General features: G+C 35.4%; 2 protein-coding genes across 2 annotated transcripts; one reads left to right on the forward strand and one right to left on the reverse strand.

The window, feature by feature from the left end:
* The first annotated feature begins 400 nt into the window (after window positions 1-400).
* On the forward strand, window positions 401-12,827 carry LOC129253953 (T-cell activation inhibitor, mitochondrial-like). Its single transcript, XM_064095189.1, has 10 exons — window positions 401-747; window positions 1,156-1,277; window positions 1,497-1,641; window positions 2,431-2,566; window positions 3,075-3,321; window positions 5,371-5,591; window positions 6,989-7,080; window positions 7,689-7,957; window positions 8,487-8,618; window positions 10,050-12,827. The coding sequence occupies exons 1-10, from the start codon at window positions 700-702 to the stop codon at window positions 10,282-10,284; spliced, it is 1,647 nt and encodes a 548-aa protein (XP_063951259.1). The 5' UTR covers window positions 401-699; the 3' UTR covers window positions 10,285-12,827.
* Window positions 12,828-23,813: 10,986 nt separating this feature from the next.
* On the reverse strand, window positions 23,814-40,616 carry LOC129253952 (ribosome quality control complex subunit TCF25-like). Its single transcript, XM_064095190.1, has 16 exons — window positions 40,137-40,616; window positions 35,976-36,171; window positions 35,321-35,518; window positions 34,520-34,731; window positions 33,798-33,880; window positions 33,567-33,600; window positions 32,830-32,926; window positions 32,132-32,231; window positions 31,340-31,526; window positions 29,876-29,981; window positions 28,487-28,651; window positions 27,750-27,835; window positions 27,208-27,363; window positions 26,290-26,460; window positions 25,426-25,510; window positions 23,814-24,900 (listed from the first exon to the last, which is right to left on the reverse strand). The coding sequence occupies exons 2-16, from the start codon at window positions 36,159-36,161 to the stop codon at window positions 24,679-24,681; spliced, it is 2,088 nt and encodes a 695-aa protein (XP_063951260.1). The 5' UTR covers window positions 36,162-36,171; window positions 40,137-40,616; the 3' UTR covers window positions 23,814-24,678.
* Window positions 40,617-72,089: the final 31,473 nt, after the last annotated feature.

Consider the following 72,089-nt stretch of genomic DNA (forward strand, 5'->3'; position numbering starts at 1 on the left):
GTCTTTTCTTTCATAATTTTTTTTCTTTCCTCTATTTTATTGATTTTTTTTTATTTAGTCAAACAGATTAACAAAGTAAATACAAAGCAGAAATAACAGAAACGAAAAAAAAATGCATGGAGAACATAATGGACATGAATGATGGAAATGTATTACCAACAGTTGCTAAGTAGGGGGTATTTTATTTTGATCTCTTTTTATTTATTCATTTCTCAGACACAAACAAGGAAGAATTACTGGATGGCTCCAAACTTTGAAAGACACCTCCCACTGCACTGATTCTCTAAGAAAAATTATATCTGAGGTACGGTACTGTCGTCAAAAACCGGCTCCCTTTCCCCCCCCCCCCCCCAAAAAAAAATGAAATCAACCCTAGCCAAACCTGATAACCGTTTCTTTTACAGTATATGATGAAGTGCGAAACATTCGCTCTTTTAATCTAGAAGGCAGCAACTCATTTTCTGTTTCTTCTATCGCATTCTCCATCGTGAGTGAACGACACGTTTGGGGATTTCGGCACGTGTATTTGTTTGTAAACAGTATACAGACCGGCATATTGACTGACGTAAATATGTTCATGAATATTCATAGATCAGCCCGGTTCGCCATTTTGTGTGCAATTTTGAAAGGGAGAGAACGGACGCCGATTTAATCTAGTATTTTTCATTTTAAGTGTTAAGCTCTTTTATTTACCATTTGATGACATGGACCGCGAGGACAAACATCCACCAAATTCCCCAAATTGAGGTGAGCGCATGATTTTCATTTTTATAATTGGGGGTGGTGTGGACGTGACTGTGCTTTGGTGGTAGGCCTACCGGTACAGCGAAAATTGGCACCCTGGGCTGCCGGAGACTCAGGCGGCTTCGCCGGTATCGAGGCAGCCTTTCTGGGGTTCACAAGACATGCCCTACCGGCGCTGCTCACCATATTCATGATAATTCCATACTTAAAGTTCTGCTACAATTCGTTGATATTTTCAGGCAAGACTGCTAGAGTCGTTCCACGTCCACTTGTTTTTAAATTTTATGTTATTTCAACTTTACCTTTTTAACTCATGACTTATCATGTGAAACTTTTAGAAGTTTTATCCAAATTATTATTAAATGAATAATAATTTTGATGACCTCTTCTCTCTTATATCCTTTGTTGTAGGTTTTGTCAGAAGGAAATGTGCTGGCACTTCATCCAGAGAGTTTCAATCATAAGGTAGATCTACTACTCCAACCCAAGCAACAGGCAAAAAGTAAAATGTTTGCTTTTTGCCCATTGATTAGGTGAGTGTCCAGACAAATAGATAACAACTTTTACAATATATGGATTTTCATTTCGTTTGAAAATTTTTTTAATGAACTTGAAGTGTGTAATATTTTACTGATTTGGCAATTGGGAGTCATAAATTGTTCCTTCCAGGCTTGAGAGTCCATCTCGTTTACTTTTTGATTCAATTTAGATTTCACATTAATGAAATTAAACCTCTTTGTTTATTTTTTCAGGTCATCATGTTTTAAACTACTGTCGGGTCATAACAACAGTTGTTGGTTTCGCAGCTACCTCACTGCAGCACAGACTACTGAAGTTCTCCGTCCATTTATCTTTGCTGTCCACCCAGATTTCTTTGGTCAACATCCTAGAGAGAGGGTAACATTCTTACAATATTCTCTTGTTCCTCTGTTGATTCTAATAATAATTGGTTGGGGTTTTATTTGCAAGTCCATGGTTCTTTTTTTTTTTTTTGTTCTTCACTACCATGAATCACAGTGTTCAGAAAACAGAGTATGATGGGGGGGGGGGACATAAAGCTACACACAATGTTTACAAACGATAAAAACTATGGCTATTTGTGGTAAATATTCTAAAGATCATTAACCAAGAAGAAAATATCACAAAACTCACTAAAATGAAAAATTTTGCCATGTCTTCATAACACATCTTGATTTTGCCACCTGATATAGAAGGGATCCTAATCTATCATGCAAGAAATAGTATTTCCTGTGCCTTAATTTTCTAAAATATGTTAATAATATCAGGAAAATATGAAATTATAGGCTTTCTCTGCATTTAGTGATTTATTGCAGCCTCTGTAGAAAATTGATTTAGGAATTGTTCGTCGCTCTGCAGTCACAGTTCCAAACAGAGAGTGCGCATTTTTTCCATTGAAATTGCATGTGCAATAGTGGTGCATAGCTTTAGGACCCCTACCATGTATCCTTATTTAATAATAATAGTTATAATAATGCTCAATATTTATAGCGCAAGTTACTATTCTCATTCTAATTTATATGATATGATCAGATCATAGCATTATAAGGGATTTACATTATGTAATACCTTTGTAAAATGGAACTGTCTCTATTTGTGTTAATTTTTAGATTTTGTAATATCTCACTTTTTTTATACTATTCTATGTACCTGCACTGCTCTTTTTAGGCTGTTAATGAAAGATCTCTGAAGCAGCTCTTTTCTTACATTGATGGACTTCACCAAGATCAAAGGACTTCTGCAACAGAGCTGACATTCTACCTAAGGAATCAAATACAGCTACATGGACAGCCTGTCAACAAAGGTAAAGTATTCCAAGGTTCCTGCTTGTCCATTGCATTTACTGTTTCTATATATATATAGTGTAATCTATCATTAGAGGGTAATTGATAATACGATTGTAAACCATATGACGCGTCTGACCAATGCAGTTGTTGCCTTTTATCACTTGGCCTTGGACGAGGAAAATTGATTGTGGTATGAAAAATTGTTTATTGCAGGCCAACAAGATTCAATGGTAATTTGTATGTAAAATACATATGGAAGGTAATATGTAGCTCAATTATTACCTCAAAGTAGAAAGTAGTGTGTGGACTGAAAAACAAGACATGTGATTCGTCATTGAAAAATTTGTTGCTGAGTTGTTGTGGATCAGTGAGTAATTCTCTTGACTTTGAACCACAATGTCCTCATATGTCGAATCCAACCACAGCACTTGTGTCCAATGGCAAGGTGTAAACATTTGCCACTCTCTATCTAGCAGTAATGAATTGCTTGAATCGAATTGACATTTTCTTCATTTCTTTTTTTAGGCCTAATATTCAAGCGTGTTAAAATCAGCTTATCGTCTTCTGACATCGACACTTCTGTGAATAGTATCTTAGAGTCATGTGACCTGTCTACTGCCCTCATTGAGCAGTACAAGAAAGAGAATGCTGAGAAAGAAGGGGAATTCCCAAGGCCGATAGAATGGCACCAATCTTACTATACATACACCGGAAAGAAAAATCCTAAGGACCATGTGCAGCAAAAGCAAGGAAAACCTGAAATAACTTTGAGGTAGTTTTATTGTTTGTAGGCCTATGGCTTGTCTTGCGTATCATGCGCAATACATGTTTGGGTCACATAGTTCTACATTTGCCTACCGGTATACTGAAATTATTCAACACAAAGTGAGCATACTTCATCCATATTTTGATGTGATTAGTTTGCATCTGCTCCCTCCTTCCCTCTCACAAACTGAGTTCTGATTTACTTAGCTTTTTTTCAATATTATGTGGAAGTTATCTTTTATAACAAGATGAGCAGCAGTTTGGTTTGTAAAGAGGAATTTCTTGAATATTTTAGCATTTGTTAACTCATTGGCCCGTATTATGAAGTCAGGTTTAACTTAAACTCGGGTTTAAAGTTGTGGTTTAAGTATGGAAAGCCAATTGTTACATAAATCAAGGGGTGTGAGAGATCAGATTTTTATCTGATTTAAGATTTTTTTGGTTTTGATTTTCAGCTTAATTTCAGCTTATTTTGGGCTTTCCTCTGTACAAAAAGTATTGGAGCTCTTTCTATTTCAGATTTTTTCAGCATTCTTCAGCTTTTTTCAGATCTTTTTATTTGTGACCACTCACACCCCTGCATAAATCACTAATGGTAGAGATATCATATTTCAGCTCATTTGGCTCTCAAATCATTCACGATTGTCTAGGAAGTATAAATCGATGATTGTCTTTACCATCAATAAATCAGGAAAGAGCACAGTAAACTTAAGAAACATACAACTTAATAAAAATTTTGACCCTTATGGCTTCCCATAATTTTAGCACAGAGTTAGACCATGGAGGAGCTGCGGAGGAGCTGTGGTGTAGTGCTGTGGTGTAGTGGTTCTGACTCTCACCTTGTAAACAGAGGGTCGTGTGTTCTAATCCCACCACGGTCTGGCTTCCTTTGGCAAGGCGTTAATCCACACTTTGCCACTCTCGACCCAGGTGCTAAATGGGTACCTGGTAGGATGTGAAAGTCATTGTAGCTTGTCCAGTACTGTGTGCGCCTCACTGGCGACTGACTGAAATACTCCCCAGGGAGTGGAGGATGTGCACACATTGTGTGCGGGAATGACTGATTGAATCCGATGACCGGGCTAATAATATATCTGTAAAGCGCTTAGACACGTCGTTTCAATGTATTAAGCGCTATATAAAAAAGCGGATTATTATTATTATTACCATGGTCTAAGTTAAACCTGACTTCAGAGTACGGGCCATTGACTGGATTTCTGCCATTCCCATATGTTTTGTACATGATCCACCTTTAGACTATATTGAGAATAAGGTTATGGAATTCAGTTGATCGCCTGCAACATAAAGAGATAAATCAATATTATCAATCAAATGTTATATTTTTTGTTTGGTCTGCCGTAGAATCAGTTTGTAATTGGATTTTATATTTTATGTCACATGACCCAATAGGCTATTTCGTAAAGCAGTTAGTAAGTTTATCCCATATTCCTCAGCTGAACTTAATGACTAATGAGAGTACATTTCCTATATCCCCAATCATATTTTGAAGTGTGTTGAATGCTTTAATTTTCTGGTCAGACGCTTGTTAAAAATGAAAAATTTAATCTATTCAGATAGGATTTCAGCTTTAAGAGCAGATAGAAATAATAAATGCTCACAGGCTTGGTTAACTTACTAATAACTTTCTAAATTCTAAATTTCTAATGGATCATAAATAAAGCAATGAAAAAATTAATGTATTTTTTTATTTATTTTTATTTAAAACGGTATATTTCAACAAGGATATCTAGCGGCTGAAAAGCCGAATTGCATTACCCTTTACAATCATTTACATAAAAATACAATCAACATCAAATAAAAAAAGCTCAATTTACACAAATTCTACATCATAAGAAATATCAAAACACATAGAAAGGTTGTTTATCATGTTGGGGGCGCATGTATTAAATTATGACATTCATCCCCATCATGATAAACCAAAATTGAAAATAAATGCGGCCATATAACATAACATTGTTTATTTTCAGTGTCCTCTCCTTTCTACTGCCATTTTTACTTACACACCATTTCCCTTTTTATCAAAATTCTCTTGCAGCTACTGGTTGAAGACCAACATAGCTGAGGCCAGAAAGAAGCTTGAGAGCAGTCAACCAATCAGGAATGAGATTGCATCACTGAGACAAGATCTGATTGGTCAGTTAGGCCTTGAAGGTATATTATGGGAGAGCATGTGGGACTCATCAACATGTCTCTCGTGCCTGAGGACAATGAAAGAATTGTGTCAGCAACATTGGGCTGCCATGGAAAACCTTAGAGGTAATATCTTATAATGTTAATTAATAATATTGATTTTACTAAATAGGTTCATTATTGCGGACTGAAATAATCGCTAGAGGGTATTCATTTGTCTCGCAATCTACTATGGTCAACAAGGAAATTCGTGATCACTCTCCCAAAATGTGTTCACTAGCTTACAAGTTCACGAGCTTTCGAGTGCCGCTGCAACTCTTTATCAAGTTACGAAAATTTTCTGATAACGTAGTCTATTTATACCAATCCCCAGGACCGTACGCACGAACGCGGGAACAATGGGTGGGCACTGATCCGTTGTGTGATTGGTCGGGCGTTTCACCAATCAGTGCGTCGGTGTACGGTGCGGACGGTGATCCGTATATGCAAATAAGCCTGAGGTATATGCAAATAAGACAAAATTGACGGGCTCGCTAGTTTCCCGTGGGTGGGGGTTGACGAGCTGAGCGGTCCCTCGATTGGGGCCGGGAACGATCGGGTAGGCGTGCACTGCCAGGTAAGGGGGTATTGTGCTGTCGGATGGTTCGCATCCAGAAATCGGGGATGTCGATCCCACTGTCTCTGTTGAAGTTGTTAGGACAAAGACGTATACTAATAGCCTCCTTAATTCTGCGTGTATACCAATGTCTCTCTTTGGCAACGCAATGAACACCCTCCCAATCTGGGTGGTGTTGCTTCTCCCAAGCATGTTCTGCCACCGCGGATGTGTCGGTTCGCTGTAACCGAACATCGCGCTTGTGTTGATTTTAGTTGTATGCAAGTTTGATTAGGGTAATCTTTCCTGAAATGTAATTGGAAGTGGATCTAGTCCTAAATTCATAAAGGGAGCACAGATGTCTTTCTGATTTCTTTCAAGAACAAAATGAGATTTATTTTTTTATAAAGGGATAAAGGGGTACAGTTCAAAGAAAGGGAGGCACAATTTACAATGGGGGGGGGGGGGTATGTTTGCTTTCTTTGTCATGTGTATTGTATGCAAGACAGTGAAAAACTACATTGGAATGTAATGACAGTGTTGATTGACAGTCTGTTATGAACTTAGATTGTATATGATACAAAAATAAGCATAGAGTTTGCGAGAATGGTAATGCAAAAAATGCAAATCATGTTTTAGAAAAACCTATACTGTCACCTGAAATACTCTCATATTTGAGACTAATGATACCTGTGATGAGAATCATAAGGTATTAGAAATATTCAACATGAGAAAAAATGTTCTCATGCAGTTATGTATAAGTAGGTACAATTATACACCCAAGAAAATTGCCATCATAGAATTAGAATATAAATGAACTCTTAGCTGCATTTTATTATGTAACCCATTAAATTTACTTTTCTCATATATTGGAAATTATACCAAATCGCGAATTAAAGCTATGATTGTCTTTTCATTTTGTTTAAAGGTTGTACAGTTATACTTGGTGATTTGACCAGACTCTCACCCAATGGTCATGTGGTTCTTGGCAGTCAAGATGTACCTCACCATTGGGTCTCGGTAGGTTACCTTGTCATTTGAGAGTATGCAAGAATGACTCTTTGATACAGAGCCTTTGTAATGAGAAAAAAAATTTGAGGGCACCAGACATGACATTTTGGGCAAAATAAAGCTAAGAACAAGCAAAAATTTTATTACAAAATAGATTTTGACATGATATTGAGAAAATACCATATTTCACACTTTTTTTTTTTTTTTTAAATTTTGTTTCCTTCATGAAAATATTGGGAGTCCACGGCCTCCAAGCCCCCAACCCCACACCTCCATACACCAGTGTCAAGGCCATTTTGTTCATTACTAAAAAAATATTTGATTTAATTAAATTGAACTTGTATGAGATGGTTATTAGATATCTCAAAAATGAATATCATGTTTCTTTATAGTCAAAGGTCATTTGAGGTTTACAAACTTAGCATATTATTATCAAATGAATATTTTTTTTCTCTATCACAAAAATTTGTTCATCTTAGTTGTTTTCGTAATCAAAACTGCTGCTACATAAAATCGCATATTGCAGGCAAGACAGGCAAAGGCGAACACAGAATTTCTTCTTTAGTAATAATGATTTACACTTTCCTTTTCCTGTGCATTTCATCTTTTCTTTGCAGTTTATATCCAGCCTTCCGGAGCAGAGGAAATTCCTTCCATTCATACCCCCGACCGAGCAGGTCCTGTCCACTCTCCTTGGGGGGTGCTCCGTCAAAGCTCTGGAGGGACAAGCATCCACCATGACGGCACACAGTCATTACGCTGCCCTCACGAGGCTTATAGAGACCATGGAAAAACACAAGTTTGTGAAGAGGAAAGATGAGAAGACAGAAAAATGCATCACCTTGCCAGAAGGGTGTACTCAGGGAATCAATATAATCATTGAAGGGTATATATATTTTAATTTTTAGAATCAAATGAATTCATTTAAATTTAAGCTTACCTTTTCAATTCAATTTCATTTTAGTGTCCTCAGTGCGGACATTTGTTTCACTCACATTACATGAACGTTTTCTCCAAAATGATGTTACATGATGAAATAAATAGATTACATACATGTATAAAATGTATGCAATCATACAGAATGATATAAGACATTGACAAAAGAAATTCTCCAGAACAAAAATATCAATAAAGATGTAAAAGTATAGACTTGTTAAAGTTTAAGTGAAGATGTAATCTGGGTAGAAAATAACAGAAAAGAAAATTTTGAATTAAATGTAGAAACCTAGTATGAAGTTTGCTCACTAGTAATTTGCCTTGTGTATATGAACTGTTTATTGCACTGGGAATTATGGCCTTACCCTTCCCACAAAGATTACTCTGATGTAAGACTTGAAAATGTATGTTTCAAATTAATGTTATTGTTGAATTATAGATTTTATGTATCATTCTGCCATTCTATATTCCCATTGCAGGAGTACAGGTCAGCAGTATATAGACCATAATGGGGACATTCATATCATGTGCAATAAATCAGCATCAAGCATTATTAGATATCTATCGGACAATACTCAAATTGCGAGGGAATTACATATCAATCACATGAGGTGAGTACCGTAGATCAAATCAATTTTTCTATTTTTTAAAGTTGAAGGAATGATATGATAATTTGAGGAATAATATTTTCAGTTATCTGAGACATTTCACAGAGCTGCTTTCAATTTCTGCATGATAAATACCAGTTGTAGTAACGATCTCAAAATGAGATCAAACAGAATCCAATGAAATTACCACCAAAGTGTTTGTATGTTCAAATAAAAAAACATGTGCCAAATGACTCTGAAAGAAAATGCGTATTTGCTGAGAAATGAGCAAAATAAGCACAGAATTCCATCAAATGTCGGGTATTTTTCAAAGCAACATTAATACACTGTCCCACATATGCTTTTCTGTGTTAGTGATCATCAGGATTATCGATTTTGAGCTAAGATTTCATGATTTTACAAAGATAAGTGTACATTAATGTACCAGATCTAGATGTATGATAATATTTTGACTATTAACCTTGATTTAAAAGACTTTCTCATGAAACAATTGTTTGCTGCAACTACTGTCTATTACCTCTCATCATGGTAACCTATTCTATTATGATTTGTTCTCACATTTTAAAGTTTCTCTTTGTGTTTGTGTTTTACTGTCATGATGCTGCATGATTATATTGAAGATTTTTGAATTTGGAGATTTTAATCTAGTTTGAAAAAGCACAGCCATAGCTTCAAAATGACATATAATTTGTCAAAATTAATAAACAATAACCCACTGAAATACTTGATTGAATGCAGAAGAAACAAAGTGACAGCTTCAGAAAATAAGAAGAAAACAATGTCTGAAGATGTGCACACTGTGCAAATTTGATTAAACTTCCAAGCAGTCCACAAAAACTTGTGTCAAACAAAATTAACTCTTGTATCTCGTATTCTAATCAACTTTACAGTTTTGACATTTTACAGCATAGAGAAGAAGAAATACTCCTTCAGATAACCTAATTTTCTTACTATTTCTTTTTGAAGACCAAATTATTATTTTGCCTATTTCAGAGAACCTCCCCAGAAACTTATTGTTGGATATGTGGTGGGTGGTCACATATGTATGTACAGAAACAAAGACAATGAAAGACAAATATCCTCTAACAGTTACATTGTTTTAACAGAATTAGAGTCCATTACTTAATAAAAATTGTAAAAAAAAAAATTCTGTTCGAATTCTAAAAAAATTGATATTGTTAATATTCAGCACATGGAAATCAAACTGATTAAGAATCTGATTTAGCTAAGAAAGGGTCACCACTCGTGCTGAATTTGTCCATTTGCCCGTTTAAAGTCCATTTTAAACATGGTCTTACTCTGCTAAAATTATGGGAATGGGAAGCCCAAAATGTCAGAAATCTGTTTACATTGTACAATTCTTATGTTTGCTGTGTTCATTATGTTCACACATATGATAATTTATGTACAATTTTCATGGTTCTTTTCTCCCAGTGATATCAAGGAAGAAGCCCTGTTAATCTCTCGTTGCCTGGAGGAGTTGGAGCTGGCGACTTTGACCCGGCACCTGGACGTCACACCATCCCAGATGATAGCATGCTGCCGTAAGCTTGAAGACAACCCCATCAGACTGGGCGTGGTCGTCAGGAACCTCCATCTTCAGATAAGACATCACTATGCATTACAAAGGAATGGGGACGTGTGCATCCCATGGAATTGGAAAGAATAATATTCAGAGAGGAAGGCCACCCTGATGAGAAGTTGGTTTTAATGTAATTCGAGAAAACTATGGAAGGTTTGATGAAAAACCATCAAATAATAAGAGTTATAAAATTGTTCAAAAAGTTCAAAAAAAAATCCAGGTTTTTAATGGATCATGATGAATAAACATTATTTTTTATGGAAAAGGGTACGGTACATGTATGAAATGATTAGTCTGATGACATACTCATCACACAAATGGAATCACTTTCAATTTTTTGATAAAATGGCATTTTGGGGGAATTTATATCCAAGGATTAATGTAAGAGCTTATCGACTGTGATGTCACAAAATCAATACTAAAAAAATTGTAACTCTGTCATTCTTTGACGAATTTTCATTTAACCTTCACCAGTATTTTTCTCTAATTTTCTGCTTTGATTAAAACCAACTCGTCATCAGGTCGAACTTCCTCTCTAACCCACTCCCACACCAAAAAAGTCCACTGTGACATCATCTTTGTGTATGTAAAAGCCTATGTTAAAATCCATCATATGACGTCATACAGGAATTTTTGTATGTCTTCAGGAAGGCTATTCCACAAAGTGGGGCATGCAAAAGCAAAAGATCTTTCCCACCAAGTTTTTGAAACTTTTGGAATAACAAGGAAGCTAGAAGTGGATGAGCGAAAAGACCTGCTTGGTCTGTACTTATTGATAAATGAAAGACTGTATGGTGGTGCTGATGTTAGAATAGACTTCCCCTTCAAATCAAAAGAAAACTTATTTTTATAGTTTATTTGGTGGCAATTTATGATTTCAGTATTTCAGAATGTAAGGAGCTACAGGGACAAGATCCCAATTTGGAAATGTTTGGATACTTCTGAGAGAAAGTGCACCTTAATACAGATGCAAAAACATATTTCAATGCAAATCATCATTTTTAGATGTAAAAAAAGCTTTTTTAAGAGTAATTTTGCCGCCCAATGGTGTGTAACATCATATCCTTGATATTTATTGACTGTTGCTATGTAGTTACCATGATAGCAACTTAATAATGCAACATGACCCTGATGGTAGCCAAAAATCTGTTTACATTGTACGATTCTTATGTTTGCTGTGTTAATTATGTTATGATAGAGACAAGTGTCTCATTTATTGTTCCAAAAAGTTTTTAAATGATTTGAGTTTCAAATTAGGTGATATAAATCTCCAACATGTCACGATTGGCTTTCTACAGTTAAACCAGAATTTGAATTAAATCAGAGTTCAGAATTTTGGGAAATTAAGCAAAATTTTAGTTTATCAGCTTGTGTTTTTTTTACCCCTCTCTTTTATTAAATCAATTTTTCGGGGGTGGACTTGCTATTTAAATAGGTGTGGAGTTTTGAAACAGAGGTTTTGGATGGACAATAAAAAAATATTCTTTCCTTGTTGCTTATGGGAGTAATTTTCCAAGGAAAGGTGTGAGGATTTGACAAAATATGTCAAGAATTTATTTTAGAGTTCTGTATGGTAAAAGTTTCCTAATAAGTCGTTATAATTAAGGGAAGGAAATTATATTTTGAATAATGAAGAACAGTTTATTTTAATTTTATAAATAATGATTGCAAACATTTATATAAATATAGTTTTTTTATCTTATGGTTTCGCAATATTATAAGTATAATGAAACATGGTTCTTTTTTACATGCTATTGGTGAGGCTTAGCCTCTGGCCAAAACATTAAATCAAAATTCATATTAGCTTACAATGATCTCTGGCACACATAAGTCAGTGCAGAACACAAGACTGAAATTTCTGCACTGCAAAGTCAAAAGAAAATGATGTACTTTGGGGATCCCCATGTAAGATAATTTTGCTGGAGTAAAGACTGTGCACTATACTCATGCCTTGGAAACAGCCCCTCCCCCCAAAAAAAATGGAATCGGGGTCCAAGATGTCGTCACAAGCCACAAAGTAAAACTATATGGGGATCCAAATGTTATATGGAGCATTGTAGACTAATGCGACCCTGTCTAATCGAAACATCATTCACTTAAGGTAAAATTTTAAGAGAAAAAAATTGCAGATTGAAAGTGTTTTCACACCGGCTGCGGACTGAGTGATGTGTGTCAGATTTGTTTTCTATTGTGGTCTCTTGCTAATAAAATATGAATATTCATGTTTTGGATGGGGCCTAAGCCTCACCGTCAAAATTAGAAAGATTCATGTTCCATTATGTAATAGCCTTGTACGCTTACAATAAAGCGATGCGCACATTCATCTAAATAATGCAAAATTTTAATACGGTGCGACCATTACTTCATTACATAATGTTGATGTTTGTGAAAACCCTATCCCCTTTCTTTGGAACGATAAATTTGAATTTCAAATAACATATACATCAAAATAAACCGACATGATAGTTTGTATGTCTATTAGAATGATAGCAAGAATGTATTGGAGAGGAAAGGGGATGTGTGGCAGTACTTCCATACAAGGACAACCATGTATCATACTTGCAAGTGAAAGTTTATATTTTTTCATGAATAATATGTGACCATTATGCAATAAAATATATTATATCACATATCTATATGCATTATTGTTTTACATGTTTGGGATGCACAAGAACTGCCAGTTTGGGAAAGGTGGTAAAATACATACAAAATAAATTGAGTGAGAAGTATCTTGAGAAATACATGCACCCGCAAAATATGGTGGTGTTATTATTTTAGAGACCAACTTTTTCAAAAATTGTATTTACACAATTGCCTTAAGCTGTATTTCAATTATATTCTGATAAATTCAATGTGGCACAGTTGGCTAGCTGTTAAACCATTTACACCACAACTAACATTCAACTTTTAGAAATTAGTAACTGTTAAACCACAACTTCGAGAAAATGGGCAGCGATTTGTTTACGTGGTCAGCTTCCCGTGTTACTCCACACATTTAATAATATTTGTATTAATTCAGGTATCGCATCCACAACTCAAAATTAGTTTCATTTAGTGGGGGCTATTTTGCTAAGTGTATACGGCTTTCATGGTCTATTGCATAGGAAGACACATGGTAGCATGCATCATCCCCCAGCATGATCTGACCAATGAAGGAGTGAGTTACTACCAGGGGTGTGAGTGGCCACAAATAAAAAGATCTGAAAAAAGCTGAAGTGTTGGAAAAGTCTGAAATAGAAAGAGCTCCCATACTTTTTGTACAGAGGAAAGCCAAAAATAAGCTGAAAAAAAAAAATCTGAAATCAGATAAAAATCTGAACTCTCACACCCCTGTACTACATGCAAATTTTTCAGTGGTCTAAAGCACATTTAATCTTTGTGAAACACCCCCCAATAATTCTTAACTGCAAGACAAATGAATGAAAATTTCCACAGAAAAAAGGTTACCTTAAGTCTACATTGCACATATTTTCCATATATTTGAATAAAAATTGGGTCAAATCCTAAATAGCGTACAAAGGTATTTATAATTCATTGTTGATATTTTTCGTCAAATTTAGAAAGATCAAATATGATTCAAATTTTCAAAGCTGCACAAGTTACAAACAACTTGTAAATTTGATAGAAGCTATTTCAAGGATACTAAACTGCACATTAAAAAGCGAAAAGATTTTTTTTTATAATCTTTCATGCAACAGTGGAAGATATGAACATTTGAAATTCATTTGAGTCTGAAAAACATTTGCAAATATATGAGTGCAACACTGCAAGTACTTTCTGTCCATCATCAAAAGTTTAAATGTTTGTGATACCTACATATAATCGAATATCATATGCCAATAATTAATATACCCAGACAATGTACATGCCAAAAGTTTCTTCTTTTGGTTATTACCAGGGTACATGTGACACTACTGAATAAGCCAGTTCGTAGTTCCTTTCTGCGCATGATCAAAAGATTCTACGCATGATCAGAGGAAGTCATTTGTACTCAAGTGACATGGTGGTTTAAAATCTAATCAGATAAGCACCAACTTTGATGTCTTGATTATTCATATATTCTTTTGAATTGTGGTTTCCATTTACATCCACAAAAAACAACAACGCGTCCACGAACGACTGGTTTTCACAGTTTGCCACGTACATTGTGCAACATGCTATGATTTCCTTTCAAAGTAGGAATGCAACAAATACCTTCATAAAGTGTTCATTGGTGTGCTATTCTAGTCACCTGGTCTATTCAATTTCTTCATCCTGCTATGTAAGGCAAGCTTACGTAATATTTTGCTTTGAAATCTGCCTATCATAATGAAAGAAATGAAAGGTCATTTGACCGAAAATTGTCCATGAGTAACTACGAACTGGTCTATTAAAAGAAGACGTGAAATATCATTTTTTCTATAACAATAATAGTCATAGAAACAAATCAGAAATAAATTGTATTTATACCTGAGATTAAGGTCCTTATTTTAAAGGTGATGGTCTGAATAAATACACAATTTTGAATTATGCCGTGATTTGTTTTTCAGAATTCAAAATGCACAATAAACTGAGCGCGAGTTGCTTACAGAATATTCCTAACTTTACAGGCCACTGAATATATACTTCTTTGATACATGTATCTTTGTTTATTTTTGATTCTCTAGATATAGAACTCAATTTCTTTATTTCTATTACTGAGGGGAGAAACAACCACTGATTAAAGGGATTGTTTCACTTTGTGAGCAATTTAAAAAATTATCATATTGCTTTTTGAAAATGGTATGAACATTTGACTAACAGCCCAAAAATACCCATGTGAAAGTTTGGGATCATAACATGTTCGGGAAGTGTTTTTAAAAACTGAAAATCTGAGGCAATGTTTGAAGAGAAAAATGCACTTCTCGACGGTTGATTCATGATTCTGTTTCCAATTTAAATCGATATTATATAGCGCCACCTTGTGATGTATGCAAGAAAGTAGGCGGAGCTTACCACGGGGAATTTCGCTTCTTGCGTGATCTGTGGGCGAAGTTTGTTTTGGGTTTGGGGGTTTTTCTGTGTCTCCGCTCGGTGTGTGCGATAAGCGATCGATGCATGTGCGTTGTTTATTGCCTGTGTGAAAGGATGAAGCTGTGTGTGTGTCGCTTGTGCATAACATTGCATTGGGGAATATCATACATGGACCTACGAACTGTGTCGAACTCGTGAATGTCCATTCCTTTTCTGGGCTGTACATTTGAATATGCTACATGTATGCCTCATAATGAACTTTGTAGACTTATAGACCATGGGATTTTGATGAATTTATATTTTGGCGACGTAAATTAGTAGCAAATAAAACGACAACAGAAAAGAACGCGACAAACCGGGGCTACAAATACAATCTCAGATCTACAGTGTAGAGTAGGATAGTAGTTTTTTTTTGTGGATCATTGGGGGGGGGGGGGGGGATGGAGCGTGATTATCCAGAAGCTATATATGTGCCCCCCCAAAAAAAAAATCCCCTCTGTTCTTTTCTTTAGTTTACCTTTGCATGCACTACAAGATATCCTTGTGGTTGTTGATAATTCTCTATTACCTGGTCACGATATAGCAAACGTCCGTCGACTGGTTCGAGAAGAGAATGCAATATAGCTCCATGTAATAATATAGCTCCATGTAATGTAATATCATGGAGCTGTAATATGTATCCGAACTCCACTCTGGTCATGTTACGTCCACGTATAGTCACAGGCCTTCGTGTAGGAACTCGGAATAAAGGCAGTGACCTCTCCTTCTCCCCCCCCCCCCCCCCCCGGCATGGAAACTTTACCATCCACCATCGTGGGTTTTTTGTGTGAGTGTTTTTACGTTCTCCACGAGCTCCCCCAACAAAGATATTCACATCCCATCAAAATATTCGGTAGGCCTATCTTCACGTAAGATGCTTATGATAAACTCCCGGGGAGAAACTATGATCAACGTATTGCCCCGCCCCCCCCCCCCTCCGATCGATCGGGGCCTATCCGTTTTGGACTTTATTTTGGAACGTGGTAGATAGGGTAGTTGCAAACCCAAAACATCTCAACTCCTAGACCCCGGACTATCATGACTATTAGACCTACAAATTATTATCCATAAACTTTGTTGGTTTTGTGTATTTGATTTGAATGGTTTTTTGTAAGGGGTAGGAATCGTATTTAATTTTATCCATGATTGGGGTCAATAATTCTTTCAGTTTCTCCGCCATATAATCCGCTCATGACATCTTTCAAATCATATCACTTTTCTTTTACATTTCTTTCCTGCTCTTTTCTTCTCTTCTGCTTCTCCTCGCTCCTCCTTCCGTAAATTCTTTACAATAAAAAAGAAGTCTTGATTTTATTTACACAACCCTGATTACTATATGAACCTTACGTGAAAATAGTGTTTTGTGTCGCCAAAATTGTTAGCTCGCGCTTCGCGCTCGCGTCATTCAGACTGTTCAATTGCAAGTTTCTTACGTGTTGGGCAGCGCTTTTAAAACATTCACTTTTATGTCAGTAAATTTAGTTCGCGCTACAAACAGTTTGTTCTTTATTGTTTTACAACGTCCAGTCATGATCAAGTATATAAAAAAATATATTGTTGAGCATGATATACCTTTCGTATTCATTATTACAAGAAGTGCAAAAGGAATGTCCAGTTTTTATGTCTACATGTAAAAAATAGGTTATTGTGCTTCGCGCTTGCAATGATTGTTTATTGAGGTACATATAATTTGATATTTACATTAAAAAAAACCCTGCTTAGAATGTCCAGTTGTCGGGCCATAATAATATTCAGCTCGCGCTATTCGCTCGCATTGTTTCATTTAATATCCACCGTGTCCACAGTGGCGTATCTAGCTAGAACAAACGAGGCCCGGGCAAGTGCTAAAATTGCACCCCTTTCAAAATATAGGTCTATTGTGTATATACTCTGCACTCGACCAGTCAAAATAAAACATAATATTCTAGTCCGGAGTTTTTTATCATGAAAATGATGCGTATCTATTCTAACGAAAACAACGTATGCGAGCACTAAGCACGTGCCTATTATTTTCATTATTAAGATCTTAAAAAGGAATATTCTAAGCACTTTTTGTAATAATTAACATGATGCATATCCAGACAATGAACGCATTCGCGAAGCGCGAGCCGAAAATTATTGATATTGAGACCTACAATCGGGACATATCGATGCTTGTCTAATTAAGCAATTTATGCAAGCACGAGGGGCGAGCTGAAAAATTAATATTGAGGGGAAATCTTAATAATAATGATGATAATGATAATAATTATAATAATAATAATAACAATAATAATAATAATATTGGTGGCTTCTTATATAGCGCACGCGTCCACCTTTCGGTGCTCAGAAAAATGTTAGAAAAATAAACACAACACCCAACAACAATAGAAAACGAAAAAGAATAGAATTTGAATTCTCCTGAATGTTAATGGGAGATCAAAATTTAGTTTTCAACTGGGTGTTGATGAACATTTGGCGTAATTGGATAGGCAATTGATTCCATAGCTTTGGTCCTATAACAGAGAATGCATCCCCCATTTGTGTTTGGTTCTGGGTGTCTGGAGCAATAGATCGGAGCATCAGAATGATGAGCGGAGACTGCGTGAAGGCTGATATTTTGAGATAGAGCTGCGGAGATATGTGGGGGAAGAGAGAATAAAATGAATAATAGTAAAATAATTTTGAAGGAGATTCTTTTATCAACAGGCAGCCAATGTAAGGACTGGAGGATTGGCGAGATGGAGTCATACTTTTTTAGTGTATGTTAGGAGATGGGCAGCAGAGTTTTGTAGACGTTGAAGTTTTGTCAAATCTTTTTGTGGGAGGTTACAGAACAATGAGTTTGAAAAATCTAAACGGGAGGAAATCAAAGCATGGATAATTTTAGGGACTTTTTGTAGGAATTCGTGAAAAGGATACGTATCTCATTGGGGTAGGCCCTAATGTGAGCGCGAAGCGCGAGATGATTTTTTTGTATATCCTCACCTAAAAATGTCTAATGGAGAGTTTTTATCTCCCTCATCAAAATCAGAGCGTGATGAAAAGCTTTGACAAACCAGAAAATTATATTTCCGAACTGTTTGCAAGAATTAATGAAAAGAAAGGTATAAAAATAATGCAAACTCGTAGCTATAGATGAAAAGTTATGACATTTGAGTTTGAAAAACTATTTTTTTTATAAAGAGTGTTTGTTGGAATTCATATAAGTATATCACTTATTAAAAGTTGCACGAATATTCATCCCTGGGTAAAGATAGGCAATATTATTTTTTATGTTGAAATTTTTTTCCCTTTCTTTCTTTGCATCTCTCTCCCGTTTTTGCACCACTGAAATAGCACCCGGGGCACGTGCCTCCATTGCCGCCCCGACTAGATACGCCATGTAATAAAGTCCACCTTTCATGTCGGAAGAAATATCAGCTTGTGCTCCGCGCTCTAATCGATTGTTGAGTTATATATATAAATAAATATAGATATGTATATATATATAGCCATTCTGTTCATGGTTCCATTGCTTTTTATGTCTTGTGTTAGGTCTAAATCCAGGGGGAAAATCACCTCGCGTCTAATTCTCTTATACCACGTTTCTTCTTTAAATAAAAAACGGACTTGAACTTTCCAGTTTTTAGATCTAATTTTTTTTAATAATCAGATCGCGCTTCGCGCTCACATTAATTGTTTGATTACATACTCATCCTGTTTACGATTTCAAAACGTGGTTAACATGTTCAGTTCTCAATAATACTCATATTGTACATGACAGAAAAAGTGCTTAGAATGTCCGAGTTTCGGGCGGAAAATTAGAATTTCAGTTCGCGCTTCATATATCCATCCAATTTATGGTTGAAAATGTGATTCGAATATACATTTTTAAGTCCCAGATATTGAAAATGTTCAACTCGCATTTTATTTATTGATGAGATATGTATTACATGTACATTCATGAGTCACTGCAAAACGAATACTTTTGTAGATGAGTATATTAAAAATTACATCTGTGTTTCGCGCTCGCACGAATCTTTTCGTTAGATACGCATCTTCTTCATTATTACAATAGCTGCCCAGAATATTCAATTCTCAGTTCTATATAAAAATATACAATAAATTTAGCTTGCATGTGATATATTTAGACCTCATGAGATAAGGTAAGATAAGACTGTATTAGAACTTCGATCTTTAGTTAGGTCATGGACCTATTACGAATAGGTCCATGGTTAGGTCAAGCCCTCTAATATATAAATGAATGAATAAATAAATAATAACGTGAATAATGCCCCCCCCAAAAAAAAATCGGGGAAAGTGTGAATGATAATTCCCACCCCTACCTTTAACTGATGAAAGCCTGTACTGCCCTGGGCCCTGGGTATGGCGGAAGAAAATGTGACTGAGGAGTGTTGAACACTTCCAAGACTCATGGTCGTAGCTGACGTCGGTACACGTTACCGATATACTTTTGTAGAATCAAGGGCTATACCGACAAGCTCGTGAAGCTCGTGAGCAAAAAATAAAATAATATAATCACTTTTGAAAATGAACACCACTTCTCCCCCCCCCCTCTCTCTCTCTCTCTTGCATGGTTGTGGAAGTTCCTAGTGTTTTTCGTTTACGCGGGGGAGGGGCTCAAATAAAGGATTATATGTATGTTCGTTTTGATCACACGAATCAAGCAGTGATAATAATACATGGGCACCTTGAGCACTTAACAAGATGGACACGTGTGCTATATAAATATTATATTATTTTATTACTATTATTACTTAGAACTTATACGCTACTCGCCCCTTCCACTTCCCTCGTCTCCACTTTTTTGAGGGGGCCGCAGGTATAGGCATAATCTATAGCGTTCCCGCTCCCCCTTTCAATAATTTTAATTTTTTTCTCATCGTCCATTCTGGAGATATATGATTTCATCTCTCCAATCCGCCTCGTCAGTGTGTAAATGCGCTAGCGTGAAGGGAGGGGGTCGCTAGCAACCAACCTCCAACCTTGGACAAGACAAGAAATAGGAGAAAAAATAAAGGACATTTTAATATTAGAAACGAAAATGTCTGCTATTTTCTTGTTTGTCTTTTCCCCTGTTTATATTTCATAATGATGTAATGATGTTCATTTTTCAAGATTTCAAAAATCACATGTTCAGACACCCCCCCCCCCCCCGATGTCCAGGGTTGCACTTTGTGAATAAGAGAATTCAACCTGGTCACACGTTGTTTTATTTTCGTTTTCAGATCCTTTCATTTTACTTCTCTCTCCCAATTTTATTTCTTTAGTCATGTTTATTGTGTTGTAGAACAATAGAGTGGACTCTTTGACGTCGAAATAAGGTTACCAGACTAACGAAGGGAATGGGAAAGGTAGCGATAAATGGAAGCGAGGGGAAGGGGCACGCCCTCCTAAATTTTAGATAAGTGGGGCAGTTACCCCCTTAAAAGGAAGAGGGAAAGAAAGAAAGAAAAAAAGAAAAGGAAAATGTGAAAATAAAAATAAGAAAAAGATGAATATCACATGTTTACTAAAACTAATAATACCAAAATAGCAGTTTTGACAAAGGAAAATACTTAAAATTCAAAGCAAAATAATCATACAATCAAAAATAAAGTTTGTTTTCCGCACCAAAATGAAGGTGTTTGGATCAAACCTGTACATTACCCCCATATAAATCTTGGAGGTGATTTAGCACCCCCGCTTACAAAGGCCATGTGCATTGGTGTTTCCACAGATCCAAAACAAACTTCTCGAATTTAGACATTTCCTAGAATTTTTAGTTTGATTTTAACAAAAATCGTATAAAAATGTAGCCAGCCGAAACTTGGTTAAAGTGACCAAAATTAAGGAATTAAAACCCTTTTATTCACGCCCTTTTAAAAAAGATTATCAACATTACGAAATGCGAGCGCAGAGCGCGAGCAGAAAATTTTCAGCAAACAATTAAAAAAAATATAACATGAATGTTGATAGTTGCTATGTTTAATTATTGTTTACTTGTAATCTTTGGATTTCCCTAAATTTCCTGCATGGATTTGTTTCATTCGGAACCTTTCCTGAAAAAGGTAAAATTTCCCGAAATTTTCGGAATTTCGGGAGGAGTGGAAACACTGATGTGCATCACGGGAATATTTATATATAACCCTTCATAATGCAATGTTATAAGGGGTTATAAGTATTATCACGAACATGCTATTGAAATAAAAATGTAGGATTTTTAATATAAAATCGAGAAACTTTTCAAATTCAACTCTTTGCGTTTACTCGCATTTCTCTATTTTATTCCTAAACTTTATATGCCCTGTCGCCGAACCCTGCATGTGTCTTTCCACATTTTTTAAAATCGGATTAAAGTGACATTTTTAGATTGGTGACTTCATTTTTTTGTACAAAATACCATCTGGACGTCTCAGGATTCTGGAGTTTCTTGGGGCTTTGCTATCTATGCCTAGAGAAAGGGGAAATAGAGAGCGACAATAAGAAAAGATATAAGAAGAAGAAAAGTGAATGAAATAAGGAAAGAGGAACGATTTAAAAACAGAAAAAGTAGAAATCATTATGCAAAAAAATCAATCGCGAATATACTTTTAAAAAATCAGCTTGCGTTTTACATGCGCTCTTATCATTATTTAGGAAAATATGCAGCAATGTTCCAAAACAGTTTATACAATGTTTCGTATTAAGATCTTAATTTCAACAGATATCAGCTCGCTTATCGTATAAACTTTATACTTACCATAAGACCGTATTTGATTAGAATGACCCGATTCAGCTCTTCATGTCAAAATATTAATAATTTTCAACTCGTGCTTCGTGCTCCGCGCTCGTACCATTCCGTTGTATAATCAATGCAATTTATTAAGTTTGAATCTCGGGTTTTCAGTCATTTTTTTCCAAGCAATATGCTTATAATGACAATCCTCGATCCTGCTAATTGTTAATATCACAATAAGTTGGGTGTGGATCATTTGGTGTACGTTTGTGGGTTGAATCATATTTTTAATAAGTACACTCTATTATTAATGCCAAAATTTTAAACGATATTATGTTTCCTTTGTTATAAAAAAAGTTATACGCATTTAGGAGAACAATAAATCAAATCGAATTGTTTACGATGAACATATCCTGCGTAATTACCAAAAGTGTGTAGAATGACCCGTTTAAGATGTTCATGTTCATAAAAAAGTTCGCGCTCCTAATTTCTTTTCAAGGCGAAAAATAAAAATAAACATTACCTTGCGCTTCGCGCTCGCATCATTAATTTAGGCCATAGTAGGTCCATGATTGTAAGAATAAAGCTACGATGTACTTAAAAATTCAGACTTTAGTTGCATGGGACACCCCCCCCCCTAAATGATAATAAGCATTTATCAGCCGATGTGGAAAAAATGTGGATGGAAATATTTCTTACCCCCCCCCCCCCCCGAAGTACGTAAAAATATATATTATGGCACTGGCGGCGGAAGATCATGCTTCAACACCGCCGGAACACCGCCAATCCAGAATCTAATATTTTTATGCTTTCGCCGCCGGCCACAGAATAATGCAATTATTTTTATGTCCTATTTATCCCCAGCATATACCTTTATATTTTATATATTTTATGCTGCACCAACTCTTTTTATATAATTATTGTAAAAATGTTCGTTACATTGGTTGTTGGGTTGTGCAGTTATGTGTTGGAGGGGGGGGGGGGCAGCTTTACGTTGCAGGGGTGAATCCAGGTTTTTCTAAAGGGAGGAGGCACAATTCATGAGAAAATTTTGACAAGCACAAAAAATGAAAAAAAAAGGTTTTCATCTAAAAATTGAAGGAATTTCGCCAAAAATTTGTCATGCAAAAGAAGAAGAAAGGACCTCGCGTTCAAAGGAAGGGAGTGCACACGTGGCTAAAACATGGCATATTTACTATACAAGCTTTGATTACTGCTCTCAAAAAGGTGCTCGGCCCATTAGAGAAACAGTCTTGAATAAATGAAATGTTATAATCATGTGACTGCACAATTAAAAATGAATGTCCTGCATTATGTTCATTTTTCTAGCGATATGGGAAGAGTCTTACGTAATACCAAGTAATTTGCATTACCCACATAAACAACGAAACGTTCACGCATGGGATAAAGCCGTCCTTCCTCAGCTAGCCATGATCCATGTATCAGCTCACGACACACGCAGAGCTCGAGAGACCACATATGTTCTTATTCTATTCTCAAGTACATGTATGATGTTCTGGATCGCACATATTTTATTCTAATGCTACACTTTCGCTTTATCTTCATGGAATATTAAAGTACATCGCCCCAAATTTGCCACGTTACTACCATCCCGGCGAGGAGTCAGTAAGTCTGCATTTTTCTTATCTTAGATGGTTTGTACGTATCTTTCGTTGCGCCATCAGAATCTGTTTTTCTTCTTTCTGCTTCGACTAGAACCGTCAAGGCACCATAGAAACGAGCCAGCAGAGAACATGCGCTGCATGTAATGTTTACAATTCTCAGTGTATGCCGGCCGGAGCGGCCTTGCCCCCATTCACTGTTGGTTGATTGACAGTTCTCGCTTGCGTGTCCGTTACGATCTCAACGCAGAGGGAGGCATACAATTTATTTTCAAATCGGGAAGTCACAGTAAACGTCTAGTAGACGAGTTTTAATATAATCACATTTTCACACCTACTAACAACTTTTCATCCAAAATAAAGATGATTTCCAGGGTTTCTTAGAACAAATACATAAACTCATAAACATAATTCATCTTAATTTGAGAATTTTTTAAATCAGCTTCTCACAATGTTAAACGATCCCTTTAAGTAAGCCTTGAATCCCCCTGTTAAAGCAGAGAAAATGTTGCTCTCTACTACTACTTATGTTCCGAGCTTCTAGTCACTTATAAGGCACTTAAAATCTTCTTCAAATGAAATACAAAGTTGATGCTGTATCACCAAGAATAAGGTAGGGAGCTTTGAATTTGTCCTGCAAATTTCGCAATAAGTGTTGCTTCATGTATGCACATGAGACGCCAGGGAACCTTTCATCATAGAGCGAACTGTGATTTTCAATATTTGTCATAAGCTATTTAAATCCTCATGTCTGATTGGCTCAGAGTAAATTTGTCAGTGAAAATCGCTGACAAGATGTTACATTAAACACTCCCCAGGTCTCTTGTCACCTTGCTTAAGATTGGAAATAAGATGTCCCAAAAGGGCAAGAAGTTTGAAGCTGTAGTCCAAGGATGTGAGATGGCATATTTTTCCAACTTGAAAAGTGACACAGGATAGAGGAGAATGCACATCTGAAGCTGTCTGATATCTGCTCTTTTGAAAACCTTTTATGAAACAAACGATAAACTTTGGATGGTTGCTCCACATTAGTCCACTCTTCGAGTTCTTACAGTTAAGGAGAAACTTCAGATGAAAATAGACATAGCTTCACATGGTTGTTATTGCTTCAAGCACAGTATAGACGATTACAATAGTATTAATGATATTTCAGTCGAGCTCTTCTAGCTGAGGTCCACCACCTCCTCCTTGCTCCTCATCAGAATTGTCTCCAGGTCTTTGTAACGGCTCCAATGTCTGGAGGAGCTCCCTCATGGCCTCCATGACAGCTCCCACTCCCTGCCGGAGATTGCTGTTCTGACTCAGGTAGCCTCCTGCGGCACCCAGATCCTCGTCTCCTTCGTTGTCATTGGCTCCAGCTTCACCAGGGGGCTGGGGAGAAAAGAAAGTTAAAACTCAATATTTGCACTAAAAACAAAAATCAATGGTGATCCATCATCATTGCTACACAGCATCATTCCATCCAATAAAAAAAATCTCACATTTCATGTTATTAAAGTAGCAAACCATGATGAAAATCTTTGTCTGGGAAAGCCATACACCTATATATCCCTCATCCTTTATCTGTCAGGCAGGACAAGACCTAATGGCCCGAATTCACATAGGTGGTTTTGAAAACCCACGGTTGAATCCAAGGTTTAAGCAGATTTCCTGTAAAAATTACTTAATTTCGCGCGTATCGGGCTCGTGTGTAAATTTAAATGCCTAGTTGTGTGCGTTATCAAAGGCATGACTTCATTGGTCAGATCGTGCCAAGAGGATCATGTACTACTGCATATTAATCAATAGGGTTAAATTTCAACTTTGATTAAGTTCAGTTATTTAATTTCATCTAACAATGATATAATCCAAATTCCAAGAATAGTGGTCAATACATGATTATAGAGACAAACTCACCGGTGGTGTATAAGATGGAACAATTGAACGCAGAAACTCTGTAAACATATTCCCAGCATGCCCTCTTGAGACGGGCCTCAATCGACTGGAAACAAAAAAAGTGAGTCAAATAAACTCTTGAGAAGAGCATTAAGCAATCAAAATACAACTGAATATATTAATATACAAGCTATGACAATGATCATACAATAAATCCAAAAAATTGACCACCCAAGAATTTGTATGTATTAATGGAAAATATATGTATGATGATTCTGATAGAAACTCAATAAGAATCAAAATAAAAGAAGTGTTTTTTTTTTCAAGCAATGCTCTAATACACGAGCCTATTAGTGTTTATCTTTGTTGCTTATATTCAGCATACTTTAATAGCTTTTCCTTAGATTTCATTATCTCACAACTTTTGATCTAGGTAATGTCAGAACTTCTATGGTGATAAATTACCAATTAAACTTGATTTTAAAGATGTTCTCTCAAATAATTGTTCACTACAGCTACTTGAGTTAATATGTTGCCTACTGGGACTGAATGATCCACGTACAAGGACTATCAGAATTGAATAATTAAGTCTACAGCTACCCCCCCCCCCCCTTTGCCTACTGGAAAACTGTGATCCCAGTAAACAGCCTATGGGAATAGTGGTCAGCAAGTTGCTGTATATATCCACACAATACACAACTAGTCTATATGCTATTGCATCATATGACCGAGGCATTGGGGAAATGCCATTAAATAAATGGTAAGCAGAGTACTGTATGTGGGAAAATGAAATGACTTACACTGATCAGGCCTTGAATAGCCCATGTCTGAGTCTTAGGTGGCAGGGGATCAAGACATTTAACAGGTGTATTTCAAATGACTTACTGATCAGGCCTTGAATAGCCAATGTCTGAGTCTTTGGGAGGTAGAGGATCAAACGACATAACAGGCGTGTTGGCCAGCTCTGGTGGTAACTTGAGCTTTATTCCAAGATGCTCGGATAGGAAGATGTGGCGGTAGATGTTACGAGGCGTCCCATGATAACGAGCTTCTCGTCTGAAGTAAACAAAGGGATACATATGTGATAGGTAAGGACAATTCAATAGCCAGTTCCTCTACTGGGTCAAAACATGGGTGACCCAAGTTAATACACGAAACACACTCCAATTTTTATTATTATTTATGACTTCTGTCACCAATGGTGGCCCGTATCTGTCAACCAGTGTCGCTAGAGTAAACACTCTACATGAAGAAAAGACATAGTGACTACTTGAATTGCATTCATAATACATCCACTCTCTTAATTCCCACTCTCTATTTGTTTTAATCATTGCCTTTGTTTGATTTTCTAAAAAAATTGCCACCATTTTCTGGTTGGCCATACCACCTTTCAACATAGCATTCTTTAATAGCACTCACAGTATTCAAAACTAAGGGTTGAAGATACCTGGGTACAAATCAGATGTATTTTCTTTTTTTTTCTTTTTTCAAATTGACCCAGAATAAGTTATGCATGTTCTCTTTACAATTTCATTCTCAACCAGGCAATATTTCTTAATAGTTTGTCTGCTATACCTATACCGTATCTTTATGCTTCTCCTATATACTGGTATGTAACATTTTCCCTTTACCAAATCATCATCATTTTCCCTTTACCAAATTTATAAAGACTTGATACTATCATTTTTTGCTATATAAATATATATTTATATATTTATCATTTTTAGCTAATAAGTACACAGACTCATTAATGAAATTCCCATTCTCTTATGACATTAACAGCAGATATATCTTTAATCTTACTTTTCAGCATATTCCTTGACCTTTTGCTCTCCCGCATCCACTCTGCGAATGACCTCTCTAGCGTTCCTCTCCAACCATGCCATGCTTTCTGACTCCTTCCAGAAAGAATAGTTCCTTGCGATAAACAGGTCTACAAGCTGTGTCAGCGCTGAATGACTGCAATAGAATTCAAAACTTATATATTACTGGAATCAGTACTTCATATCTAAATCATACCAAAAGATCTTAAGAATTGATCTCTATCTTTGCTGTAAATAAGAATTTAAACATGTTAATCTGTATACATGTACTTCCTATCTACTCACCTCTCCCTCTCTATCTCTTTCTAATTATCATAAAGACAATTATATTATAACAAACATTGATTTATTAAGCACATAAAAGAAAAGGCTCTCTCTCTATAATAAGTGCAGTATTCTGTAAATCATCAAACATTCTTCCATCAAAACTTATCAAATGATATAATTCTCTATATAAGAGATATTCTTGCAGATGTTCTTGTAATTCATAAATAAAATATAACTATGAAGGTAGAGACTTACGATGTCGTTGATTGAGTGAAGAATGTGTGGCTAGCGATCACTGCATCTGGTTGAATGCTGCATTTTTCTAGCAGGGCAAGAAGTACCTGTATGGTGTATCAAAGAGATAACATTGCCATGGTTAACCTTCTTTTTTTTCAACTTTCCCCCATTCTTTCATTCTATTTCTTCTTTCAGTTACTATTCAGTCATTGTTGTTAACATGCTGTGAACTGTTTTTCTTCCTCTTTGATGTAACAAAGAGATTATATTTACATCGTTCAACTTTCATCAATTCTTTCTTTCCATTTTCTATCATTTACTGATCAATTATTGTTGTTAATATGCTATGTTTTTGTTCGTCCTCTAGTTGAAATCCCATATGTATCAAGGTAACATATACACATATCAGTTACTATTATGTAAACATTTATTTTCATTGGCTAATATGAGCCCAGATTCCATGGTATATGAAGTAACACTAGATAGCAATAACAAAATCAGGCCCTAGTCTTTTTCAATTCAATATAATTTAAATTTATTTTATTCCAAATTTTAAAAATATTACAAGGTAAAAAAAGAATGTAAGAATAGCTTGGAAGAAAATTTAAGTCTTATGAAATGCTGCCACAATATACATATTTTCAATTCTCTGAATGGCCAATAGTGCACACATTAATTTTAGTATCATCATTGATTTTTTTCTTATAATAAATTATAATCGAGGAGACATGAAATAACGTCAATACTATACTTACTGAGGGGAACATAATGAGAGCATCTTGGAGAAGAAAATCAGCTTTGGTTGTATCTGGTGGACTGGAAGATGATGATGGAGGTGAGGATGAAGATGAGATGCTATAGAAATACGCCATGGCGATGGAGAATGCCCAGTTAGGAAGCTGGGACAGGTTCCGATGTGCCTGGATAGCATGAAAGATAGTTTTCAGAGAACGGATAATAAAAACCTCAGTCAAGTAGTATGGTTGTTCAAATTAGTGGACAGAAAATGGCAAGTCAGAAATGGAATTTACATTACATATTGAACTGATCAATATCCTGATTAGTAAGTTTGGCATGTCCTACACATTACATTCATATCTTTGCACATATTATCATGGAATATACCCCAAAATTGGATTAAAAGTGATAATTAGTATGCTATTGACATTGTAATGCTTAAAAAGCATGTAATGGGATTAATGAAATATGATTTTGAGATATTCATGAACAAGAAGAACACCAATTCAATATAGCAGTAGTGCTGACTTTGAAAACATCAGAGCTGAATAATTTTTCAAAAGGTGAAAGGTTTGTGCAGCATTGTTTACGACTTTTTCATTTCAAGTCTTACACAACTTTTGAGACTACGTTTTTGTGTTACCTGCAAAATGAAACAATGTCATAAAACTTTGAAAAAGTGTATGGACCCATTTCATGAAACTTGGACATGACACTGATCATCCAGCCCTCCAGCATGTACATGTGTTTCAGGTCACATGGTCAAGGTCAAAGTTCATTAGACCTTTTGATATCAATTATACATATAAAAGCATTCATGTCATGATATATCCTATGTTTGCAGACCTCAAGTAATCTGTAATCTTGACATTGACAAAGAAACTTGTCCATATAAGTTTCAATGTATTATTCTTTAACTCTAATAATGACCATTTCATCATGTTATTTTCTTTAATTTAATATACCCATATTGCACCATTGATACTTATTATTATTATATAGATGCCATCCCAGAAATATTGCCTTTCATTAGCTTATTTAATTTGAAGGTAGGGGAGAAGACTAATAATTACGATTGTTGAATTTAATTGTACGAATGTGCAAAATTGCAACATCAGCACGCAAAGGGTTAAAATAAGAAACAAAGTTCTTATCCAAGTTAAAGTGACCTTTGACCCAGTATCCTGAAATTATACTCCTCAATTTTACAATACCTGTTAACCAAATAAACCAATATACCACTGTTTAACATAATATTGACACATAATCTAAAAATTATCTTGAAAATTCAAAATCCTAGGTTTTGGTTAAATATATATTTTGCATTTGAAATCCCCCCCCCCGCCCCCGCTTTGGATTCAGCCTGGAAATATTAAACTCGACAATCATACATTCATATGTCATACCTCCCATTCAGCATACATTCTGATGAGGTAATCATATTGATCTGTCTTCAATGCATAGTAGTCTAGCATGAGAAGTACACCAAGAGGATCTTTATCTGGCTCAAATCTTCAGGAAAGAAAAAAAACAACAGTTATTTAAATCACAAGTGAGATTAATTACTAATAGCGGCGGGCTATACTGCCCAACTTTTGCAAAAGGAAGCAAGTGACACATCAGTCGAATTAGAGTTATTGCTGTTTCTGAAACTCCCTTTGTATGTTGCACGTTCAGGCAAAATTTTGGGAAGAAATTATTGTTCTATGGAAAGATATTGAAAAAAATATGCTGTTAAATTGCATTGATGCCTATGTAAATGACGAACACACATTGCTCCATTTACAACAAATGATACTTATGTAACTTGCTTCATTTTGCAAAAGTATGGCAGTATACATGAATGGACATCATGCAAAGATCATTGGTTTGTTTTATATAGACCAACTAATTATGATAACTTTGCCATTAAGGTTACCATGGAAACCTGGATATTTATTTTGCTGCTTAGTCCTGTTATAATAGTAGTTAATGGCAGAAATCAGACCCTTATCTGGGAACTGTTTCATGAAGGTTAAAATCTCTGACAAGTCGTCATGACAACTTTCACAAAACAATAATGAAATCAATCCCAAACATCCACTACAATAATGAATACTTATAATATTTTAGGGATATGAGCTTAGAAATCAATTTGTATCATGATCAATGTGCACTTGTGAAAAAGACAAAGAACAAGACTGAAAAACAAAACTGAAAGTACATATATACCTAAAAATATAAGTATTCATCATTGTGGTGAATGTTATTATGGTTGACTTCATTATAGTTTTGTGTACAAAATATTATAGAAAGGCAAGTAGTAAACCACAACAAAGGTTACACTATTCACCCAACAAACACTCAGCAAGTGAAACATTCATTTTGTGTGTGTACCCCTTTGGCTTGGAACCATCTCCCATCAGAGGTAGTGAACAGCACGTCACTAGCGGTGTTCAAGTCAAAGATCGAAAAGAGCCACCTACGATAGGACTAGATATCATCGTGCCCTACATGTATCTCACCCACTGAATTTATACCATTGCTCTAGCAGCATATATACCATTATCTGGATCAATGACAAAAATGACCAATACAGAGCAAATATACAGGAAATGCTAGTCTTTAATCAAAATATGTTATATCTCTTTTGCTTTTTATGAAGGAAATGAAATTCTTTATAAAAAGCACCTTTCAGAGATAAATATCTTCAACCAACATATACAATTTATAATAATATTAAAGGTTTTGGTGTAGTGTATTCGATACAAAACAATTAAGATTTTGACCAACAATATAAATTATTTCATGCTAACAAGTCTACTGTGTAAAAATTACCCTTTTACCTCTATCAGTATTCCAAAACATGTTCATATACAGTTAGTACTCACCCTAATAAGAGTTTGCAGAATTCCAGAGCTGTTCTGTTACAACCTTTCTGACCTAGGCAGGTAAGATGCCTGAATAAAGCAATGAAGAGACCTCTATTTTCAGCATGTCTATAGCTTAACTGACACGTTCCCTCGGCTAAACTAAACAATGTGTGGAAGGCACTCTCGTACACGTACAGTGCTCTTTCTGTATGAAAGAAATATAATCATGAGAAAATCATTCATGAGTAAACTAACACATTTCCTCAGCTAAACTAAACACTATTTGAATTAAGGCACTCTTGTACACATACAGTGCTCTTTCTGTATGAAAGAAATGTAATTATTGAGAAAGTCAGGCATTTATTCATTCGTAAAATTGGAACAGAAACAATGATAAATTTTCTGCAATTAATACTCATGAATGGTTTACACTGATTGCACTTTACATTTATCTTTAAAGATATTTATTTCTGGTTGATTTGATATTATATACAATCTGAAATGATAAAATAAAAATAATAAGAATAACTTCAAATTCAACACCTTACTGTTTTCTCATAGGAAATTAAATACATGAAATGTGTCAAACAAGATTCAATCATATATGTCTTTTTTACTTTGTTCATCTTGCTATATATGTTGTTCTTGAGACTTGAAACTTTAAACTTCTTGAAATAAAATGAAAGAAAAGATTCCCCAGATAAAGAAGTAAAAAAATATTAACTAATTTTACATTCAAAACATTAAATTTGCTGGGTAAGAATCTATGAGGGATTCTGAGGTTTAAAAATGCTAGATTTTTTCGCATACCTATAAGATCTATTGCCATTCCCATATCTTCATTCATCCTAGAGACCTCACTGAGCTGAAGCAAGCTGTCTATATGATATGGGTGTGCATTCATTATGGCCTGTAATTAGAAACCAAAAATATAATTTCCTAAAGTTTTCTAACTCATCAAAGGTGACGTCAACATGCATTTCACATAGTACAAACTTTTTAAATTTAATTGATTGCCGGGCAAAATGTTATTGATAGATATGCCATGTGTTGAGAGACTCTACTTGAAATTATAAACATTGAGGTACAAAATATGTCACTGAAGAATCCATTATTTTACTAGTGACTACAAACAGTGTTTTATATTTAAGTTTCAAATAAACATTCCACTTGCAATAATAGTTTGACGGATACTTGACTGCACATACCGGTAGTCCAAATTTATGTCTCCTCCATTGCAAAATCTAAAATACAATAGACAGTTTACTTCTAAATATAAAAAAACTTTATGATCTAATCAGATTTTGTCTCCCATAGGACTTTATGAACCACGATTAATTCTAATCAGTCTACTGAATCTAACAGTTATTGTGGAAGGTAAAGAGCCTATGAAATTGTGACCCCAAGGCCCCATTCTACAGATAAGAGACATTTGAAAGACCAAGAGCCAAAATGAGTGAAAATGTCTGACCAATCAATCCATAAAATGTTCCGTTTCTAGATCTCACCATAATATTAGCTGGATTCATGGTTTCTACTGCATCCAAGAAATCAAACTGGACATTCTGATAATCCTTAGAATGTTCATATTCAAATATGTGATATCTGTATTTACAAAAAAAAGTTTATACATGGAAAAATAAGGATCATGTAATTTGAATACATCAACAACTATAAAAATTACACAGACTTTGAATTTAAAGGAGTTCTGAAGTCCAAGCACTCAAGCAACAGTGAATCTCTGGCAATAGGCTAATGTGCATTACATATATTAGGACAATTTTGATGCAATAACTGTTTGTTTAAAAAACAGAAATATACTATTAATTTTTGGGGAAAATATACAATAATTATTTGATTTTCTTTGAAGAACAGGAATGTTTTGTAGTACACTATAAACACCATGATGTAAAGAGAAATGTAAACTTTTTTTGTTCTTGTGGGTTTGCATTTAAAGACTACATGATCAAAATATTGCATTCTGTGTTAAGATCCAAGAACTATGTGAGCAATTGAAGGTCTTGAGTTGGTGCTGCTCAAAGGGGCTGAGGCATAGTGTCTTTAAACATCAACCACAAAAGTCAACCAACATTTAAACATTTGAATAAGCAAACATCTATTAGTGGTTCAACTCGTTACAAAATAAACCGATACAAGCTAATAAACGTTCATAATCATCAACCCTAAAATATAATTATTGTGACAAAAAAGAGAGAATTAAATCACAACTTCAACAAATGCTTACCTTCCCTCTGTAGTGATGTGTATCATTGATAAACCTGTCAAAACAAAATGAAAAAGAAAAATGAACTAATTTCTATCCTAAGGTAAGAACATAAATATTTTCAAAAGAAATATTGTCATGGGCAAGAGTAAAAATTCAAATGTTGAAACATTAAGTGCAAAACATCAAATTTTCCATTTGGATATCACAATAAATTCAGAAGACATTATGTTCTATGATACTTTAATTTACCTGTTTTTGTCATTTTAGGCCATGATTGCTTAGCTGTTACTAGCCAGGTTGATTTCTGGTACTGCCGGTTTCTCCCTCTCTGCCTGCATAAAACAAAGAAATATCATTTTGACAATCAAATGAATCATCGTAGCTTACAAGAGATCTCACTTTGACATATGCATAATCATGAAAATGCATTGTTTTTAATGGGAGTTAGACACTTTGTGAAAGCTTAGATGGAAAAAAATATGAAATTGTTTGTGGGCTTGTGGCAGACAATGATGTTAAGATATGTAGAAATAAAACCAGAAATATGAAGGTTTTATATCCAAATATCTATGATTGAATAGTGCCATTCATGAAATAGAACTGTGGTACTTTCATATATAACATTGCAAATGATGAAAAAAAAAAATCTGGCAATCATAGTCACTCGTGCTTGATTTTTTTGTATAGATATATGATTTATTGAAAAATATACAAGAGATATAACAAAAATATAACATATCAATTAAAAAATCTTTAGAATGTGTTGCTTAAAATAAATACATGTATCATGCCATAGGATCTCTTAAAATTGTTGTGAATATCAAACAAGAGGCTATTGAAAGGGTTTGAATTATGTAGGGCTTCAAATAAAAAAGACTCGTGCATGACTTTAAGTCACACATAACTTTTGTAAAACACCTTCCAAAATTCTTAAAGTGGAACCAAAAATATATACATGTATGTTGATTTACCTTTGTTCGTTTCTAATGACACTGGCTCCAAATATTCTTCTCAACTCATTCTCTGGGTTGAGATGTTTATGTTCAATAGCTAATAATGGTTTGGAATTTGTCAGCCTGGAACCTTGCTCCATTGATGATGATGATGGTGCATTGGTGGAAAGAGGGGGACTTGTCTTCAAGATCTCATTGACTTCTCGAATACTCGCATCGATTTCATCTTCCTGTGAAATCATAACAAATACAAATGTACAAGACCGTTTACTCTAAGTAATACATTTGATAATCCATTTCCTATATAGATATGGACTACTTGCTTTCATTGTAATATAATAAAGTACATCCAAAGATAAGAAGTTGCAGTTTTGTACAGAATTTAGAGATGGCGTCACAGTCATACGAAAAATGATAATTACACGACAATTTTGTTCAAAATATCTCATACTGCTTAACATTTATTCAGGATTTCAACTTTTGATCTCAAGACAAAAAGAAAAAAAAACTTTAAAAAATTTGGCTATCCACTGCCGCCTGTATCAACCACATGACCAGATTTGACCTAACATAACGATCAATGATCGGGTCATAGACATATCAATACAGATGAAATTTGAAGATGGTTTTTTAACATTTGTTCAGAGCAACACACAAAAACCCTAAACTTTTTATTTTACGAACATATATAAATATATTGCATTATAAAAAAAATACCAAAAGTGTAAGAATAAAAAACGATGACAGGAAAATGAGCAATTACACTTGAAAAGCATGAACTGCAGTGCAAACAAAGGAACAATTATTTCCAACACTCACATCATCTGCTTGTCCACTGCTGGTTCCTCCCTTCTGCTTTTTCTTCTTCTTTTTCTTTTTCTTTTTGGGTTTCACTTCCGTTGTAGTTTGAACATCCAGTCCATTTTGAAGTCCTTCTGTAGTTTTATCAGTTTTCTCATTCTCATCTAATTCAGCATCTTCTTCACCATCTGACTGGGCATCCTCTATATCATTCAACTATTTCAAAATACAGAATTTATGTTATCAAGGAGCAAATCTTTTAATTTGAGAAAGGTCTCACATGCAGTGATTCAAGAGCCAAGATATCATTCTCACAGTCACTTTACAAATATGTTGATATTGCCATTGCACGAAAATAGTTTTGAAATTTACTGAGCCTTAGAACTGCCCTCTTTACAGTGATTGAACTCCAACTTGATTTTTTTTCACAGCTCTCAATCATATCTTGAATGAGTGGCAAATTTGAGAATATTTTTCAAAATTTACATAAATAACACCTTTTTGACGGTTAAGTCAGTAAACATAAACAAAGTACGGTACATGTACCTCTTAATAATACCACGTTTTATTTGTCTGTTTCAGATAGGATGATTTCTTCCTCTTTTTTATCATCCACCTTAACAAATTAATTCTTTGTAAGAAAGATAAAGACAAAGAAAATATTCATACCTACCAACTCAAATGGATTTACGACTTTCTTCTTTTTCTTCCCCTTGGGTTTCTTAGGTCTTACAACATCATCTGCTGCTACTTGAACTTCCACATCATCTTCTATCTCCTCTTCCTCATCATTGGCCACTTCATCCTTGAGCACAATGTCAGGTTCATTACATAATTTTCTCATAGCACGTGACGACATCTTGTAAATGCTGAAATTGTGAAAATACATGTATGTTTACTTTAAAGTTGTGAAAGTACATTGGCTAATTACCAGTTTCAGTTTCCAAGATAAAGAAAGAAGTGAAAGATACATTCGTGCACCCATTTTGATTCAGGCCTGATTTTTTTTCATGTTTCATTTTCCTCTTGTGTCTGGGTACAGGGTGGACCGGTTTCTGAATTCTGCAATGGTTGAAATGGTAAAAAGCAATCAGCGCGATTGTAATAAAAGAAAACAGGCAATGAAAACAAACTTTTGTACCTCTGAAATTAATACGGAGACACATATTTCAAGATTTATTCAATTAAAAATTATGAGTTAAAATTGTGAGAAAAAAATGAAGTACATGTCCCCCTCTCCAGTCCATCATCAAAATCCTGGAAGTGTGCAAATGTGAGGTACCATAATAATTTATGTTTTTCAATCTAAAATTTAAAGACAAGCAGCAGTGATAGTCATAAATTGCTTTATTAGATGAGACTTTGGATATGTGTAGGGTCTCTTTTGGAGCACTGCAGAACATTCGAATTTGTTACATTTGTCAGAGGTTTTTAAAAAAGAAAATATAATTATAGAAGCGTCGTGGTGTAGCGGTTCTGACTCTCGCCTTGTAATCAGAGGGTCGTGTGTTCGAATCCCACCATGGCCTCACGTCCTTTGGCAAGGCGTTAATCCACACTTTGCCACTCTCCACCCAGGTGTTAAATGGGTACCCGGTAGGATGTGAAAGCCTACATGTATATGTAGTATGCCTAGCAATTGAGTCTTGGAACTCTTGTTGGAATGCTCCCCAGGGAGTGGAGAAGGTGCATACATTGTATGCGGGCATGCAAGGATCCGATGACCGGGGTAATGATATGTCTGTAAAGCGCTTAGAGACGTCGTTCCGATGTATTAAGCGCTATATAAATGTGGAATATTATTATTATGCAGAATATGAATTATAAGGAACAGTATCCATAAACTTTTGTAGAATATTAGAGAAATTCAGGTTTATTCTTGCCCAAAGATCCTTCCCTGATAGGAACAAACTCCCAGACAAAGATTGAAGAAGTGGTTACACTTCGTAATTCCGAAGGTTCTTTATTCCGAAGGCTCATAATTCCGAAACACGTAAATTGCCTATTTAATATACCTCGATGTTCGTTAATCCGAAAATGTAAAAGGGTTCGTTAATCCGAACATTTGTGGCGTTATTCCGAAGGTTCGTTATTCCGAAGGTTCGATAATCCAAAAACGAAATAAGGTTCGATGTTCCAAAGGTTCGTTAATCCGAAAACGAAATAAGGTTCGTTGTTCCGAAGGTTCGTTAATCCGAAAACAAAATAAGGTTTGTTGTTCCGAAGGTTCGTTAGTCCGAAAACGAAATATGGCTCGTTAATCATTTAGTTTTCGGACTAACGAACCTTCGGAATTACGAACCTCATTTCGTTTTCGGATTAACGAACCTTCGGAATTACGAACCTTCGGAAAAACGAACCTTCGGAATAACGAACCTTCGGAATATACGAACCTTCGGAATAACGAAGCTTCGGAATTACGAATGTATGCGGAAGAAGTAGTCTCATGTCAATTTGACATGCACCACTTGGTCACTGCAACCATCCTGCCTGTGGGGAATCTACAGGTAGGACTATGGGGTATGCCTATGCAATACACAACACACACTTTGAAAAATCATTAAGATATCACTTTTGTGACCAAAAATATTAATTTCCATACATTTGCAATTTGTTTTTCATCAGTATTTTGGGAATAATTTCTGTATTCACCAGAGCGCTAAAAAATGTTGGGCATATTTTTGTGTACGTCCTCTATTGGTGGAAATTAATATGGCAAGAAAATTATCGTTTTTCAATCTCTGTCTTTAATTTAGAGATAAAATAATTAAAAGAATCAAAATTACTTAAGAGCCAAGTTATATGATAAAAAGCTGTAATGGAAACTGACAATGTCAAAAAATCAAGCATTTGTCCAAAAGAAAAAGAGAAAATATGCCAAACCTTGCCAACCTTATTATTTTGCCACACATGGAGTAGTAACAGAGAATGAGGTTATATCAGATTCATAACCTTGTTCATTGAATGAGTGACATGCACTGATAAGTATGTATCTCTCGCTTTTCTAGTACTTTCACACGACCACAGATGCAAAACTATTCCTCTCACCTCATCCAGTGCATGCAATATTTCAAGTTTGATTTTACTTTGTGATAGGATGCAGATCCCTTTGAAAATTACAAGAGAAGAAGAATCTCAAATCAAATTTTTGGTGCATACATACACATATATGGCAGTGTATCCTATTGCCGGACACCTTTATTTCAATGCTTTAAAAATTACAACTAGAGGAAATACAATCAAGAAAAATTCGCACTTGCTATTCCAAATATTATGAAAATTATGAATATGATAAAATTATTTTACATTTACCAACCGTTACCTTTGCATCGCACTTGCCTCATACCCCTCCGCGAAAAACAATTATTTTTGTGCACGGCAAATTACATCATGATTCCGGACGCGCGCCGGACGGGTAAAGATATTCTTGATTGTAATGATGTAAGAAAGAATTTATATGATATTTTCTTCATATATGTTATCATGAGTAAATTTTAAGTTTTCGTTTGCTTTTTTATATCGAATGTGAGCAGATGTTGGTAATAAATTTGTGTTTGCTATTTTTTTTTCTTTTTTACTGCATGTTCCATGGCACTTTCCAATATTATGCTCGTTCATATCGTATGACGCTCATCAAGTTCTATCGATGCGCTGTCGATCGTCGACGGCTCTAATCACGGTAAACCTCGCGCACGGGTACCTTAAAGGAGAATGAAACCCTTGAAACCAGCTGAATCCATATCAAAGAGAAAAATCAAAGAAACATATTGTTGAAAGTTTGAGGAAGATTGAATGAATGATAAGAAAGTTATGAGCATTTGAATATTGAGATCACTAGTGCCATGTAGATCCTCCCATCGGCAATGCGACCAAGATCTGTGATATCACACACGTACAACTCCCTCATTACTTTAGTACTTATTTCACGTATATTCTCACTTTTATAGAGTCTATCACAAGGTGAGGTGTTCTCTTTATGAGATGACAAGTACAGAGGTTTCACAACATTATATCATTGATGAATCGTTTGTCATATGATTAGAATGAGCAAAAAGATGTTTTGGGGTATATTTTCAGTGTCCAAATGGGAGAGTTGTACGTGTGTGACATCACAGATCTTGGTCGCATTGCCAATAGGAGGATCTCCATAGCATTAGTGATCTCGACATTCAAATGCTCATAACTCTTTTATTGCTAGTCCTATTTTACTCAAAGTTTTGTTGATCTTATTCTTTGATTTTTCTGCTTTCACAAAAGCTAACTTGCTCCAAGAGTTTCATTCTCCTTTAATTGAGAACTAGCCGTCGATGCACCCACAATACACCAGGCTCAACATTCGATCGAAGGAGCGGACGAGATTGAAATTCGGCAAATCATCAAATCAGGCCCATATTTCCATCAGAACATAATTTGATTGTTAATGCAAAACTATGTTATATGATATTTTAAGCATTTTCTGTAATTTAAAAGATAAATAATGTAGTTTTTTTTTGCCTTGTTTTTTATTCTTGTTCTATGACTATGTATTGCCTATTGGATTGCTCTGTGAAATTTAACTGCGAAAGTCATGCAGTTTGAAAATGAAATTGTTTTCGTACGCAGTAATATGCGCGTCCAGAATCATAATAGTGTCCGGTCATACAATTACAATACGTGACTATAGTCTATAGTCTATACCTCCACACGCGTTTAACAATGTCAATGTTACTAACTACACTATAGTACACTACACAATCCGAGCCATGTGGGACCGAAGTAAAGAAACAACGAACTAAACACATCAAATCGTTGGAATAATCGAACAAAACCTTTCAAAATATTAATCATCACCTACTTTGCACACAACTGGTCGTTCTCAATGTACTGGTATCCAAGAAAAGTACTTAATAATTCTGCCTTTTGACCATCTAAACAGGCAGTCTCAATGTGACGATAATGGTCTTCTCACGACGAGGCCGACCGTTTCACGAGGACGAGCGTCCACGAGGCCGAGGCCGCGCGAGGGTCCATGAGGCCGAGGGTCTGCGGGCCGACTTTTCTTATCATACCGAGGTTATACCTGACTGCTAAGAAAGCACGAAGGCCTGTGAGCAAGTACCCAGGGGAGTGAGGGGACCAACGGCTTAAGGTCCTCTCCGAGTAACCTGGTAATGAGGATAAATGCCTTACCAAAGGCAAAGGGCACTATAGGTTATAGCGCACAATTTGGAATCGAACCCGGGTCACCGGAATCCGAAACCCCCGCTCTACCGACTGAGCTATATTTTCTTTAATCAGGATGTTTGTCTTCATCGATATTAATCAACTGAGTCGCAAATAATTAATAGGCAATAGCGAAAGTTATTTCAAGACCGCAAGTTCAAGGCATGCTATATATGATGAAGACTTTTTAAATGAAAATTTCATTAGTTTAATGACAAATCCAGATTGAAACATTCGGCATTGTCTCAAATAATCTAAATTCTAATCTTTAGATTATAATCTAAGTCCAGAATTTGACAGTTCAAATGTCATTTTTATAATAAGTTTCTGATCGTTCTGGACAATATGGTATATTTGACTTTATCAATTTCCAAATCTTGCTGTTTTCAAATGAAATAATTAAAATCTACATTCCAAGAAAAGAAACACAAGTGAGAAATAATAACAATATAACAAAATGTTTAAAACTCAAGTTTCAGATTTTTACAATGAATAAACGGCTGAAAAGAGACTCACCAGCTACATTAATGATGGGTGAGATATACTCGAGCATAAATCATGTTGTCCCGATTTACCAAACCTTTACATTATAAGATTATATTTAAGTTTTCAATAGAGAATATGCTAAGCTGAAACTTTTCCACTGATTGAAAAAAAAAATCCTAGTGAAAGAAAATACACTTTAAAAATCGGCCTCGCGGACCCTCGGCCTCATGGGCTTGCCCCGGGGCAAATAATGCTCAACTTAGTTCCAGTTCTAGCTTTATGTTTGGTAATACCGGTACATGAAATGCATGCGAGACAACTTTTAAAAGGTATGGTAATATGTTTAAAGAAAGTTCACACAACCAAATGGTAGAGTAGATGCTTCTGTTCTGAATTTGGTGAAACCACTGGCGTAAATCCCGGGGGGATGGGGGGGGGGGGGATATATCCACCCCCCCCCCCACTTTTCGAGGAGGGGGGGATGGCCTGGCCTGTACAAACATCCCCCCCCCCCACTTTTTACGAAAGAAATGAAAAAAAATCACAAGAGATAATTGTTTTATTGGTGAAAATTCTTCCTATAATACCGCTTAACAAATAAAATAATATTATTGAATCATAAAATGCAAATAAAGAGCCAGTTCACCATTTCCAAACGAAATACTTATGTCCTTATTATAACATTGAAGAGAAACCCCCGTTTCTTCCAATTCATCAATGTTGGGGTCTTCGGGAAGGGATTAAGATGGAATGTCAAAAAATTTTGAATGTAATCTCTAATAAAACCATTAAACCATCATGGGGTAAAAAAGATAATAATATTGGAGGGGTATTTGCCATATGGACATACAGTGGCGTAACTACGGGGGGCATGGGGGGCACATCCCCCCATCGGCTGTCCAAAAAAAAAGGGGGAAAGGAGAAAAGAGGGAGAGAAACGTATTGGGAAAGAAGAAAATATTATTCATTATAATGTTATATCATATTATAATTATGTTATGTTACATTACATAAGAAACATTTTTATCATAACTTTATGAAACATAATTTGCCCAGCGCCTACGTCTTCATTGTTCCTGGTGCTCGCATTGTCTGTTTAACGAAATATATAATCCTGTTGTACTAAAACATCCCGTTTTCAAGTCAATATAAACCAAATATATTTCCTAGCACTTGAGTTATCATTGTTTTATGTAGTGACATATGCTTCTTTTTCATGACTCAAAAAGTGATTGCCCCATGTTAAGGTCTTATATGAAACATTTCCTGTCCGTGATTACGTTCGCATTAGTGGATTGGTGAGATATATGTCTGCTCTTCATAAATTCCTAAAATCAGTCCTTAAAATGTCCCTTCTTCTGATCTGAATATAAAAATTTTTTTCAGCTCGCGCTTCGCGCTCGCATCGTTTGGTTAATGAAATACGTATGGTCCTAGTTAATTCCTACAAAGAAACCTTAGAATGCCCCACTTCAGGTCTGAATTATCTAAGTTTTCAGCTCGCGCTTCGCGTTCGCATTGTTTAGCGAGACAGGTTCCTATCATGATTACACAAATTTGATTATAATGTCCCTTTTTAGGTGTGAATATAAAAAAAATTCAGCTCGCGCTTCGTGCTCGCATTATTTGATCAGTGAGATACATATCCGTTTAATGACATTGTCCTTAAAATGTCTATATTAGGTCAGTATAACTGGCAACTGAGCGCGCTTCGCGCCCTCACTAGCGCACTCACTCAGTGATTCAAAAATTTTGCTGGTGCCCCCCCCCCCAATGCCGTGACCCACTGTGGACATATCAATGACAATTTCTTGCATATCTAAAAACATGTTCACAAAAAAATGCCAAAATATTTCAGTCATCCCCCCCCACCCATCAACACGGATTTACGCCATTGGGTGAAACCATAGTGTGGAACAGATCAACAAAAGAAAACAACTTCCCGGAGCACTCTCACTTACATATATAGTAACAGTTTGACAACCATATGATTCAAGTTCAAGTTTATTTATTTAAAAAAACACATTATTATCAAAATAAATATAAATACAATGCATATGAATACATAAACACGTATCAATTAGATTATAGCATAGGCGAATAGGATCGACCCCTTTAGAAGCAAGGCTTGTGAGCGGGGGCCTAGAATATAGGCCGACTTAACACGATCTACATAATACATAAGCGAGTGAGAAAAAAGTTGATGTTAGCCTATGCTAAACTAGAATATAAACTATATAAACTTCGCTCTCGATTTTTTGAAACTGGCAAAAAAAAAAATCGTGTCCGCCTCAGTGCCCCCCCCCCCGAAAAATGTTCCTTTATTTGCCCCCCATGTTAAAAAATCCTGGTGTTGCCACTGAGCACAACAACAAAACAATTCTTTCCGACAGTATGTAATGTGCAATCTTTGTACACGATAACTTTAGAAATAGCGCCCCTTTTATATATTATGTTGTAAATTGATGTCATGATTGGATTTTAAGAGGTAAACTGTAAGTTGTTTATATCAATGTTAGATAAAAATATATAGTCTCAGACAATATTTTTTTAATTTCATTTCGTTTATTTCCATTTTTAACAAATACAGTGTCCAATACAATGTCAAAACCTTGACAAGCAAAAACGACAATGAAGGTATATTACGTGTAATCTTCATACACGATTACTTTCTAAATAGCGCCCCTGCATATTGAGTCAGCTCTCAGCAGGTCGGTGTCACAATCTGATTTAAGATTCACGATTTTACCCAATCTAGGCTAAGAATTGCCAGAAGCGGATCTAGAGGGAGGGTTGGGGGGGTTGCAACCCCCCCCCAAAAAAAAAAAAAAAAATCCGGGGACCATTTTTTTAAATCTTATCTTTTTTTTTAAACTTGTAATTTTATTTTATTCTATTTCTACAGTGCGTCCCAAAAAAAACTATACACTTTTGAAATGGCTGCCAAATAAAAAATATATCACTTTGGGGGGAAACACTTACATACATGGAAGCCTATAAAGTCAACTTTAAAATGACACCAAAAAGTTGGAAAACTTTTCATGCTTGAGCGAGCACTGCCCACTGAAACAAAGGGTATGAAAATTAGGGTGGGCAGGAATTAGCCTTCCAATTTCTTTCAGTTTTTGAGATGCGAGTCCCTTGGAACTTGCAAAGTTTTGATAAATCAATGATCAAGCATTATCAATTTAGGTTTTTAGAGCAAATTTTAAGAATTATTAAATTGAAATTTAATGTATGAGTGAACATGAAATACAATTTTTCACTTTTTAAGTGGATCTCAGCAATGTGTTCATGGAAGTCAGAATAGGGATAGGACTTAGGTGGGGGAAGTAGGTTGACGGGATATGGGTCAACAGAACACTTAACCCCCCCTCTCTCTCTCTCTACCCCTTTCACCCCTCCTGAGAGACTAGCCTTTGCTAGGGTGAGCAGGAATTAGCCTTAATTCCATTTTTTTAGAGGTGAGTCCTTTGGAACTTGCAAAGTTAAGGGTGTTATGCTAAATTACTGATAAATGGAGATCAGTTTTGGTTTCTTAAGCAAATTTCACGAGTTACTAAATTGAAATGTAATGCATGAGTAAACAGGAATTGTAATTTTAGTGTAGCATTTTTCGTTTGTTATGTGGATCTTAGCAAGTGTGCTTGTGAGAGTCAGAGTAATGTGATGGTACCTGTTACATGCAAGGGGATGAGATAGGGTAAGACTGGGTTAAAGGGGCATTCTTCTTTGTGTTCTCTTACAAATTACGTGTCATGTACTCACCCCCGCCCTCCACCCCTTTCTTTCTCTTGGTTGGTATTTAAAACTTAAAATGCCAAGTGACTGATGGTTGATGGGTCTTTTTTTTCCATTGAATGATTTATTAAGAACTTGGCTAATTATGATGATTTATAAAATGATTTATTGAAAAAGCTGAATGTTTGATTAATAATTTATTGAAAAAGGTGAATATTTGATTGATCACATTGATTGAGTTTATTTACTAACAGATTGTTGATTGAATGAATGATAGATAAAAGTTGATGATCTAATTTTTAGAATTTATTATCAAATTGACAGTCCGCTTTGCACTTAATGCGTACATGTAATAGCAATCAGTCTCAATCTCAACAGGAGGGGGGAGGGACGGACCTGTAGGAGGGAGGCTAAACGTTCTGTTGACCCTTTTCCCATCAGCTTACTTCACCCACTGAAGTCATTTCTTACCCCTATTCTCCTGACTTCAATGAACACACTGCTGAGACCCACATTGTAAAGTTAAAATGCTTCACTAAAGATTGCAATTCATGCTCACTCATGCATGGAATTTCAATTTGATAATTCATGAAATTTGCTCTAACAATTTAAAAAGATAATGAATGACCATCAATTCATCAGAACACCCTCAAGTTTGCAAGTTCCAAGGGACTCGCCTCTCAAAAACTGAAAGAAACCGAAAGGCTAATTCCTGCCCACCCTAATTTTCATACCCTTTGTTTAAGCGGGTAGTGCTCACTCAAGCATGAATAGTTTTCCAACATTTTGGTGTCATTTGAAAGATGACTTTATAAGCTTTCCATATATATAAGTCTTTCCCCCCAAAGTGATATACTTTTTATTTGGCAGCCATTTCAAAAGTGTATAGTTTTTTTTGGGACGCACTGTATGTATTTATTTCATTTATTATTATTATTATTATTATTATTATTATTATTTCTTTTTGGGGGAGGGGGGTTGGGCGAACAAATGTCACAGAGTCCCCCCCCCCCCATCAGCTTTTTTTGAGGACACGGGCCACCGCCGAAGTGACATTAAAAAAAAATTTAAAAAAATTGGGGGATTGTTGAAGTCTTTGGGGATGAAAAATAAATATTTGGGAATGAAAATAATATTGAGTTTTATGAAAAACGAATTTGGGGATTTTCTGTCAAAATTTGGCAACTTTGGGGATATTTTAAGTGTCGTTTGGGTGGGGATTTTGTTCATAATAAAAGTATTAGGCTAACAGTGCTTATTCCAAGGTCCCCAATTCTTTGTATCTGTGTTGTTAACTGGCCTTACATTGCAGGAAAATGCAACTTAATTTTACAAATTTTCATGGGGGTTAATTTGGCAACGACCTCTATACCAAAAAGAGTGGTGTTTTAGATGCAAGAAAACGCCATTTTCACACACAGATTTTCAAAAATTTTCCCTACTGTGGGAGGGGGGACACCCCCCTCCCACACCCTCCCCCCTCGCTCGCTCCGCTCGCTTGGACTCGGTCGCTACGCTCCCTCGCATACCACCCCAACCCCCCCCTTTATAAAAAGCTGGATCCGCCCCTGATTGCCGCTAGACATCTGAGCTTACGAAATGTAACGAATCTCGGCCCGGGCTGGGATGTAGGGGGTAAGCTCCCGAGAGGGAGCTTTGAAGGGCGAACAAAAAACAAAAGAGAAAGGGAAGATGGGGAAGAAATTAATGTTATAGGATGAGTTTTTACCCCCACCTCTCTCATTTCGAATAAAAGAATGGAAGGATGGAAACAATAAAAGAAAGAAGATGCACTCTTGAAAAAGGATTGGTCAAAATATCCAATGTTTTGATGATTTTTTTTTTGTTCGATCGACAAAAATGGTCAGAATCTATTAGTTCGTTGGTGAAAATTTACCGAAATTTTGGTTGATATTGACAATTTTTTTTCGGTCGGACACATGCAAGTCATATTCAGCAACAGATTGGTTACGTTGACCAATCCTTTTAAACCTGTTGACTGCTGAATTATGTAAAGTCCCATATGTTTTATACAGGGACTACCCGCTTCTAGTAGGAAAGAGGTTAAGATTGTACATGTGAGCGTATAAAAACAATATCAATAAGAATACTGAGTTATTGTAATTAGGCCTATATAGTATAGGCCTCTGTCTACACTCTTAAAACAAATCAGTCAAATTGACTAGACCAGTAGTCAGCTGGGTGCAACTGATATGACAATCACTGATAATCACATTTCTGACATAATTATATTAGAAATAACTCTGTTCTAGTAAATCATGACTAGAAAATAGTCAAATATTACTAGAATAACAGTTGCGCCCAGCTGACCCTATTAACTAGTCATTTTTGACTGATTTGTTTTGAGAGTGTATATAATTTCCATTGCAGAAAATGAAGTCCCATGAAGTCACCTTGCCCCTTCCTGTGATTCCCCCTTACAAAATCAACCTGGACCACTTCAATGTCAATATAGGCCTATACGACTTGCTCTACATATCCACCCCCTCTCTTACTCTCTCTATCTCGCTCTCAAACCCATCCAAATGCACTATCTCTCACGCCCTATACTCTCCCCTTCAAAAACTAAAAAAACACCTCTCTATACTGCTCTGACAGCGTTCCTTTAAATAAAACATCGCTATAAATCACGTTGCTAAAAAAAGATCGCTATGATTTTGTTGTTGTCCTCTTCATTCCCTATGTTGGCAAACTCCTGTTACGTGATTGTGCATCCTTTATTCTATTCTATGTGGTCTTTCTAAGTTGTTATTACACTTCATCCCATCAGTATATACGATCATAATCATTATTATCACCATCATCACCATCCTCACATCATCGTCGTCGTTATCATCATTATCATCATTATCATATTGATATGTTTTGCTTTATAAACGAGTTTTCACTGTAATAATATTATCATCATCGTCACTTCCACAAATATCATTTTCATTATCACCTATATACCATGGTTCAATTAAGTATAAATGAACATCAATCATAATCAACAGCATTAGTACGATAATCGCCTTCGTCTTCGCCACCACCACCACCATCATCATTATCATCATCATCCCCTTCATCATCATCATCATCATCATCCCCTTCATCACCATCCCCATCATCATCATCGTCGTCATCATCATCGTCATCATCATCATCATCATCCCCTTTATCATTATCATCACCATCATCATCATCGTCACAATCGTCATCATCATCATCTCATCACCATTATTATCATCGTCATCGTCGTCGTCATCATCATCATCATCATCACATCATCATCATCGTCGTCATCATCATCATCATCATCATCACATCATCATCATCATCACTACCATCATGACCATCCTGGGCCGTAATATAAATGTCAAAATAATTCATTAGGCCTTTGCTATACATGCATCTGTGCATGTAAGAACACACTTCACAATCCTGGAATTTATGTTTTCACATAAAATTTCCTTTCTTTCTCTTTCTCTGGTTCTGCATAAGACGCTGTCAAAATACCTAAAGGTTAACCTTATCTTTTACTCCATCTCTGTGTAGCATTTCAATCTTTGCCCATACTTGTTTTGCAGTAACAAGTGTGAGTGAATTTGAGCCGTTATTTCAACCAAGGCAATCTCAGTTCGCCCCATCGTGCATGTGCTTAGCATACTCATGGGATAGTTCGATCGCTCCCGCCATTTCAGCCAAGCCGCCAAATAAGAATCAGCATGCGCATGTTGTCTGCAATTGATTCACGAAATACATTTTTGTCTTCAGTAGCTAGAGGAAAGGGCTCTGAAAGTATTATAGTGTTGAAGAGTAGACCTGTTCAATTCTGATATAGTTATATAGGTATAAAGATAATGGTAATTTAAGGTATGATTTGAAATAAATGGTGATGATGAAATATTATAATCTTCTGAAACGTAGTTATATGGATAATAGACCTTGTTTGCAGACTTATCTATTAAATGTTAACGCATGCACTGTAAAAAATATTGGGTAAAATTTTTACCACCACGAGGGTAATTATGTGTCCAACCAATTCTGGGCAGTATTTTACCCAACGCGGGAAGCATAGATGTACATTGTCTTCAATTACTGATGTAAGGACCCCATTGGAAATAAGCCATCTCGTCTTTCATGGGCAATCCTGTCAAGGTATACACTTCTGTTCATACTTTCTTATACTTGTTCATAGTTACCTGACAATTAAATCAATCAATCAATCAATCAAAGCATATTGTCCAGTAAGGTTAAAAAATAAGCAGCAATTACTTTAGAATGGGCAAATTTTCATCACACTGGATAAATAAAAATGCCCAAAAGAAATGTCCAATGTTGGTTGGACACATAATTACCCTCATGGAGCACTTTTACCCAATATCTTTTAGAGTGGACTTTGGGTGACCATTCAATGAATTTATCGTCACTCAAGGAATTATGTATATAAAAACAAAATATATCACCCTATGAAAATCTTGGACACCTTGTTGGTTGTCATGGTTGTAGAGGCAAGATTTCGAGAATGAGAACCCCCTTTAAAATGCCTCCGCGTAGGAGACAACATTGTCGACGGATTTCAGCATCTCGTTTTACGAGTGCGCTCGTATGCATACACGCGGATCCTATCACGGCACCAAGGCACTTGCATCCTCGCATTATTATTCTCACTGATCTCCGTCATGTAAAGACCACGCAAACCTTGAATCTCCTCTTAACGGCGACGTCCTGACCAGGGCCCTCATCATCATCATCCTTGTCCTCTGTTGATGTCATGAGTTAAACCTCGCATCGAAGTCGCATCGTGATATGTGAGTTTGTGAGAGGATTTATCTGTGTTTGGCTGTGTTAGAAACACTAAGAGACAAAGACAACTTGTAGACATCATTAAATCTGTGACATATCAAACCAAATAACATACTGTGGTCAGTATTACAGTGTGGATTTTTCTTGACTGTGGATATTATATTGTGGACAGTATCTGAGTGCGGAAAGTGCAATCTCGTGTCAATGTAATACACCTCTTTAGCGTGAACATCATTACACCGCAGACAGACAACGCTATTATTGAAAATCAATCAGTTTTGACCATTTTTATAGATGGTATGATAACCCAGATGTGAAACTGTGAGCAACGTTGAAATAGTTTGAGACTGGCTTAATCTATGTTGTAATGTAATAATGAGGTAAGATATGTATAGTTTAAATAATTGTATTGAAAGCCACGCGGTCACAATATTTATGTTCAATGCTTTGATTATGTTATGCTATAGGCCGGCTTGGAGAATAGTTTATAAGAGCTGAAGTGGTTATCATGGGTAAATAAGAATTATTATAATAATTATTATTCATATTTAAAGCAGCCTGCACTGTCGAAAACACTGAACAAATCTTGTTAATTTCTATATGATTTCAAAATATTTATTTCATTAATCTTTGTAATCACATTCGTTTAATTCTGATCAGTTTGCATCATCTCCTAGGGTCAATCAACATACTTCTTTCTATTTTGTTCGGTTCGTTTGCTATTGTGTATGGGATGTGGGTGTGCGTTTCCAAGGGTGCGTGTGTGGGGGAGTGTGAAGGTGCGCGCGTGTGTGCGTGCCAGTTATAATCTAAAACTCATTAAGTTTGTTCGCAATGTCACGTATTTTTATTTTAAATAAATGAGTGCCTAGCATCCTGTTTCATTAAGATTAATGCACTAGGGAAAGAAATCTTTAATTAAACCGACAAACTAATGATACGAAAGGTGAGATAATCATAACTGTCACCTTGCTTGGTTAATAACTTAACAGCTGTCAAGGCCAATATTACACATTCATGCGCCGCATCAATTCTCAGTAATATCGAATACCACAATGTAAAGTAAGTGCAAGGAAATACATTACGTCATCTCCATGATTTCAATTTAGATAGGCTGTCCTGTCAGGCCATTTTGGTTCTTCCAAACCATCCTATGTATTTTTTGTATACTTGACGAGTGAAACTTCTCACCAATCAAACAATATTGAATGAGCGCACTTTTTAGACTGTGGACACAATTCCCACCGGTCCCGATGTGGTATTTACAATGACCGTTTATGTGATATACACACACTCGTATTTTGACTATGGATTTGTTCATCAATATACTGTAGTTAATTCTCATTTCATTGATCTTTTGATATCATTATATAGATGTAATTCGTTACTTATGCTCTATAACTCATTTATCTTATCGTATATATCTTATTGTAATATTGTATGGGGAAATAGTAACAAAATCAAAATCGATTCAATATTGCGCCTTCAAAAGAAAGCACTTCGCATTTGTCATCACTCCCATTATCTCGCTCATACTGATCCTATATTTCATGATTTTAAAACATTGAAGATCTACGATATTCACACTTATCAAACTGCTATTTTTATGTACAAATTTTCCACCAACACTATACCAACACCCTTTCGAAATATTTTTGTCTATAATAGAGACATTCATTCATACCCTACTCGACATTCATCTGACTTTCATTTAACAAACCCAAAACTAATAATTGCTCACAAAACAATACGGCATCACGGCCCGGATGTTTGGAACAACCTTCCGAATGATATCAAACAAGCTGCATCTCTTATATCATTTAAAGCTTCACTAAAGAGGTACCTTTTATCTAAATACTTATAAATTCTCACCTGCACTCGCACTCACTTGCACACACTTCATCTTGCCCCTTCCCCCCCCTTCCTTTTATTATATTTTAAGCTATATAAGTGACATCACTTTTAAATAATAAAGACTCGGTATTTTTATTATGGTTTCCATGTAGCCTCTTTTCCCCTGGCTGCTATTATTTCAAGCTTTCAGCTTACGATAGCTGGCCTCTGCATTTACATTCATTTGTTATTGTTTACATGAATATTATGTTTATTATATCTACTTAACTACTATACAATTGTCACCTTTGTAACTTGATCAGTATGTATGTTTCATTTTATATCATTGTTATAAATTTATAATTTTGATTTATTAATAAATGCAGAAATACTGCTTTAAAAAAAAAAAAAAAAAAAAAACTCAGATCATGGTATAATTATGTACTTAGCATGCTGAGTTTGTAGAGTCGAAAAACAGTTATATGCAAGTATCTAAAACTTATTTTTTTAATTGCACCTACCTATTTACTTTTAATGCACCTGTTCACAAGATTTTGTATTGAAAAAGAGCATACCAAGAAAATACCTATATTTCCTTAATTGAAGACTTATACATTTTTATTAGGTCCTTTTAATTACGAATGAAAGTTGGGTATCAAAAATAAAATCTTTGAATATTTTTATTCATATACCTAACATTTATTTATAAATTCATACTTAAATATTAATTATAATCTAAAAGCAGTACTAGTGGTTGTGTTCAAAAGTTGGTAACTAGCATTTGGAAATAACAATATATCAACAATATCCTTGAATTGACATTTAGTATTATTGCATATTAATACATTTCTGCAATGCCGATGCGTCTCACATCTTGGCTCGTCCTAGTTAATGTAAAACAATGATTTTGCATCTATTTCTTATCTGTAAACACAATTTTCCCTTGTTTGTATCCAAATAGAACCTTAACTGATTGAAATGTACGTCAAGGACAAAATAGTGTTTTCAGCCTACAGCGAAACAATGATCTTGTTCAACAAATAATAACAATTCCCCAATTTAAGAACATCAAGGGAAGAAATACTGTGTAGGGAAAGTGTAACGTAGTCTGTTGCCTGAATCAAATGGTAATTTGTTTCTAAATCAATATATTTGTCTGCCCGGATTGTTTCTAAATTGTTTAAAAGCTTCCCCGTACACCACACAGAATGCCGTTCAATTTATTGAGTTCCGTTGACTGAACTAACGCGGTCTGCTGCACGTACCTGCCAAACAACCTGTCTTACAATAATAAAGTAGAACTTGCATGTTTAAAGTATAAGCCATTACAAATTATTCAAGTTGTATTGAATTATTGCCTCGTGAAAGCTTGTTATATATGCTTTCAATGAGTTTTCTCCCTGTGAGGATTATACGCTTCCTTCGTTAGTGTGAAAATTTAAAGGTTTCTTACACTGTAAAAAGGCTGTTAAAAATGTTAAGCAACGCTGTTGATGCCAGTCACTCTAACGACTATTGTTAAACTTGTAAAAAAGTTGTTTTAAAAAGTTTAAACAATTGTTTAAAAGATTAAACAATAGGTGTTAGAGTGACTGGCTTAAACAGCGTTGCTTGAAATTTTTAACAGTGTAATAAATAAGTAATAATGTAAACTAACAGCATTATCAAGAAAACATGAAACCTAATTATAGCTATAGCCTGGTAAAAATCCAGTAAATACTCCTAACAATTAACTAAATACAAGAGATACTGAAAAACTAATCAGACGATAGTACTTTGTTAACATGTTGAGCGTTGTAATGATTACTTTTCAAATCTTTCCATGATTAAGTTGACATAAATACCAATGACAAATGGTTCCTTGATTAAGACAATGCGTCAAGATTTATAACCCCAATCACGCCAATCGGTTTAAAGTGACATCATTGGCTTAGATGGACACAACAGAAGAGCCAAATAATTTAAAATCTGTAAAATGAAGTGTTAACTTATTGAAAGATTGGAGGAGGGACAATCCTTTCCAAATGTTCTTTCCAACCTGCATAAAGCTAAATCCAACACTTAAAGTGTTGGGTCCACCCATTTAAAGTGGTAAATGCAACATTCTTTAGGAGTGTACGAGAGACCCTAAGTAAGGTTTAAAGGGAAATTCCAGCCTGACAAGTTGGCTTTAGAAAAAGCATAAATATAAGAAAACTCATAAATGAAAATTTAGCGAAAATCCATCAAAGAAATCCAAACTTATTAAGTTGAAAAAAATAATAGTAATAATAAGTTTGTGACGTCACATGAGAGGAGTTCACCAAATGGCTGCGGCATGTAGGTTTTGAACTACAAATCGCCATTTTTAATTTTTCGTATTCGTAGAAAGTATAATATCATTTTTTTTCTGACGATTGACATGGCATGCTATAAAGTGAGCAATGAGAGCTGAAAGAACGCGAAGTCACAAAGTTAGAATCGTTCTCTCCTTTTATATTGATGGATTTTACGAAGTAAATAATCTATAATTATTCTAGTATTTCTTGAGATTTCGTCAGTCTCAACAATTTTTTCTGACATGTTTACCGCGCAGACATCATGTACATATACTATTATATGTTCTTGAAGAGGACGTTCTGTGCGATGGAGGAGACAAAGCAGAATGCAAACCAGATAAAGAGGGGGACACAGTTGAGTTGACATTTGAATGACAACTTATAGAGGCAGTCAATAATCAACGTTACACTATCACATTAAACATATTCCTTGAGGGCTTCAGGGTGTCTGCACGACCGCCATCTTGGAATCATTAGTTTTCCTTAAAGGTATGGTGTTATATTGATTGTAACCAGTCTGGGAAATCTCAGATTTCAATCTAATTTGTGTTTGACATTTTCATTCTACCGTCCCTTGGGAGATAGAATGTTTCTCGCTCAAACATAACCTTCAACTTATGTTTTCTAACAATACTTGTTAAATAAAACGGGAATCCTGTCATTTAGTGAGATCTCATAAAGGGGAAATTTACACTCCAAATGCAAAAGAGCTATTCTGGTCCACAATTCCACTCCTCTCATTCAGATTGAGACAATGGACCAGTCATTTTGGAGTGAGGTTTACAATTTTGAGAGTGCATTATAGCTCCTTCTGGAGTAAAAATGTCTAAAAATAAGCACAGTTCACTCCAGAAGGAGCTATAATGCACTCTCAAATTTATGCAAATCTCGCTCCAAAATGACTGGTCCCGTGTCTCACCCTGGGAGGAATGTGATTAGGAACCACATTAGCTCTTATGCATGACAGTCTGCGTGACGAAATGCATGAAAAAGTGGAAATTTATTGACTGCAGAAATACTTTTATCTCCTTAATTTATGAATATATGAGTGCAAAATAACTTTGAAAACTGTGAAAACATTTTGCATAACTCAAGCAAGACTGAAATTTCAGACTGAACAGCATTCATCCAATTCAAGAGACAGTATTCGGTTGTCGAATTTGATTCAGCTAATAAACTTGAGTTATATAGACAACTTCAAACGTAAATCTGCATACAAATACTTGATGAATGAATGATATTTAGCTCATTTTCACATATACATCCCCCCCAAAAAAAAATATTGATAACCAGACATCGTGAATAACAAATATATTTTTGAACTTTAATCTAAAATACACATAAATTAACGTTTTATAACTATCGACATAGAACTTGTAGTTGTATGTTTTTTTTTTACTCCTCTGTTGGAAAAGTGCGCTAAATTCTACATCAAAAGCTTTTAATCAGGTATACATTACAGTGGCCTGAATGTCTGATGCCTGAAGGAGAAAATCGTGAAGACGTGAGACAAAGACAGAGGCACGAGGTAGTGCGTATATAGTCGATAATAAAAGGTAGCCTTATGCATGACTGAGATCAGATGACACGTATGTTCTGAAGGCAGCACGAATGTGATCACGTGAGTGGTACTCGCGAATTATCCTGCTCCTATAATACTCAATGGAGATTGGTAGGTGGTGAGATGCGAATTCACTCAGACAGGCCTCATTTGCATAGATGTGCTCCGTATTCCTCGTTGTAACCCATGCGAGGAAGCTTTCCTTGCATTCATCCACGTATGGTAAACAAGCAGCAATAAATAAGAATGTTCAGTTGTTTATATATTGCATTCAATGTAATGTAAATGCATCATAAAACACATCAATCTTTATAAACCAGCCAGCATCTTAATTTTTACCCTTGGCATTATTTTCTTTTATGTCGTGGTGAAGTGTAGTAAACATTCTACGCCTAATTCAATATGCCTTTGAATGCTGATACATACAGAAATTAAAAATCGAAAATCGAATAAATACAAAAGTTGTTCTAGGACAATATCATGTCTGTAACAAAAATTAATCCACTTGCGCTTAGTGACACGTTAATTTTCAGGGATTTTAGTTTTTATATGTTCTATACAGGGGTAAGTGAGTGAGCGAGCGAAGCAAGCGAGTCACAAATAATAATATCAAATTATTGATTTTGTAATAAATTTGGTGTTAAAATTCAAATTAGGCAGATGTTAAAGGAAACTGGATAAATGTGCAATAAAACGGTTAAAGAAAAATACCACCCTTAAAAATGCGAAGGATAACAGGCCCCCAAAACGCCCTATCAGTGTATCCAACATTTTAAGATCATAAGTAAACGTATTTAAGAGGTAAATCCCTTTATTGATTAAGTTTATATAACCCATACGTTGTCAAAGTGCATTAGAACCTTTTAGTTCAAGAATTACTCAAATCATAAGAAACATTCTGAAACAGAAATGAACGTTTGAATGTTATTGTAAAATACTTCCACAAATTAGTTTATATATTTTAAGTTCAGGACACATGAGCCGCATCTATATGCAAATAAATGTCACCTGTCTTGGATGACTTAAATATATGACCTCGATTCTAAGCAGACAAAGGAGCAACAGATTGTCTCATCGCATCCTCCTAGCGAACTTGATAACTCTCTTGCCTCCTAGTTGCTCATCAGACGTATAGCACTGATCAGATTTGACGTCACCCAGACAGAGCTCATTTGCATAGATGCGCTCCGTACCGCCTAATTACGAAACCCTTGTCTCAATGTCGTCTTAAACAATCAGGCTTAATGAATCGTTTGTAAGTAGGATGAAATTCATTCCTCTCTCTCTCTCTCTCTCTTTCTTTCTCTCTCTCTCTTCTCTCTATCTTTCTCCCTCTTTATTTCTCTCTGCTTTCTCTCCATCTAATTTATAATTATGTCTGTTTGTCTTCCCTTTCTCTCTCTTGTATTATATATATATCTCTCCCCCCATCTCTCTAGCGCTAACACTTCCTCTTTATATCACATTCTGTCTATCCTCCTCCCCCTCTTCTCATTTTTTCTGCTTTATTCATAATATCCATGACATTTTCTATGTCCCTCTGTTATCCGTCAATCATATAATTCCTCTTCTGTTTAAGCTCATTCAAAGTCACGCACTCTGAGCGCACTAACATTGTGATCTAACGTAGATGTTGAAGTATCATTTTTTTCATTTTGTTCTCCTTTTTCTATATCACCCCCCTCTCCCCCCCCCCTCTCTCTCTCTCTCCATCCCTCTCTGTTGATGACCTTCTGCACATTTTGCAATACAAGAGCTGACTCATTTATAGTGTATATGGTCAGATTTCAAATCATACCCCATGCTTGAGGGAATTTCCCCCCAAACCGTAACGTATGATTTGTGATTATTTATATATATATAGATAAAACACGAGCGAGCCACCCCCCCCCCCCCCCGTCATCCCCCTGGAAATGATAAGTTTATATGAATCTCATCCTGTGCAGTACATGCCAACCTAAATTGAGTACATTTCAGATTTAAAAGATTTCTATAATCAAATGGGTCAACAATCAACATTTTACTTGAACTTTTAGTAAATGCAAAAAGAAAGTTTATGGTTGCAGAAAGGCAGCCTAGCTGTAAAAGGGATTTTTCATCCACAATCCTTTATTCTCCTATCGCTTGGCGGAGAATGTTTCCTCTTTTTCCCCCCTGCCATTCATCAATTTGAAACAAAAGTAAGATCATGTGAGGGTGCAATCTGAACACCTGTTCAATTTAGCATAAGACGTTCATCTCCAGGGCACGGAACACTTAGCTGATTTAAACAGAGGGTCCCTAAGCAATCACTTTCTATCAAATTGATCAACACGGGAAACCATTTTAAGGTAGGATTTTTTCGTTCCAATCGATTCATATTGAGGTTAAATCTGTTTGATTTCAAATGCATTTCTCAATGTTTTACTTATTTTCAAGTACCTTCTGGTTGTTAACAGAATTCGATGCCGAAAATGCCTGACGCCAATTTTACCCTTTGTTTTCCCCCTTAAGTCATTCGATTTATAAAGTCATTAAGTTTTTAATCCTAAATTCAATTTGGAATTTTGATTCTATTATGTATTATAGGGGTAATTAAAGGAGTACGATACTCCATTGGCCTCTATCACACAGTGGGTTTCTTGCAATATAGGCTCATGCGCTTCATTGATAGTCTTGATAATTTTTTATGAGAATAATTATGACGGCCATTTTGATCATTTTGTAAAACAGGAGTCCATGGAAGCATGGCCATGGATTTATTAATTTCTTCAATTATATCACATTAAATTTGATTTTATCCAAGAGAGGAATATAATATTGCAGCAATACATACATCATGAGGTAAAAACATGCACTGAAATTTTGAAAGAAAATGAAATAAGAAACGATTATTTAAAAAATAGTAAGAATCATGAAAAAAAACGTCGAATATGAATTACGATAGCAGCAAAGGAACATTTTTGAAGTAAAAAGAATATGTTTTCGCAACATTGAGAGAGTAAAATATTTTGATGTAAATTATTTATTATTTTTCCCTCTCTTTAATTGAGAATGTATTGCAGGAAAAGTAATCCACTTGGGTATTCTGGTAGTGAAATATTGTTGCCAGATATTGTTCGAAATTGAATTTATATTACATGCCTCTAAAATTAGGTATACTGGTCTTTTGATTACTTAAAAAACGGTGCGTTTCTAAGCTTAATATTAGATAACTTTCAACAAAACAGAATCCATTTAAAATAAATTTGTATAATCCATTAGTAAAGGTACTCATATTGATGGGGTTTTCCCATTGTATATAAAGCCACATCTCACTTAATTGGTTTTACGTTGAGTCATGAAGGTGTTAATTAAAAAGCAGGTTTATGAATAATTTGATCCGAGAGACACACCTAACATAATTTTACATGACTACCTTCATCTAATATCCATGTCAATCCATGTTATAAAACAACCGATCTCAATGTTATCGCTGATAACCAAGACCTTGAATAAATGACTAACAGCATCATATCCATAATCCTATTATAAGCGGATGTTAAATATAAACATGAATTAAGGGTATCTGTCTTTGCGTATTATGATCATGTGAAAACTAAAATATAGAAAGCACTGCTGATCTTTAAGTGAATCTGAACTTAACAACTTTAAGGGAAACATTTTCTATAATTACTAGACAGACCTGTTTAATTGTTAAAAGTATTGCATCGATTATAAATTCATAATACAATTCAATCGACAGTAGACTCCTGTTTCGTGTGTGGAGTGGAGGGGGGGGGGTGGTGATATTCAGATACGATTTGATATTGATTTCACGCTTGGCTTCCCATATGGACATTAGAACAGTTCAGATTAAAACATTCACACTGTTTACACTGGGTAATTGAGCAATCATTGCCAGAAGGCACACTGAGAAAGAAGATTATGATGTTCTTCTTCTTCTTTTTTTGGTCGATGACGGGGGCAGCGATACCAGTAATAGTAACTTGTCAACCTACGATGTAAAATTCAAGATTAATGTAGACAATAATTGAAGATTGATGACATTATTTCTTCGAAACTATAAAGTGTTAAGGTCTGCCACACTGTTGAATAAAGGAACTATTTGAATGAAAAATTCAATACTTCGTTGAAATATGGATTGATAAGAAGCGTTGTTCAAATAACGTGGTGAATAAAATGTAGGCTTAATCGTTACAAATATTACATTCATTAATTATCAAAGAATTATATCTTTTCTTATATGGCTATTCATATAAATTATTTATGTAATGCACATGTATATTCATATTTGTATGTGTTTATTTTTTCCTGTTTGTTAACTTTTCTATTAATATTAATTAATATTGATCTTTTCTTCATTATTATCACTTGTTGATCAAATTTTTTCTGTTCATTCAATGAAAAGAAAAAAGAGAGAGAAACGAAAACGGGACGAGTCAGAGGGACCGGAAGTGTATATTTTAGTGTAAATGATTGAAGAGTATACAGAGTGAAATAGAAATGAGACTTTAGAGATATGATAGCAAGCAAATTGATGCTGGAAGCAATTTAATTGCGTCAATTCATGCGAAAATAAAGAAGCAGCTATGGAGATGATTTGTGTCTATATATATCTTTACAAAATGGCGGTCAATTTCAGGCATCTTAGGTGCCTTGACAACCATGATAAATCTAACATCTAGCTCGCTTTCTTGAAAACTTTGAAAGATTTATCAAGGGGAATTGAGGGACGCTGATGTTTATAGAGGGAGAAAGGCGTTGCTTGCTGTGCTCTGAAATCGAGAATATTAGCGCCGTGGGCTGCTAGCGCCAATGCTGGATGTGTACTTCTTGCGCGGTAATGCGACAACATCGCGACGGCTCAAGGGGGGCTTTCCTTGAAAATTACAGCGCCCCAATGCATGGCTTTCATGTAAGCAGACTGGGTGGTTTATATATAGATATATTGTATGTGACTTGATTTATGAATGAGATCCTGTCTGGATATGTCATTTGAAGGATTCGTCGGTGCTTGCAATGTAGGCCTATCAACATTTAATGCTGAAAAGCCCCATCACCATTCATATTTTAAAAGCAAAAGTTGTAAAAATGATTCAACATTAATCATTTAATGTCACGATGAGAATGATGAGCATAATGTAGCAAGAGAATGTGAAATGAGTGATAAGTGGAAGAGCATACAGAAGGGGAATGTCTGTGGTGAAATAATTAAAATGTGAAAAAAAATGTTTACGTTTTTGAGAGGTGCATGTGGTTCAAAGGATTGTTGACCTGATGGTCGATTACAAGGTAGTGGTTAAATCTTTGGCATGTAAGTCTAAACTTATTCAGATATTGATGTGAACCTCTTATTCACTCCATGCACGCACACATACCCACCGTCCCACATAAATAGGGTTAAATAATCAAAAGGGATGGAGGTAAAGAACATAGGTATTCAAAATAGGAGGCAGGCGATATTGGTGACAAAAAAGGGAGAAAGGGGGAGGGGGAGATGCTCCATGTTGCTATGGTCACCATTTTAATATCCAGATTGTTTATTCTTTTCCTATTTCATAATAATGTATTGGAACGTGATATATTATTTCTGCTCGAGGCGGCAGGCAACCTTCTATATTTCATATCGAGTCAAAGTCAGACATTCAGAATCACTCTCTCGGTCGGTTTCATGTTGTCCATCAATTCTTTACTGTTTTGATAGGCCTATTCGGGTTGTTTGCATTCCGTAAATCTTGCATAAGGATTTTGAAAATGCACATATGTGAACTGAAGATTAATAAATTAGTTTTATGTTTGTTTACATGTGGATTTCTAGTAAGCAATTGCCCCTAAACAGGCCCGAAAATAAACGAAAAATTTGTCCATGGGGGTCATTTCAACATTTTCAACATATAACAATTTTACTCTGCACTCCGTCTCAAATGTTGGGGGCGAATGGTAATTCAAGACATCATATTTTGTCTTAATATAAGTCTCATTAAACAAAAGGAAGATAATAAAGATATCATACACAGTAAAAACACTGTTTAAGATTTTATACAACGCTGTTTACTATAATTATGAACCTTACAGTATTTGTTTAACCGTTAAAACAATCATGTTTAATTTATTGAAGATTAGATACTGAAAATTAAACTTTGTTGCTTAAGATTTAAACACTTGTTTACACTGTTTAAACAATTAATGTAAGGTTCATATAGTAAACAGCGTTGTATAATTTTTTTTACTGTGTATGGAATGCGTTTCAACAATGATTTCAGCAGTCTATACCAGTTGCGGAATGAGCCAAATATTTCGAGGGAGCCAGGTATGGCGTATCGGGCAAAATGTATATAACAAGTTGGCAGCGAGCAAGCGAGCATAATTTTCGACATTAAAAAAAAAAAAAATCCAACTTTGTGATAGAGTTCGACACAATATTCAGAAAATTATATCATATTTCACCCCCCCCCCTCTTTCCTTTTCTCTCACATACACATCCCATTTGTTAGTTTAAAAACTATCACTTTCTATCTGTACATTCTCCTGAAATGTCCATACATTGCACCCGCCAAATGTTTTTTTTTAACATTATAGCGGCGTTTTTAATCCGTATATAGTACTTTCTGTTTGTTGTGCGTTTGATGTACCGATAAAAACCATTTAATAAATTGCTTTTTTCACTATGGGGACCTTAAGCAGGGCGATAACATGTCCATTTCTATAGACGGCTTGGCGACTTGACAAAATCTTCAAATCAAATTTACACTGAAAGATGGCTGTGGTAAATAATATATGATGGATTTTATGGCACATTTTATTCACTCAAGTGTTCGAAAAAGAACAGTAAAGACCAAATAAAAAATAAGATTAACATCTTCAAATCAAATTTACAATGAAAGATGGCTTTGGTAAATGATATATGGTGGATTTTATGACACATTTTATTCACTCAAGTGTTCGAAAAAGAACAGTAAAGACCAAATAAAAAAATAAGATTATATAGTTTAAGACAAATAACCAAAAGAACGAATATATTTTTATGCAAAGAATTTGATATTTTTTGTATCCATATAAAAGAACTTTTGTTCTTACATGTACGCCGGCGTGGAGGAAGTATATTATTCATGTTAGTTGTGTTTCAAATATATATTTATCACTATATTATCGTCTGTTTGTTTGGAACTCAAATCCTATAATTTGTGATTTTCTCTTTCTTTTTCTGACAGATTTGTTTTGCCATGATCATGATGGATGAATGCTAAATCATCAACTGCCTACGTACTCCTCAAGTCCATACAAAAATGATAAGCCTTCAACGCAGCTGAGTAATATTGGATTCATTGCCACTATATTTCACACAGGAATGGTCAGTAGATGAGATATAGCTGACATGCAAGGAGAATGATAACTGTTTGGAACAGCCACGTCTTCCAACTTCAATTGGTATAATATCTTCAGTGATAAAGTCGCAGGTATATACAGCTAGGAATATTGAACATGCTGGAACGTTCAACTCCCATAGTATCTCCATCCACATAAAAACAGAGACAGTATGGTTCTTGGAGAATAGGATAACATTCTGGGACCATGGTGACGGATGGACCAGTCGATAATTATAATCACGAAGCATTTGGTATTTCGAGTCCGGAGAATAAGAATCATTTTGAGGGCATCTTGAGATCAAGTTCTGGTCTGAGTCATGATAGCTCTAACTTAATCAATGCTCAATAATGATCTATAATTGTTTTGAGGATCATCCAAATTCATAATGACAGTTTAATGCGGTCATCGGATCTTGAACATATACACCCTTCATGAACAAATTAAAACAATGGACACTTTCTAATTCCTTGGTATTACATCTTAAGCATTACACCATGGGAAATGATATACTCATGACTAAGTATTCATCTCGGACAGAATCAACTCTTCTGACTAGCTTGAATCCATCCATTATTTTGAAACTGAAGTTGGGGTCAAACTGATCTCCTCAGAGGATCTCGGCAGCGGGCATGTGAACAAGAAGGATGCGGCCAGTGCCCGCGGACCGCAAACAAAAATCCCGTTCAAGTTCAGTTTGTCGTTATCATTTTAATTGCTATCATTTCAATGATTACCAACACCAACAGCCTCAACAGCACCGCCTTAGTCGTCGTCGTCGTCGCCGTGATCGTAGTCTTCGCAATCGTGATCAGCCTCCTTATCCTCCTCCTTCGTCCGTTTCTTGTCGGCTTTCTCAATTCCTTCTCGTTTTCTCGCTACTAGGATATCAGTTTCTTATTCTTTTGATGGCTTTTGCAACCTCCGGGCAAGGCTTCCAAATAGGTAAGAAATTATACATATTTCCTAACAGATATAATTTATTACGATATCCATCCGTTTGAATTGCTCAAAAATACAACTTTTGTGTGTATTTATAACAGGTGTATCGACCTGATCATAATTTATGACTAAAATGAAAATGAACAAAAGCAAGGATTTTAAAAGAAATTTGCTAAAATAAATGTTTATAAAGAAATTGTATCATAATGATTTGTTGGTAAACACGCGCGACGGGTTATCAGCCCTTACTATGTGCCAGATCAGATTCTTATTCAGGGCGCCGTCGCAGAAAAGTTACTATCATGTTAACTTTGCCATGCATGGTAACTTGCATGGAATCCCTGATTTGATTGGCTGTTGATCATGCAGCGTTACCATGGTAGTTACCATTGGATGACAAAGTTACCATAATAGTAACTTTTTTACAACGGGGCCCAGATCAGCCAAACGTGAAACCTGATCTGCTGATGTTTGTAGAGCAGAGTTATCACGGTTATTGTTGTTATTAAGCCTCTCAATGGAAATAATAATAATAATAATAATAATAATAATATAGGGTATTTATATTGCGCACATATCCACCTTGTTAGGTGCTCAAGGCGCTCCTATATTACCCGGCTAAGCTAGGCGTTCATAGCGCACACAGCTTTTTAAGGAATTTCTTCCTACCGGTACCCATTTACCTCACCTGGGTTAAGTGCAGCACATTGTGGATCAGTTTCTTGCTGAAGGAAATTACGCCATGGCTGGGATTCGAACCCACGACCCTCTGTTTCAAAGTCCGGAGACTGATCCACTGGGCCACAACGCAAATGTTATATGATTTTAAAATTTCCGTTAGAGTTATCAGAAAATTTACTCTCAATCTGTTAAAACATGACAAAATCGGAACATTTTCTAAATTAACACAAAACAGGTCACGAATTAAAAACAGCTTTTGTAACACCAAGCGAGGTCAGTTTCTGCTGTGTTTCGACTCATACTATCTATATGTACTCCAAAGTCGTAGAGCAACGTATAATACTGAGAAATAGTAAACTACAATAAGCATTACCAAGGAAATATATAGGCCTATATATGAAGTAAATCAGTTTCAAAAGAGGAGAAGTATTACTATACGCCAAAAAAAGTACATGTGAGGCCTGGAAGACATATATCAAACACTGATTTCAGAAAAAAATGCATTTCTTTTTAATATAATCATGCATGGGAATTAAAATGGTTTTTCATGTTTTATTGACAAAAAACAAACATTGTATGCCGTGAATGCGCGGCTATTATTACCAGTTTGACAAAAGACACATCAATCAAAATTATCAAATATATAATATCTATTTTGTATTGAAAAGGGATGATCTCAAATCATGTCACAAATATAAATAAATCAAATAATCATATCTGACTAAATAAACACATTATGCCAGTATGTAAAGCACTCACTGTTTTTCTTTATTGCCACTGTACAGAGTTAATGAAATGCGTCACGTCTTATTATAGAAAAAAATGAAATGAATGAATAGATTCAAATGAAACAAGCAGAACAATGAAAAATTCGATCAAATAGAAATAATAGATTTCTGCATTACTTCGGTGAAATATCGGTATGCATGTATCCATAAGCTAATCCTTTTTTGGTCTGAACATTTTCTGTTTACGAATTCTGAATTATTTAGTATGAGTATTAAATATCAGAATTGTATAACATTTAAATGGGAATCTTTCATTCAATAAACTACTCAGTAATGGCGCCAGGTTATAGGGTGAACACAAAGGGGGGAAATCGGGATAATTTTTAACAGCTATAACATCGATCAACACATTCCAATATTTGCATAATTGATGGTAAATAAAAAAAAAAGAATCCTTACATTATGAACCAATCATTTTTGTAATGTTCCTTAATCCATAATAGCCTGTATAATGACTGGAGTATACGTCTGCTGCAAACAGGCTTTTCCCCAAGTATCTCATCCTGCCTGCACTGGTTTTGTATCAGAAACGCAGAGGGGCGGGAAGATCTTGTTTAAACTCGCTTATCGCGGCTGAATCTAACCAAGGAGAGTGAATCGAATTTGTTTAGTGACATTTTCATCATGCCACGCACATCTGTAGAATGCCCCAGGCACTTTACTTTCTCTTACTTTCCTTCTTCTATCTGGAGAGTTTATGTTTGTTTTTGGCTCCATTTGAAAATCTAGTTTGCTTAATGGACGTTAAAGGTCTCGTATTTTCAAGTCAGAAGACAGAGTGGGAGAAGAAATATAAACTGCTTTCGGCTTTGGTACTGATAACTTATCCACCGGTATTCACGCCTTAATGAAGTTCATCCATATTTTGACAAAATAGTCATGGGGAGAATACATTTTGATTTGAGGAGCTGTTAACAGGTGAATTGTTATAGCGCGTGTGATGGGGAGGCCGGGGCATGGGGATGCGCGCGCCAAAAATTTGCTCTCAAAATATGCTTTGAATTATGACGGCTTTTTTTTAATTTGAATTCAAAAAATCTTCTTGATTTGTTCATCATTCCCCTCCAAAACGCTTACAAGCAACATCCTATGATTGAGGATGCATGTTTAATGTCTTGTCTTCAATTTAAGACTTGTTTATCTTCCAAATTTCCAAGATAATAACCAGAAAAAGAAAGGACGTCAAAGCTGCAAGGTTACAGCTGGGAATGATAATCTCACAAAATATGCGATGAATCTGAGGGCTTCTCTCAATATAGACCTGAGATGAGCTACTCTAACCATTCACCGAGGTCACTCGTGTCTTCTTTGTTTACAATATCCAGTGATCTATTCGACTCATCATCATGATTCGATCGCACGGAAGGAAGCCAGAGAGGGAGAGAGAGAGAATGAGATGTTTTTTGTTGGAGGCAAGGGAGAAAGTAATATGGAGTGATTACGAATGTTTAGGAGATGAAGTGATATATCTTACTTAGAGCGGCCTTGTAATTGTCTAAATCGAGATTAAAGACGACTCTTGCCTTTAACGATGCGGATAGCAGATTGGGTGTCAACGGAAATACCTATGATGATCCAAACACAACTCCTTTTTTCAAGCGCAAGTCTTTATTTTGTTTATTCTCATTGCTCATTACTTTTATGGTTATTTTTGGACAATGTAAACGATTATTGAAGTAAAGACATTCTTTCGGTTGGGATCCAGTCAAGTTAATGCTACTATATCAATTTTGATCTTTATCCCACTGTTTCTCAATGTTTCACCTGTCGAAGTAAAAATACAAATGCAAATGCATTTTTGGTTTATAAGAATACCTATATATACAGTTGAGGCCAAAATCTTTCACATGATTGGGATGCCTTTGAGATTAAAGTATATTTTAGGTGAAATTTTCTTTGAAGGAAAAACTAATGTCATGCCAAATGTATTCTATTGTTTGTCATTATATTTAACATCTGTTCATAGAAATATATAAATTCAAATCTATGAATAATATTACATTTTCTATCATGATATGTTGAGAAGTAACTAGCACAAATATGAACAGTTTTTGTCAAGTTTTTATTTTTAATTTGTCTAAAATATGAAGATTCTTGGGGGAAAAAATGACACCTAAATAGTTTTCAGCTCGTGATGACAACTTGAAAGCGATGTGATGAAGGGGCATGACATACTTATTTGTTTGATATCAAATTCGTCATGATAGCACAAATATTTCATAAGATACAGTAAATTACATGATGTTTGGCAAGTGTCAACGATTGTTTGAATTTCCTGGGTGTATGTAAAAATCTTGCCTCAACTGTATAAATATATATATATATATATATATATATATATATATATATATATATAAAATCATCGTTGTAAAGATGTTAAGTAATGTCCCTTTCCTCGACAGAGTTGTTGACGACGCGACGGTTGGGGTTTATTATGACGGAACACCCCCAGTTTAAACATGCATTCAGCATGCCATAAATGCTTCCCAGATCAGACCTAGAGGGTTGAATTCGACTGAATGCTTCAATAAATACTTAAACGAATTATTTGCAAACTGCTGTTTTTCGTACCGTTTGCCCTCCCAGTCAAACCAGACTTCCGCTCCATCAAATTACGTTGAGGAATTTTCATCAAAACAAGCTAGATGGTGATTATAAATAGACACGATATTGGCTATATGCTGGGCTGATCTCAATTACCCGTGTATTTGCGAGAAGGGCTTGATAAAGAAAAAATATGAACACCTTACACGATCGTGTAAGGTGTATATGATAGTGATATGAGATATTTTCCTCGACCTCTTCGTTCTAAAGATAATCACTTTCAGGGACCCGTCGCATGAGACTTTTGCCAAAAAAAAAAGGCAAATAATCAATAAATCTGGCAAACAAAATTATGCCATTGAAACTTACACATTAAAAAACTATGAGTTTTTTAGGGCAAAAGTTTTATGCAACGGTCCCATCAGGGGCCTGTTGCATAAAACATTTAACCTGAGAAAACTCTGGTAAAAACTGAAAACTAAGGTTAGTCTGGTTTCTGCCATTGACTTTAACACAGGGCAAAAGCTCCGGTAAAAACAACCTGAGTTTTCTCAGGTAAAAAGTTTTATGCAACGGGCCCCAGGTGTCGAAATAAAATGATGTTGGTCAACAATGATACATTAATGTCGTTCCTACCGTATCATCAAACTTATTTTTTCCAATGGTCAGGAATAAGCTGTGCGTAGAATTCAGATTCGAAAAACATTATTTTAACATAATGTGTCAGTAAATCTCCGCAATAGATAATCAGTATATGGGGATGAGATCGCGGTTCCGGTCAAACACCTTATTCTGTTTTGGGCATGCTGTTACAATGTAACACATTTCGTCCACCAAAAATAAGATATTTTCTCTTATTGCATTCCCCATACTACTCAATGGTGTGAGATTATTTGAAAGAGCTTTAAGGCTTTAAGGCAAGGTGAGAGCTTTAAGGCAAAAACAACTTCATCAACCAATAGAAATGACAGAAACCGTCCTAAAATATAAAAGCCTCTAATAGCGATAATAATTGCAAATATTTCAACCCATAATCATCTTTCATAAAACCCTCCTCATAATCCATTTTGGATGTGACAGCTTTTATATTCTGCTAAAATTGATTCCCCTTTCTCATCATTAACGCCCACAATAATCTCACATACTCAACGTCTTCCAGATGTAAAACATGGCATGGATTTTGCAATATAGGCCTATAAGATTTAATTGCTAATATGTCATACACTATTTAAATCTCAATTGTAAGACATCACGTGATCACGGAAGCGTTAATGAATTAAAATGGACAAAAACACAGGGACTGAATTAAGAGCAAAATAGATGAGAAATCTACTAAAATGAGTTAGACATATCAGTATCATAAACATGATATGGAATGAGCTATGAAACGTGAGGGCAAAAGAGAAAGAGAGAGAAAAATATTAATATATCATGTAGGGTGATGGGTGGGGTAGGAAGGGAAAAAAGCAGCTTTCAGCAGATTGAAACAGCGGAGAATATGAAAACGACGTGGATTCTCGTCACGTTGAATTTCAAACTCTAGGACCTAGGCAAACAAAATGCTTGACATTTTGAACTGAAATTCCAAGATGGACTCAGAGGAATTGCGTGTAATTCTTAATGATAAAGGATAAAGCAATCACAGACTCATGTCACAACTAGAAATGCAAACACTCAACATTGCACGGGCCGTCTTTGTAATTAATGTCAAGGTTTTGTGATTTTGATCATAGTCATTGTTATTAAAAACTATCTTCCTTACATAGATTTAGCCATTATTCATGTTGTATAAGACAAAATGTCGTGCATTCATTATTATTATAATCATACAACGAGATAATTAATCAGTATCACAAATATCTAAGACAGGATTCTTCTTGAAACCAAAAAAAGAATTGACACGATAATATTACTTTATATTCTAAACGTTGAACTAATTATTGAAATCGTACAATGTGGTCTTGTATTGTCATCTGTATAATTATTGTGACCATATATGCTGCTGAGTGGTTCTAACTGATAATACCATGAAGCATGAACCTAAAATCTGATTATTATAAAATTATCATTGGATATGTATGGCTAAAGATCCGAATAAGATTATCCAGCTTAGTATGTTAATATCTTACTAAGATAATAGAGGCGAGAAAATTATATCCTTTGTCTGTTTGTTGGTAAAATATGTCATTCGATTAACTCTGTTTTTTATGTTTGTTTCTTTGTTGAAAAATTAGGGTCGTCATTCGGGTAATGAAAATGGCGGTAAAACCGAGGAAATAAGATCTTTTAGTACCATATACTGCGATTAGTAGTGAAAGATGTGAAATTATTGTCGTAGTCCCGTGCATTGTAAATGGTGAAAGATGAATGAATAAGATCAATACTTTAACGGAAGCTATCTGTCGATACGAATTGCAGGAGGTTCTTTTATGTCATCGGGAGTCCAGTGAACTGAAATGATTGTTAGCTTTAGTAATCCATATTGGTGATGAAAGAAAGTGAGGGCGAGAGAAGGGGAGAGTGGGTGAGAGAGAGGGAAGGAACAGTGAAAGAATAAAACGGAAGGAGCGGTTACAAGAGAAAGTTATATATATATATATATATATATATATATATAAAGAAATGGAAGGCGTAGCTTAAATCAAGGTTCCCCAGAGCTATCTACCCTTTGGAAAAATTGGTGATGCCGAAAAAATGTCTCTGCCGGGAATCGAACCCGGGCCCCCAGCTTTGAACGCCGGTGCCTTAACCACTAGACCACAGAGACTGGTTAGTGGCTAGGGCGACCCCGATCCGATTGACCGTCAATATTTAAAATATTTAAATAAAAGAGTTGCCAAAGCTGTTGTACATGTATAACTTTACACACACATTGGAAATATATATATATATATATATATTACACATGAAAAAGGAAGACGGGTATGGGAAAGAGGAAGGATTGGATGGAGGAAGAGAGAGAGAAAAGGGCTAGGGAGGCTTGGAGATGGGGAATGGCCATTCCTTTTACCAAAGATCTAAACCAACATTTTCTTGATAAATGTTTTTCATATTTGGTTTAGAGCATCCATGCTATCCAAAGAACGCAACCATCTGTTTATCATCATTCCTTACAAGCCCAGTCTCTCCTTAATACTACCTCTCTCTCACTCTCCCTCTCTCTCTTTCTTTCCCTCTTTCTGTCTGTCTGTCATTTTACCTCTCTTCTCTTTCCCCACCTCTTCTCCTTGTGTCCCTCTCCTTTTCCCATGATGATATGATAATGTAATATTGGTTTTAATGCAAGACATTAATGCTTTAAATGCCAACCCACGCAATCGATTGTTTCGTGACAGAACAAAATCATGCTTAAGATGGCGTAGAATTTATGAAATTCAGTTCATTACCTGTGAATGTCAGATGTTTAATGTATTTAATGATGCTTCAAGTATCATGGAATTGTGTGGCATCGAAATTATGCTTCATTTGCATACCATATGGGTTTCCTCGTTAGCGAAATAGGTTTACTGTTGTTCATTTAAAAAATACAGAATTCATGATTATAAAATTCATGACTTTCTCATCTCAAACTTTCCCTGGAAAGAGACCTACTTTTTAAGATTCGCAGTTTCTTCGTCGTAAGATAGATTTGGTGGATATAAGTATCAAATCAGTAAATACTCTTTAAAGTTAAGAGTAAAAACCAACATCTTAAAATCGTTTGAAATTAAGGATTGAACATGGCTTACGGCTTTATCAGCAGTTTCAAATGTTGATTTGAAACATGAAATATAACCTTAGACTTCAATGCTATTCCCTATATTCGTAATTTAACCCAAAACTGAAAGAATGTCTTTATTTAAAACTTTAAATTGTATAGTGTTAACTGAGAAATTCTTAGTTCCCATTCTTTAACATGATTATTTATGCAGCCTTTATCTCAACTCTCACACCATCTTTGAAATACAAATTTGTTTCATTAAATTTGTTTAGCCTGCAAAGTTGTGCTTAACGTGTATAGGATTGGAGACTACCATTTCATACTTTGAGGACAATCAACTCCAAATTGGCATCATGATTTTCAATTTTCTGCCATTATTCTGCATTGGAGGATATGTTTATTGGGCACTTAATGTCAGGCTTTTTGCTGAGTATGTCATAATTCTCATCATCAATTCTATTTCTCACCGATTTTCCCATATTTCTGTCAGTTATATTTGGATGAACATTTTTTATTTATTTACATTGTAAAATTTCTTCCCTCTCTTCCTTTTTTGGGGGGGGATTTCATACTCGTTTGTTCCCTTTTTGTTCTTAATTTTTCACGTTTTCCATTATTATAATTTTATGACCTTTTCCTTACTTTTTAATTGTAAAATATTTGCTTCTACTCCCACATGCACTCTCTAAACAAGATTAAATGAAATAATCAGCTTGATACAACTGTCGTTTTAGTCATATCTGAATATTTTCTAGTCAAATTTGACTAGAAAATATTCCTTTCTGACTAGAAAATAGTAGAAAATGTGAATACACACATCATTCGCACCCAGCTAACT

This window comes from Lytechinus pictus, chromosome 2, assembly GCF_037042905.1.
Source record: "Lytechinus pictus isolate F3 Inbred chromosome 2, Lp3.0, whole genome shotgun sequence".
Taxonomy (NCBI): domain Eukaryota; kingdom Metazoa; phylum Echinodermata; class Echinoidea; order Temnopleuroida; family Toxopneustidae; genus Lytechinus; species Lytechinus pictus.

What these genes read in the sequence shown, in the direction of transcription:
- LOC129253952 (XM_064095190.1), bottom strand. Translation starts at nt 36,161, where the DNA reads ATGTCGTCACGTGCTATGAGAAAATTATGTAATGAACCTGACATTGTG. An exon ending in TCGTAAATCCATTTGAGTTG is followed by an intron (nt 35,519 to 35,975) that starts GTAGGTATGAAT and finishes ATTTTGAAATAG; the next exon opens with TTGAATGATATAGAGGATGC. An exon ending in TTCTGCAAACTCTTATTAGG is followed by an intron (nt 29,982 to 31,339) that starts GTGAGTACTAAC and finishes TCTTTCCTGAAG; the next exon opens with ATTTGAGCCAGATAAAGATC.
- LOC129253953 (XM_064095189.1), top strand. Translation starts at nt 700, where the DNA reads ATGACATGGACCGCGAGGACAAACATCCACCAAATTCCCCAAATTGAG. An exon ending in TGCCATGGAAAACCTTAGAG is followed by an intron (nt 5,592 to 6,988) that starts GTAATATCTTAT and finishes TTTTGTTTAAAG; the next exon opens with GTTGTACAGTTATACTTGGT. An exon ending in TACCTCACCATTGGGTCTCG is followed by an intron (nt 7,081 to 7,688) that starts GTAGGTTACCTT and finishes TTTTCTTTGCAG; the next exon opens with TTTATATCCAGCCTTCCGGA.